Genomic DNA, 72,089 nt, shown 5'->3' on the forward strand with positions numbered 1-72,089 from the left:
TAAGTTGTTCTCTCTTTAAAATTTTGGGATACACTTTCTTCTAACAAAATATACCCTAAATCTCTAGTGTATGGCTTTGTTCTAGTCTCCTGCCTGATCACATTCTCTCCCATTTTTTTTTTTTAAGTTCTCTAATTTCTTTTTTCAACCAACTTCTTATCAATTCCTTTTATAAAATCTTTTTATAATTTTCATGTTTACAGTCATATCCATCCCTTCATCATATTTACCCTTATTTTTCTACATATATAAGTTTTTCTTCTTTAAAATTTTGGGAGGTAGTTTCTTTTAACAGACCAAAATATGCCCAAAATCTAGTGTGTGGCAGTGATCTATTCACCAGGCTGATCATATTTGATCATATTCTTTTTTTTCTTTTTCCTTTTTTTTCCTTTTTTCTTTCTTTCCCTGTCTTTTCTCATGGTTTCAGGTCTCTTCTGATTTGTTTAGTGTACATTTTTCTGGAGTCATTGTTACCCTGTTAGCATTTTGTTCTCTCATTCAACTATTCTCCTCTGGACAAAATGACAAGAAGGAAAAACTCACTTCAAAAAAAAGAACAAGAGGCAGCACCAACTGCCAGGGACCTAATTAATATGGACATTAGTAAGATGTCGGAACTAGAGTTCAGAATGACGATTATAAAGATACTAGCTGGACTTGAAAAAAGCATGGAAGATACTAGAGAAACCCTTTCTGGAGAAATAAAAGAACTAAAATCTAACCAAGTTGAAATCAAAAAGGCTGTTAATGAAAGACTCTAACTGCTAGGATAAATGAGGCAGAAGAAAGATTAGTGATATAGAAGACCAAATGATGGAGAATAAAGAAGCTGAGAAAAAGAGAGATAAACAACTATTGGATCAGGAAGGCAGAATTAGAGAGATAAGTGATGCCATAAGATGAAACAATATTAGAATAATCGGGATCCCAGAAGGAGAAGAAAGAGAGAGAAGGGCAGAAGGTATATTGGAGAAAATTATAGCAGAGAACTTCCCTAATTTAGGGAAGGAAACAGGCATCACAATCCAGGAGGCACAGAGAAACCCCGTCAAAATCAATAAATATAGGTCAAGACCCCGACATCTAATAGTAAAACTTACAAGTCTCAGAGACAAAGACAAAATCCTGAAAGCAGCTCGGGACAAGAGGTCTGTACACTACAATGGTAGAAACATTAGACTGGAAACAGACCTATCCACAGAAACTGGCAGGCCAGAAAGGACTAGCATGATATACTCAGAGCTCTAAATGAGAAACATATGCAGCCAAGAATACTATATCCAGCCAGGCTGTCATTGAAAATAGAAGGAGAGATAAAAAGCTTCCAGGACAAACAAAAACTAAAAGAATTTGCAAACACAAAATGAGCCTTACAAGAAATATTGAAAGGGGTCCTCTAAACAAAGAGAGAGCCTAAAAGTAACATAGACCAGAAAGGACAGAGACAATATACAGTAACAGTCACCTTACAGGCAATACAATGCCACCAAATTCATATCTTTCAATAGTTACCTTGAATATAAATGGGCTAAATGCCCCAATCAAAAGACACAGGGTATCAGATTGGATAAAAAAACAAGACCCATCAATATGCTGTCTGCAAGGGACCCAGTTTAGACCCAAAGAAACCTCCGGATTCAAAGTGAGGGGGTGGAAAACAATTTACCATGCTAATGGACACCAAAAGAAAGCTGGGGTGGCAATCCTTGTATCAGACAAATTAGATTTTAACCCAAAGACTATAATAAGAGATGAGAAAGGACACTATATCATAATTAAAGGGTCTATCCAACAAAAAGATCTAACAACTGGAAATATCTATGCCCCTAACATGGGAGCAGCCAATTATATAAGCCAATTAATAACAAAATCAAAGAAACACATCAACAACAATACAATAATACTGGGGGACTTTAACACCCCCCTTACTGAAAAGGACAGATCATCTAAGCAAAAGATCAACAAGGAAATAAAGACTTTAAGTGACACACCGGACCAAATGGACTTCACAGATCTATTCAGAACATTCCGTCCCAAAGCAACAGAATACACATTCTTCTCTAGTGCCCATGGAACACTCTCCAAAATAGATCACATCCTAGGTCACAAATCAGGTCTCAACCAGTACCAAAAGTTTGGGATCATTCCCTGCCTATTTTCAGACCACAATGCTTTGAAACTAAATCACAAGACGAAAGTTGGAAAGAACTAAAATACATGGAGGCTAAACAGCATCCTACTAAAGAATGAATGGGTCAACCAGGAAATTAAAGAATTTAAAAACTTCATGGAAACAAATGAAAATGAAAACACAACTGTTCAAAATCTTTGGGATGCAGCAAAGGCAGTCCTAAGAGGAAAGTATATAGCAATACAAGCCTTTCTCAAGAAACAAGAAAGGTCTCAAATACACAACCTAACCCTACACTTAAAGGAGCTGGAGAAAGAAGAGCAAATAATGCCTAAATCCAGCAGGAGAAGAGAAATAATAAAGATCAGAGCAGAAATCAATGAAATAGAAACCAAAAGAACAGTAGAACAGATCAACGAAACTAGGAGCTGGTTCTTCCAAAGAATTAGTAAGATTGATAAACCCCTAGCCAGACTTATCAAAAAGAAAAGAGAAATGACCCAAATGATTGAAACTGAACCATTTCCTTATACCACACACAAAAATAGACTCAAAATGGATGAAAGACCTAAATGTGAGACAGGAATCCATCAAAATCCTAGAGGAGAACACAGGCAGCAACCTCTTGGAACTCAGCCGCAGCAACTTCTTCCTAGAAACATTGCCAAAGGCAAGGGAAGCAAGGGCAAAAATGAACTATTGGGACTTTATCAAGATAAAAGACTTTTGCATAGCAAAGGAAAAAAAAAAACAAAAAAACAAAAAGACAACGGACAGAATGGGAGAAGATATTTGCAAATGACAAATCTGATAAAGGGCTAGTATCCAAAATCTATAAAGAACTTATCAAACTCAACACCCAAAGACAAATAATCCAATCAAGAAATGGGCAGAAGACATGAACAGACATTTTTCCAAAGAAGACACCCAAATGGCTAACAGACACATGAAAAAGTGCTCAACATCGCTTGGCATCAGGGAACTCCAAATAAAACCTCAATGAGATACCACCTCACACCAGTCAGAATGGCTAAAATTAACAAGTCAGGAAATGACAGATGTTGGCGAGGATGTGGAGAAAGGGGAACCCTCCTACACTGTTGGTGGGAATGCAAGCTGGTGCAGCCACTCTGGAAAACAGTATGCAGGTTCTTCAAAAAGTTGAAAATAGAGCTACCATATGATCCAGCAATTGCACTACTGGGTATTTACCCCAAAGATACAAATGTAGTGATCCGAAGGGGTACATGCACCCCAATGCTTATAGCAGCAATGTCCACAATAGCCAAACTATGGAAAGAGCCAAGATGTCCATCAACAGATGGATGGCTAAAGAAGATGTGGAATATACATATACAATGGAATATTATCCAGCCATCAAAAAAAAAAAAAAAAAAAAAAAAACAAACAAAAAACCTTGCCATTTGCAACGATGTGGATAGAACCAAAGGGTACTATGCTAATTGAAATAAGTCAATCAGAGAAAGACATGTATCATATGATCTCACTGATATGAGGAATTCTTAATCTGAGGAAGCAAACTGAGTGTTGCTGGAGTGGTGGGTGGCTGGGAGGGATGGGGTGGCTGTGTGATAGACATTGGGGAGGTTTGTGCTATGGTGAGCCCTGTGAATTGTGTAAGACTGATGAATCAGAGACCTGTACCTCTGAAACAAATAATACATTATATGTTTAAAAAAAAAAAAAAAAAGAAGATAATAGGAAGGGAAAAATGAAGGGGGGAATCGGAAGGAGAGACGAACCATGAGAGACTATGGACTCTGAGAAGCAATTTGAGGGTTCTAGAGGGGAGGGGGTGGGGGATGGGTTAGCCTGGTGTTGGGTATTAAAGAGGTATTAAAGAGGGCACAGGGTGTTATACACAAACAATGAATCATGGAACACTACATCAAAAACTAATGATGTAATCTATGGTGATTAACATAACATCATAAAATAAAATTTAAGAAAAAATGGATAAATCAAATTACATTTGATAACATACTTTGCAAAAATTGAAGCAAATATGTTCAGTGCATTTAACTAAAAACAATATTTTAATAGATTACTCCTGCAAAATCAATTAAAAACAAATAAAAATAATGGAATAACAGGTGTTTTGATGGAGAAAATCATAAAGACACAAAAAATTATGATCTACTTTGTAAATAATAAAAAAAATACATGTTTAAAATCACAATGAGATGCCATTTTAAGGCACCAATTATAGAATGAAATATCCATTAATTTGAGTTTGATATGTCCTAGTCATAAATTTCAAGCTACTCTTTTTGGAGAAAAAAAACAAAGTGAATCTTTATCCTTCTCTATGAATCCTAACAGATGGTACATGATTTTTATTTCTTCTTTTTTTGTAGGTATTTACTTTGATCACTTAATTAAGGTAGTGTCTGCTAGGTTTTACTCTACAAAGTAAATGTTTTCACTCATGTTATTAATAAGTAATTTGTGAGTAGATATTTTGAGACTATGTAAATATCCTATACCTCAACAAAATTTCATCTATTGGTTTTAACATCAATTAAAGATTTTTTCATGAAGTAACTATTACCAGGATGGCTTTCAAATAATGACTTCTCAACCCTAACATTTCAACCACTTGTTTTTCTTTTTTTTTTATTATACTGCATTGAAGAGCTTTTCCTTCTAAAGTATTCCATAAATATTTTATGTATTTATGAGTGTGAACTCATAGATTATTTTATTCTATAGATTATGAATCTTCAATTATATTTCTTTTAATTTAATGCCACTTCATTCTGTCTCCTAATTTATGGCTTGACAGTTCCCCATCTTTTTTTCAACATATGTTTAATTTCTGGTCAAAAAGATTTTCTAAGTTCATCTTGTATTCTCTTGTCCAAACCAGGGATCAACATTCGTTCTTCTTCTTTTTTCTTTTAAAGATTCATTTATATTTTATAGAGAGACAGAGAGCAGGGGGAGGGATAGTGGGAGAGGGAGAGAATTCCAAGCAGACTCCCCGCTGGGCACGAAGCCCCATGCAGGGCTCAATCTCAAGACCCCACGATAACGACCTGAGCTGAAATCAAGAGTTGAATGCCCAACTGACTGAGCCACCCAGGTGCCCCCTATTTCTTTATTATTAAAGCCAAATAGTTTTTTTTTTTTTTTTTTTTTTTTAAGATTCTCTTTATTTATTTGATGGAGAGAGACATAGCGAGAGAAGGAACACACGCAAGGGGAGTGAGAGAGGGAGAAACAGGCTTCCCGCTGTGCAGGGAGCCAGATGCGAGGCTCGACCCCAGGCCCGTAGGGTCATGACCTGAGCCGAGGGCAGATGTTTAACCGACTGAGCCACCCAGGCGCCCCAAAAGCCAAATAGCTTTAATAGCAATTGTCACGTGTTTTCTGTTACAGGTCAATTGTCCTATGTACCTCGTGGTCCCTATCAATTCTTCCTCTGTTTCGCAAAAATTTTCTTAGATTCTAGATATAAATATAACCTTTTTTCATTGTTTCACTTCTCCACTAAAATAATTTCAATTATAACTATTTGATTATCATTGCTTCTCTTCCATTTCAATTAATTTCTATTTGATATTTTTACTCCTCTCCTTATTTTATATTTGTTTTCTTATTCTTCAAACTTACTTTATTAAATTTTCATTAGAATTTATTCTTTACTGAGCACCTTGTAATTTAGTTTTAATTCCTGACACTATTTTGGTATTTTTTCCTCTTTTCCTCCCTGATTTCAACCTTTTATTTTCCTGCTTTTTGGACCATTTCTTTGTTTTTGGATTTAGGATTCATGGTGATTTTTGAATACTCATTCAAGAATATTTATTTCATTTTTTAAAAGATGTATTTATTATTTTAGAGAGAGAGAACGAGGACAGAGTGGGAGGGGCAGAGTGAGAAAGAGAACCTTTAAGCAGACTCCCTGCTAAGTGTGTAGCCTGATGTGGAGCTGGGTCTCACAACCCTAAGATCCTAACCTGAACCAAAACTAAGAATCCAACCCTTAACCAACTGTGTCACCCTAGCAAGAATATTTACTTCATTCTGGAGTGTTGTATTTATTTTCTTTCTCATTAGTTTCACTTTGGGAGGAGACTTTCATTGACTGAAATATTTTGATTATTTTCCATATTACAGTAGATAGGATCAGATTAGAGGTCAGTAAACTACAGTCAATGGACCAAATTAGTCCTCGAATTTGTTTCAGTTAACAAGTCATGTCTATTACTTATGTGTTATCCATGCCGACTGCATATTACAATAATAGAGTTGAGTAGCTGTGATATAAATTGCATGTCTCACACACCTGAAAATATGTATTATCTAGTCACATAGGGGAAAAGTTTGCCAACTTCTGGTATAGGTGTAAACCACTAGATGTTAGACTTGGCACTTCAGGGTAGTTTATAAGATTCTTAGTTCAAGAGTACCCTCTTCCATTAGTGTAAGTGCATGCAGCTTCTTTAATGGGTGGGGTGTCCAATTTAGGAAGTTGTTGTTATTTTGTTTTTAGTTTCTTCTTTTGCTCTTTTAATTATTTTTTTAAATTTTTAATTGAAGGATAGCTGACATATATTAGTTTCAGCTTTAAAACATAGTGATTCCACTATTATATACATTACTGTAAGCTAACCATGGTAAGTATAGTTACCGTCTGTCACCACACAATATTATTATAATATTATTGACTATATTCCCTATGCTGTACTTGTCATCCCCTGCTTTATTTTATAACTGAATGTGTGCATCTCTGAATCCCCTTCCCCTGTTTTACCTATTCCTCCACCCCCTTCCCTCTGGCAACCACTAGTTTGTTCTTTTATCTATGAGCCTGTTTCTCTTTTAGTTGCTGTTTGTTTGTTTGTTTATTTTGTTTTTGGTATTTGTCTTCCTTTGCCCGATGAATTTCACTTAGCATAATACCCTCAAATCCATCCATGTTGCCGTAAATGGCGGATTTCATTTTAGTTGTTATTTTTTAGTAGTCCTCTAAATAAATAAAATAAGCATACCTTTACTTTTGGTTTATCTTGTTTATTAACCCCACTCCAATTAAGAAAACTCATATATTTAGTTATTCTTACATCTCTCCATATCTAATAAGTAAAAGTATATTTTTTATTATTTCTAAAAGCTAATTAACATTACACTAAGACTTTTCTTATCTTTTCCTAAGTTTTAGTTTCAGATGAAATTATCCAATGCTTACTACTAGACATGTTGCTTATTATTTCTTCATTTATTGGTTGCTTTGATTTTGTCATTAAGTTGTATTTTTCCTCTCCAACATAAACTCATGGGTATTATATTCTACGAGTCCTTGTATAACTGAGATTTTCTCTGTTGCCTTTGTAGTGTTAAGACTATTGAGCTGAGAATAACCCTCTTAGGATACACTATTTTTCTCTCAATAAATTGCCCTATCTGACTTTGTAAAATGCTATACAGAATTTGGAATCTAGACTGAATTTCCCTATTTTAAGTGAACATTTTTTCTTTTTGTTTATCTCCTACTGACTCCGTTCTTTATTTTTGAAATCAAACAATGTAAAACAGGTTAGGTTATTTTTCTAAATCAATGTGTACTTTTATCTAAATGTATGAATTCATTTGTTAATTTATCTCAAGGAAACAATCCTTCAAATATTGAAATTTTTAATTTTCTATTAGGGAGTTCTCTGCTTTAGAAAACTCAAATACCCAAATGTTTTATATTCTTTGTTCTATGTATACCATATACATTAAACTATCTATTTAATAATTTTAATCTCTTTTCTCCTTATTTTTCTGGATACTCTATAATTTTCTTAGCTCCCCAACCCCCAATCCCAATGATTTAATTATCACTGTCTATTCTGTTTGTAATTTATATATCAAGTATTAGCTATTTAACCTTGTCTCCTTGAACTTTGGTTTATTTCTGTAAGTCTTCAAAGTTCATTTTACCCCAACAGACTTACTTTACATATTATCTCATCTCAGAATTTTATTTTATAATGTAAAGCACATAATGATTTTTAGTATATTTCCCCAGTTATTCTTTCTTCTAAAATTGATTATCACCAATCCCTTGTATGCTATATAACTCTACTTTTATATTTCTCCCTACGTTATGTTAGCATAGGTTACTTTAGGTTTAACTTCATTTTCCTCTATGGAGTTTTGTCATTCCATTTGACATGATATGGCAGAGATGAGATTTTCCTTGACTTCGTTATGTATGTGTTTTGTGTGTGTGTGTGTGTGTGTGTGTGTGTGTGTGTGTGTGTGTGTGTATTCAGAGAGTTCTACTGGGAAATCCATTAAGATTTTAAAGATTAATATTCAATTAATTAAAGTTACAAGTAAAGTTATTTATTCATTAAGGTTTTAAATTCAGGATACAATTTATACCATTCTATTTATATGTCAAGCAAGCTTTAAGAATTACATTTAAGAGTACTTTATATCTGAAGTAAAGTCCATTTACAAACTTAGTTAATTAAATTTCTTTGAATGTTTTAAGCTGCATTTACAGCTTCAATATGTTAAAATTCTTTTTTTCATTTCCTTAACATATTTTAATTAACACAGATATAAAACATTCCTGAGCAGTCAAATAACATTTATAAATCTAATAAATTAAATTTATATATTCTAAATTGTTAGTTGTTTTATATTTCCACATTTTATAGAAAGTAGATTTTATCTATTATCATAAAGTTACTTTAATTAATTGAGTGTATATTTAAAATTGAAATGGCTAGTCTTGCATACTTTCTTTTTTTTAAGATTTTATTTATTTATTTGACAGAGAGTGAGAGAGAAAGAGAGCACAAGTAGGGGGAGGGGCTGGGCTCCCCGCTGAGCCAGGAGCGTGATACGGGGTTTGATCCCAGGACCCTGAGATCATGACCTGAGCTGAAGGCAGATGCTTAACCGACTGAGCCAACCAAGCACCCCTTGCACACTTTCTAATAAGTAAAATGGTGTTAGTTGATTCTGAATTGCATGTAGAATATCTAGCTATTACACTGATAGATTCTTATTGATGATACCAATAAAACATACCAAATTATATTAATAGTCTTAAGGTGTTGATCTTTCAGCCCTTTATACCAGGTAGTTTATATTCCCTTTCAACTATTACACATGGAATGTATACTAGTCCTGATGACTTGATTGGATTCTCTCTTTTCTTCCTAATACGGTTGAATGCATTTCTTTCTAACACTAAAGTACTTTAAACTTGAAGGAAGTGTCACTTTTTTATATTCTTAGGAAATCACAACTTAAAAATATTTAAATGACAAATAAATCAATTTGGTATATCTCTCACGACTTTGACAATTATGCTTAAATATCTATGGCATAATTTTTTTTTTTACTTTAGCAATGATTCAGTGTTGGAGGTCTGGATATCTATATCTATATTTTTTCCTTTTTTAATTAAACTTTTTTATTTTGATAAAATCATAGATTCATATGCAGTCATAAGAAATGGCATAGAAAAATATAGAAAGAACATGTGTGTCCTTTTCCAAGTTTCCCTTAATGATAAAATCTTATAAAACTGTACAATACCACAACCAGAATATTGCCAGTGAGAATGTCAAGATACAAAATATTTCCATCAACACAAGATCCTCCAGGATTTCTCTTGTATAACTACATTCCCTTCCACACCTGCCTCTTTCTTAATTCCTGGCAACTGCTAATCTGTTACCTATTACTATAATTTAGTTATTTCAAAAATGTTATATAAATGGAATCATGCAGTCTGCAACTGTGTGATTTTGAGGAATGGCTTTTTGCACTCAGCATGATTTTCTGAAGATTCGTACATATTTATGGTATACCAACTGTTAATTCCTTTTTATTGCTCAGTAGTATTCCATGGCATTGATGTACTACTGTTTAACATCTGGGGTTTTTCCAATTTGTGCTATTGTGAATAAAGCTATTATAAACATTCAACTAAAGGTTTTGGGTCAACATAAGTTCTCATTTCTCTTTGATGAGTGTCCAAAAGTGTAGTTGCAGCATCACATAACAGTTACATGTTCAGTTTTTAAGAAAATGCCAAACAGTTTCTCAGAGCACTACTCTGACTCCGAACATTTTAGAATGTATAAGTGATCCATAAATGTGTAAGTGATCCAGTTTTCCTGAATCAACAGCATTTGCTGATGTCTTTATTTTTATTTTAACCATGCTGATTAATGCACACTGATATCTCCTTATGGTTTTAATTTACAATTTCCTAATAACTAATGTCATTTTAATATATTTTTATTGTGCTTGTCATTAGTACATCCTCCCTGGTAAAATGTTAAATAATGTCTTCTGCCAGTTTCTTTGGCCATTTCTAATATATATTTACATATTACTGTTTACAAAGTTCTTTCTGTATTCTAGAAATTAGTCTTTTACTGCATATGTAGTTTGCAAATTTTTCTTCCAGTTGGTAGTTGCTGAATCAGCTGACAGGGTCTTTTGTAGGGTTAAATATTTAAGTATTTATGAAGTTAAATTGATCATTTTTTCCTTTTATGGATCATACTTTTCATGTCAAGTCTAAGAACCTTCCCTATTCCTAGCCCTAGAACATAAAGATTTTTTCTTATATTTTATTTTGTATTTTATTTAGTTATACATTTTACAGATAAGTCTGTGATCCACTTTTAAGTTAATTTTATTTTGGAAGAAAAACAAGTCAAGAATACCATTGTTTTTTGTTTATTTGTTTGTTATTTGTTTTTGTTTTGTCCTATGGATATCCATCACTCCAGCACTATTTGTTAAAAAAGGTTCTCTTTTATCCATTAATTTCTTTTGCACACTTGTCAAAAATCATTTGCATATTTGCACGGGTTTATTTTTGAAGTATTGTATTCTATTTCATTTATCTTTGGTCTAACCATCCTCAAAACAACATAGACTTGGGCTTAAAAAACTGTCCCTCTATATTGAATTTTGAAATTGGGTAGATTGATTCCTCTCACCTTATGCTTCTTCAAAATTGTGTTAGGTATTCTAGTTCTTTTGTTTTTCCATATACACTTTAGAAAAACAATGTATCTAAAAAAAAATCTTGCTGTAATTTTGATATGATGTGTGTTATATGCATATATCTTTTTGGACATAAATGGTATCTCTTCTGTCTTGAGACTACCAACCCATAAACACAGTCTATTTCTTCATTTATTCATATCAACATTTTCTAGTTTTCACCATGTACGTCCTGAAAAAGTTTTTGTAGGGTTATAGCTAAGTATTTAATTTTTTTAAATCACTAGACTTGATTCTTTAATGTTTATTGAATCTTAGGCAGATGGTGCAGAGCTGTCATTTATTCCCTCTCTTATAGGCTCACAGTTTCCTCTATTATTAACATCTTCATTTAGTGTGGTACATTCATTACAACTGATGAACAAATATGGATATATTATTTTTAACTAGAATTTGTAGGGATTACTCTTTTGGCTGAATAGTCCTATGGATTTTGATAAATGCATATCACGTACCCTCCACTTTTGTATCAAAGAGGATAGTTTCATGACTCTAAATATCCCCTCTGCTCCACCTATTCTATTCATTGCTCCCAGTAATGAACCAGTTCCTGTTGCACGGCATCCTCATCAGCATTTGGTGTTGTAAATGTTTAGGATTTTGACCATGAAACTATATTGTTTAATTGTTCTGCCAAGATTATTTTATTGCTGCTGCATTTCTCAGAAAAATATTGGGCAAGACTCACATAGATGTGAAAATTAAATTTGTTACATGATGTTATTAATTTTACCTATCATAGACCTGTTCTGTTGGAGAGTTTAAAAATGCACTGTGGGATCTGAAAGTACAAGAATGAACTTAACCTTAAAATAACTGGGAAAGATGCTTTAACAAATAATTTTAATTTTCCTTCTATATCTATTGGTAGAATGTTTTTGGATATAATCATTGAGAAAAATCTCAAAGTGTTTCGATAGGTGCAAAAGAAAAAAGTATTTTAAATTTTTCATAGGGGCACATTTGTCCCCCAGAGAGTACATTTAATATTGAAGGAATTTCTGCCACAATCTGGATAATGTTATTCACCCATAAAAGACTGAGCAAGAAGTGTGCAGGAACAGTTGGGAACTGGAATATGAGGGAAAAGGAGGACTACAGTATGAGGATCCAAGCAGAAGAGATTCCAAATGGATAGGAAGCTCATTTTAGAAAACTATATCTGTGATCCATGTTTTTTTTAAATTGACTTTAATGCCTACTGTATTGTTTGACAGAGAGATAAGGCTGAATAAATCATGTAATAATCTTGTAAATTAACTGAGTTAGCAAGTGGGGCAAAAAAAAGCCATTTGAGAGAGGACCCAGTATCTAAATAATTTTAGAGTTTAACTGGTAGAAATAACAACTGGAATGACTATTTTTTTTTTTTTTAAGATTTTTATTTATTTATTTGAGAGAGAGAGAATGAGAGAGAGCACATGAGAGGGGGGAGGGTCAGAGGGAGAAGCAGACTCCCTGCCGAGCAGGGAGCCTGATGTGGGACTCGATCCAAGGACTCCAGGATCATGACCTGAGCCGAAGGCAGTTGCTTAACCAACTGAGCCACCCAGGCACCCTGGAATGACTATTTTAAGATCAGTTTTCCCGATAGCATTCTATTCTAAATTTCCAAATAAAGGCTTCTATTCCTGACATCATCAAATCCCAAAAGGTAAGCCATCAATGCCAACTTGTTTGAGAAACACAAAATTTGGGAATTTGGTACACCAAAAATAAGGGTGAAATGTATTAGTTTCATTAATTTTATGTCATAAGTATCCATTTTTTAATGAATGTGGTAACAAACACTGGCAGGTGGCAATCAACTGAAATGATCTTTTCATTGAATTAGGTTCAGAAGGACATGTTTTTGTCCTTGGACATTTCAAACTTGAAATTTTCTTTTAATTCTATATGGATTTCTAATCATTTGAGAAGTAGTAATCTGGAAATTACACAAGACCAGTACTAATCTGGCTAAGGATTTATTTTGTACTATTTGTAAAATGCAAGACATGGATTATTATCTTTTTTTCCTTTAGTTTACTTATCTAAATATGTAGAGGTTATACCAGATAGCTCTTTTCTAAATGATTTCTATGGAGTCTCATGTTCTTGCAAAAGTGCCTCAGGGGCCACTAAAAGGTACTGGTCATAGACATGAAGATTTCTGAGTCCAGATCCTTATCCAAACAGAGATACTAAGCTTTAGTTTGCTCTGCATATTAGCTTTACATGTAACAGTGCATCCAAAGAAAGGTTAAGCCATTAAAAATAGCTGTAAACCATTGAACCTCACTGGGTAAGGCAGGACTAGCATCTTATATGGATCAGCATGAGAGTCCACTGTTACCTCAGTACATATACATGAGAAGGTACAAGCCGGACTCCAAGTGGAACATATCTTCCATAGAATTGTAATATGACAGTGAAAAAACGTGTTTAGATATGAGTATATCATATTACAGTAAAGTTTCCTGGCAGACGTTTTTGTTATAAAGTTACCAATTTAAAGAGAGACAGCTTTAGGAAAAATGCCCTCATGGCCTTAATGAGGTAAGGCTATTTCCAAAGGGAAAAGGAAATGCATTAGGAAAATTTGACTCTACATCTGTAATATGAAAACCCTTTTTTATAAATGTGAACCATACAGTAGGAACTCATTAGTATAATGATTCAGCATAGATAATGTGCAATTTCAAAACACGAGGCCTTTGATCTCTAACCTTTCAAATCTCTTTTGGAACTTCTGCAGCTTTTTAGACTCTATTAATGTCTCATTTTTTCCCCTGGATTCTTTCTTAATTTAGCTTTAGATGGCATAAAAAATAGAAGATAGAAGGATGAAAATTTAGACAACAATGTTTTATATTAATAAAAAATTTCGGGTTAGGAAAAAATAATTTGCAGTTAATAGAAGTAAGTTTGAATCTTGGGTTTACCATAAATAGCCTTATGAATTTTGCCAGATCTCTTCAATCACTGAGATTCATCTAGGAATTGGAAAGAAAATAATGTCGCTCTCATAAGCTTGCTATGAACACTGGTACAGATGATGTATATTGACCGTAATGTTATTCTTGCCTTGACAGAGATTTAGACATGCTTCTTCCTGATTCTTGGTCCCTGACCTCCCTGTCACCTGGCTCTTACAGAATCCAAATGACCTAATGATAGAGGTTCCTCCATCCCCTTTCTTAATGTATTTACTCTAGAAAATCTGTAATTGCAAATTATTTCTCTGCCCCTTTGAGATGTAAATCTTTCTAAAAGCCTCTTGATAGTTTTATAACCTGTCTTTCTCAAGGACCTGAGAGTCATCCATTTAAAATATTATTAGCAATATTATTAGGGGTGCATATATACTTTTGAATCATTGTGTTTGTATTCTTTGGGTAAATCCCCAGTAGTATGACTAATGGATCATAGGGTAGTTCTGTTTTTAATTTTTTGGGGAAACTCCACACTGTTTTCCACAGGGGCTGCACCAGTTTGCATTCCCACCAACAGTACATGAGGGTTCTTTTTTCTCCACATCCTCACCAACATATGTTGCTCAAATTGTGTTTTTGACTATAGCCATTCTGACAGGTGTGAGGTGATATCTCATTGTGGTTTTCATTTGCATTTCCCTGATGATGTGACATATATACAATGGAATACTATTCAGCCATAGAAAAGAATGAAATCTTGCCACTTGCAACAACATGGTTGGGTTTAGACAGTATAATGCCAAGCAAACCAAGTCAGTCAGAGAAAGACCAATTCTATATGATTTCACTCATATGTGGAATTTAAGAAACAAAACAAATGGACAAAGGAAAAAAGAGACAAACCAAAAAACAGACTCTTAACTTACAGAGATCAAACTGATGATTACCAGAGGGGAGGTGCATGAAGTGGATGCGTAAAATAGGTGAAGGGAATTAAGAGTACACTTATGATGAGCTCTGAGTAATCTACAGAATTGTTGAATTGTTGAATACTGTACATCTGCAACAAATGTAACACTGTATTTTAACTATATTTGAATTAAAATTGAAAAAATATTATTAGCAAAAGAGACAGCACCTCTATCTCCTAGTCTATGTAAGAGGGCAGGAGCCTAAGTTCAACAGGCCCTTGTTCTGAGTTGTAAAACTAACTCATGTCACGAATATATAGCAAGTTTATTTTTTCTTTTGGTGAGGACAATTAGGAAACACAGAAAGCCTGTGATCCCCCATCCCTATCCCAGCTGTATAATCTCTCCAGCTTTTTTTTCAGCGGTGTTGAGTTCAGACTGAGTTTTAGTCTCTCTCCCTTATAGCAATAGCCTGGAATATAGTCTCCCTTACCTACTGACCTTTGTCCAGTGAAAGTTTTGTTTTGACAATACCTCCAAAATTCCCTGTCCTCTCTCTTATCCCTCCTAGAAAATTCAAGTTTCTGTGACTGTGCAAGGAAATATAAAGTTATAACATAAGTCCATAACATACATTGCTGTTATGAGATACAGTGAAATAATTTACAAAAGAGTGTCTTGTAGAAGTTTATTAGCATCTACTCTTGTTCCTTCAGAAGTAAGCCAATCAAAATTCAGAAATTAAAATCTATAATACCATTGTTTAAGGAGGACATAGTCTTTAGTCTTTCATAACTAATATGAACCTTAAACTTTCATCATAAGAATATAACCCAAAGGACAGAAATCTGAGATAATGGATTGCCAAGAGTTCCTATGCACTTGCTCTCTGTTTGGAAGATTTTGTTTTTATAAGTTTAGTACTTAGTGGAAATCAATTTCCAAAGCATCAATCATTCATATCATTATCATCCTCTTCCTCTTTCACATCATCATTATCTTCATAAAATAGAATATTCACTTGGTAGTATAACTCTCTTTTCAAAGTATATGCCTTATTCAGTCTGGCTTAGGAAATGAATAATAAACTGATATTTAGTCATGAGTACTAAAATGCCCAACTAACAATTTACCCACATATACCAGGATGAGTTGGTATATTTGTGTTGGGGATGAAGGTAGGTGGCCATCAGCAGGTCAGCGTCATGAAAGACCTTCACAGTGTATGGGAACAGATGAGGCTGTAATTGACCAGGATATTCACAGACAGAGTCTACAAAAATGAAGGTACTGACATTGGTTCCACTATAAGAAAAGACAGATACAATTGGGGCACCTGGGTGGCTCAGTCAGTTAAGCAGCTGCCTTTGGCTCAGGTCATGATCCCAGGTCCTGGGATCGAGCCCTGAGTTGGGCTCCCTGCTCCACCAGGAGCCTGCTTCTTCCTCTCCCTCTGCCTGCTGCTCCCCCTACTTGTGTGCTCTCTCTCTCTCTCTCTGTCAAATAAATAAATAAAATCTTTTTTAAAAAAAGAAAAGACAGCTATCACAGCAGAACTGAGGAACACATCAAGAATTTAATTGGAGGAGATAGAGAGAAACTGGCATCTGAGAATTTAGCAGAAGCAGGGAAAATTACATCTTGGGAAAATCTAGGATTTTGGTTTTCTTGAATGAACATGACACAACAAAAATCCCCTTTCATTCTGTATTCTATTACTGACTTGTAACCAAGCATATAAAGGCATAGTGTGTAAGTTGATAAAAACAATATACAGGTCTTTTTAGGGCCCTTTAAAAAAAATAACCTAACCAGTCACTCTTTAACAGAACAGAACAACAACAAACTCCAAAATATTTCTGGACAGTTAATGGCTAAAGAGAAGGGAACCATGATGAAGAAAGAGATTAGACTCTGAATAAACAGAGATAAAATAGGAAATTAAAAAAAAATATATTGAAATGACCATTAAGAGTTTCATAGAAATTTTAAAAATAACTAAAACCACTAACTAAGACCAGGTTGTGATGAAAAATAAGTAGCCCAAATAAGAAATATTGCTTAGAAGTCATAAATATTACTTCAATCAAAGATATATTCATTTGTGGACAATAAAACGGCTGATTCATAATTTAGAATAAGCCACAACTATTCAATAGTTTGAAGGTTATGTTTCAGAGAAAAAAAAGTAACAATAGATGACTTATACTTTTATACGTTTACTCGTGTTTGCCTTCTGCAACACTACTTGTTTTTTGATGGTCCCTCCTCTTCTTCCTGACTTCTTCATGATGAAGTGCCCTAGAATCAGTCTCTCATTCCATTCTTGTGTAACTACACATATTTTCTTGATGATCTCAGTTGACTTAATTACTGTAATTTACGTTATTCAAACTTTCAGGTTTTTTAGTCTCTAGCTGGCATTATTCTCTCATTTCCAAACTTATATATTCCAGAGGAAGGACACAGAGAGAAAGGAGTAGAAAGCTTATTTAAAGAGATAATGGCTGAAAACTTCCCAAATCTGGACAGAGAAATGGACATTCAGACACACAAAGCTCAAAGGATTCCAAATAAGAGGAACCCAAAGAAGTTTATATCAAGACACATTAGAGTCAAATTGTCAAAAATCAAAGACAAAGAGAATTTTGAAAGCAGCAAGAGAAAAGTGATCCATGATGTACAAGGGAGCCTCCGTTAGACCATAAATAGATTTCTCAGCAGAAAACTCACAGGCTACAGTGAGTGGGAAGATACATTAAGCGCTGAAAGAATAAAAAACAACCTGCCAACCCAGAATAATATACCCAGCAAAACTGTCTTTCAAAAATAAAGAAATACAGTTTCCCAGACAGTTCATCACCAGTAGACCTTCCTATAAAAAATGCTAGTGTTATTCAAGTTGAAATAAAAGGATATTAAACAAAAACACAAAAGCATATGAATGTATAAAACTCACTCTAAAGGTAAATACATAGACAAATATTGAATACTGTAGTACTGCGTAGGGGTATGCATATTAATTCCAATTATTTTCTTAATATCTCCATTAGGATATTTAACATACATCAAAACTAACATTTCCACATTTTCCTCTAAATCCTCTTAATAAATTCCTTGTCTTAGTTGGTGACAACTCAAAACCTTCAGTTGCTGAAGTAATGAAAAATGTGGAGTCAATTTTCCGTTTCTGTTTTACTCACATCTCATATCCAATCTACTAAGCAAATCCAGGACTCCTTATCTTCCCAATAGATCCAATTCAAGCACTTCAAATTCCTCCACCTCCATAATACCCTGATTATAGGCACCATCATCCTATAACTGAATTATTGAAAGAATCTTCTATGTGGTCTCCCTGATTATAATCTTGTCTTCTTATTTTCTATTCTGAACATTCAATCAGATTATCTAAATATATGCATGTGTACATATATATTTATGGGTATGTGTGCATGTATATGCAAATATACACTTATATGTATATATTATATATATGTAATATATATAATATTTTATATATATATATATATATATATATATATATATATATATATTATATACATAAGACCTTTATAATGACAAAGATTGTTACTCATTTCAAAATTCTACAATGGCTCTTTATTTCATCCAGAGAAAGGCGAATTACCTCTCTTATGCATCTTCTTCTCTTCCACCCTTTCCATCTCATTTGCTCCAAATGTTTTACTTTTCTTGAGCACAGCAATCACACTTTCACCACAGGGACTTTCTGCTGGCTATTTCTCCTTCAAATCTTTCTTTCACCAGTTGCCTATTTCCTCTACCACAGTCCCATTTTTTCTCTAAGAATTTTTTCATTGGAGAAAGCCCTATTTTATTTTATTTTATTTTATTTTTTATTTTTTTTAAAGATTTTATTTATTTATTTGACAGAGAGAGAGATAGCGAGAGCAGGAACACAAGCAGGGGGAGTGGGAGAGGGAGAAGCAGGCTTCCTGCCGAGCAGGGAGCCCGATGTGGGACTCGATCCCAGGACCCTGGGATCATGACCTGAGCCGAAGGCAGACGCTTAACGACTGAGCCACCCAGGCGCCCAGAAAGCCCTATTTTAAATGCAAGCCCACATTTTCTCATCTTAGCAGCATCTCAAGCCCCATTATTCTATAAGACATTTCATATCTTCTTTAATTTAGTTCAAATCATTTGTAATATATTATATTTATTTATCTTATTTATCTTGACTATTGTGTATTGCCTCTCTTCTCAGTAGAATGAAAATACCATGAGGCCAGGATTTTATTTTGTTTACTGGAGAACCCCAGCTACTCAACACAGTATCTGATATGTAGAATACATTCAATTAAAAAAATGTGTTAAGGGGCGCCTGGGTGGCTCAGTCGTTAAGCGTCTGCCTTTGGCTCAGGTCATGATCCCATATCGGGCTCCCTGCTCAACGAGAAGCCTGCTTCTCCCTCTCCCACCCACCCCCCCCGCTTGTGTTCCCTCTCTCGCTGTCTCTCTCTCTGTCAAATAAATAAAATCTTTAAAAAAAATAAAATAAATTAAAAAATGTGTTAAATGGGTACATGGGTTCCACTGGTTTATTTGTATATATGCAATGGTACTAAGTTCTGATTACTTTACCCGTTATTATTCTTCAGAAATTATGAAGAAAGTTTACCAAACACATTGAGACATTGGATGGTACAAAAAATGCATTGCTTTATATTTTACATATTTTATAATTAACACATGGAGAGAAGAAATATCAATGTCATCTCTCCAGAGTCTCAGGGCAAATTTAAACATACCAAAGATAAATCTCAGATTCAAAAGTAGTAGGAGAGGTATGTGATCATGGAATAATCATTATGGTAATTAGTCAAGAAACAAACTAAACAAAAATACAGTACACCAGAAAATCTGGTCCTCTTGCCACCTGTTATGAGGATGACAAATAAGGGAATTTTACATACTGTATATAGACTTAGGACTATTTTCAATACACTCATGATGGTCTTAGTCAACAAAGCAGAGCAGAATCCAAAATCAATCTGGAACTCCAACAAGATAGTAAAAAAAGTTAAAAAAAGAAGACACAAAATTACTCACAAAACTTCCTCTCTTTCCTTATTCATTTATTTAACAAATATTTATAGAATATCTACTATTTTCCTGGCAGTATTCTAGGTACTGGTGTTATAGCAATGAACACAGCACAGATTCCTCATCCCCGTGGAGCTTATACTCTCTTGGGGGTGACAAACAATAACTAAATAAACAAGAAAATATATGTGATGTAAGATAGTGATGTATGTGATGGATATTTTATGCAGGGCACCAAAAACAGATTATTGAAATAAAGAAGTGTGTTATTTTCTATAGAGTGTTCATGAAGCCTTACTGAGGCAATTAGACTTGCATATGTGTAGGAGGAAAAAAAAAATCCAAAGGAAAGAGAAAAAGCATGTGCCTGAAGCAGGAATGGGTTTAAAGTGTTAAAACTAAAAACAAAAAACAAAATACAAAACACAAACAAAAAACAAACAAAACAAGACCAAAAAAAAAGGAAAGTGTTAAAACCAGACAGAATGATGGGAGCAGTATGTAGGTAAGACAGAATGTTTTCTAGAACACAAGAAAGTATTTTAGACTCACTGTAAAGATTATAGCTTTGCACTAACTGAAATTAGAAGTTATTGGATGGTTTTCAGTAGAATAAAATGTCTCTAGTTAATTTTTAAAGTTCTGCTTTCTGGTTCTGGCTTAGAAGAACAGACAACAAGGAAGCAGTATTAACGGTAACGAGAAGAGTCAGGAGGCTATTTTAATCACTGAGGCAAGAAATAATGCTGGTGAATTAGTTTCTATTGCTATGTGACAAGTTACTACAAACTTAGCAGCTGAAAACAATGCAAATGTATTACATCACAGCTTCTCTAGGTCAGGAATCCAGGAATAGGTTAGCGGGACCCACAGCTCAGGGTCTCATCAAGCTGAAATCACAGTGTCGTCCAGGACTAGTAAGTCTCAAGGGCTTCTTCCAGCTCACTGGTTATTGACACACTTCATCTCCTTGCCACCTTGTGATGGAGGTCTCCTTATTCTCGCTAGCTGTCACCCAGGGTTCGCATACAACTCCTGTGGCCCACCCTCAGGCCCTTGCAATACGGCCAGCTCCCTTCTCCAACAACATAGATGATTCCTACATGGGAGATGTGGAAGCATATGAGGTAAAAATGAAAGAAGGCCAAACATGTTGGCTTTCTAGAATTTTATTCTAGAAAATGATGAAAAGTAATGGTTTCATATGTAGTTGAAAATCTAAGAGTAACTGTTAGAAAACTAAACTATAAAGTATAATTTTTAAACCATTAATGGAGAAAAAAATTAGATAAATAAAATTCTCAAAAGGTAGAGGAAATCAACAAGATGGTTCAGAAAACACACAATGTAAAAGATGAAACCCATAAAATTAGTAAAAATATGTAACAGAAAGTTTGCAAATTTGCAGGAAATACCAAGCCCAAAAAGTGAATACCCCCTTCTCTCTTACCAATATTGAGAGGTTTTTGGATTATATAAAAACTAATGAGAAATTGGTCCTGATTGAATGAGAATTAAAAAATAAAAATGAGACTTACTATATAATAGAAACCACAAAGGATACCTCAAAAGATGAAACATCCAAACACACATTTCTGGAAAGTCTATAATATTAAAAAAATAATGATAGTATCCCTGCATCAAAGAGGGAACTGCATTATGGGAGAGAGCCAGTCTTACTGGAGGGGCTCTGGAGCTTAAAAGGTCAAGTATGATGTACAAGTAAGAAGGTGGGGCTAAGACAGGTAATGGACATCTATTACAGCTGTGTGTGCCTTCATCCTTCCCCTACTCCCTCACAGGGGTAAGCCTCCATTGCTGCCTGGCTGATCTCCCGACTCCTCAGCCTCTCTCCCATTTACTCCTTCACAGGTGTTTCCCTTCAGGAAGGTCCTTGAATGTCTAATTGGGTCTTGGCCTCTGCTTCTCAGACAGCCTGAACTGATCCATGGGTTAATCTCTAAGGTGGTGACAATGAAAAAGAACTAGAGGCATGCCACATTCAAGAAAAGCGTAAGAGGTAAGGGTGTTTTGAGTAGAGGGAAGAGCATATGAAAATGCCATCCTGGCTCATCGCTGAAGAGAGTGGGGAAAAATATTAAAGACATAGGCAATAACAAGACAAAGCAAAATCTTGTGGTCAATAAGGGCAGTTTGGGTTTTTTTCTTCTCCTAAATGTAATGATAAATCCTTAAAAGCAAAATATTATTTGTGATTTATGTTTCAACAAGATCATCACACTGAAGGAAAGAATGAACTATTTTTAAAAGTTTAAACTATTTTAAACAGGGATGACACAGTTTTAACTAGTGGTACTATTTACATACAGAATGCACAATTTTTTTTTTTTTTACCTGCCAAGTGTGTATATTTCAGCAAACTTTTAAGTTCCTACAAACAGCTTTCAGTTAAATATCGCTGCCAGGATCCATAGCTACTTTAAAAGATGTTATGAAGAAAACGTCCTTATTATTTGAGTAGCATCATGATGATTTTGTTCTAATTTAATATTAACATTAAACTAATTTTATAAAGTCATATGTAATAAATAATTTAGAATTTATTGACTATACTTAATGGTGCAAAGGAGGACCCAAATCAATTTGTAGATATGCAATGTTCAATATAAAAATAGAAATATTGCAAACTCTATTCGATGTGTCTCGGGCACAAAGAGACAGAATAGATAGATATGAGATAGGGAAGCAAGACATGCTATGAAATAAATATTTATAAGCAGCATTGAAGAAAGAGATATAATGATTCAGGAAATTATATCTGCGATACTTTAGACTCTGGTTCTGGTTAAGATCCAGAAAACAAAACAGTATCATAAGTATTACTCTTCCACCTAACAATTCCTTCTTAGATGGAGGATATAAATAAAATATAATATAATAGCAAATATTTTCTGGAAACATTATTAGGTTTTATCTTTTGAGATATTTTTTTTCCTCATTCCACTTTCCTGAAGGCATGCCCACAAAGCGTGCAACCTGAAGTCTGTTACAATCATTTAGGTTCTGGCTTTATAGCTAGTTTCCCTACTTCTATTCTTGCTCCCATAAAATCCACTCATCATAGAAAAGCAGAGAAAACTTACGTTTTTAAACTTAACATAAACTCTGTGTAAAATGGTCCAAAAATGTCACATTACACTTCCAAGAAAATAGAAGCACTTTACCCCTGTTTGCAAAACTTCACATGATGTGGCTCCTGCCTAACCTTCCAATCTATTATCTACTGTTGTCTTTAATCACTCTTGGTTGTCTCCTGTATAGTCATTCTGGTCTCTGCTCAAAAATGTCATATCCTGACATAGGCCCTATAAATCAGTCTCTATTGCAAGATGCTGTAGAAGAAATCATCCAGTACTTAGCTGAAAAAGTATTTATTTAGCTCATGAGTCTATAGATTGCCGAATTATGCTGGACTCAGTTGAGTGGTTCTTTACTTCTTTTGGTTGGGCTCAGTCACATATTTGTTGATTAACTTTCAGCTAGCCTACAAGGATGACTGGGCCATGAGTCTTTCATCTTCCAAGCAGGCTCATCTAAGCATATTCTCATGGTAGAAGCTGAGGTTAATGGGGCGCCTGGGTGGCTCAGTCGTTAAGCGTCTGCCTTAGCTCAGGTCATGATCTCGGGGTCCTGTGACTGAGCCCCACATCGGGCTCCCTGCTCTGCAGGAAGCCTGCTTCTCCCTCTCCCACTCCCCCTGCTTGTGTTCCCTCTCTCGCTGTGTCTCTCTCTGTCAAATAAATAAATAAAATCTTAAAAAAAAAAAAAAAAAGAAGCTGAGGTTAAAAAATGAAAGTGAAAGCTTTTGCATATATCGCATGCAGTGATATCCCATTGGCCAAAGCAAGTCAAATGGCCAAACCCAGAATCAAATACTGGAAGAACCAGACTCCACCACTCTAGTTAGATGATCTGCAACACAACATATCAAAGGGCATGAACACAGGGAGAAATAAAGGATTTCAACCACCAATGAAATTAGTCTACTGTAGTTTGCCCTCTGGCCAAAATGAATTACAGCCCTTTTACCTGCAAATAACTCATTCCCTACCAAGCCCAACAAGGCTCCATTTAATCAGGTCAATCTCAAAGTATAGGACCTCATGACCAACTTCAAGTCCATACAAGTGTCATCTTAATCTGGAGGACCATGAGCTAAAGAAGATAGCCCCACAAACTCAAAAGATTCAATGACGAGAGACAGGCAGGATAACCACAATGAACGCTTTCACTCTAAGTAGAGATGAATAATGGAAGGTACAGAGCAGTAGCTTGTCCACATCGCCTTTCACATCCTGCTGGGATCCTGTTGTCTGAGATGCCTACTCTGGGAGTGGGAAGTATCCTTTCAACAGACACTGATTCTATTCCATAGGCATGGTTCCTTAATCCATTTTCCTTCATATCTCTTGACCTCCCTTCCTTGGACATCGTATGTTTTCCATTAGACTTCTCGGGCACCTCTATAAAAGGCACCAAAACATATTGCAGTATTTTCTCAGCCTGTTCCCTAGTAAAAATTTGGAGGTTCAGAGATTTGCTTTATAACAATAGAAACAGACTCAGTCCTTTTTAGCTCAAGCTGTAAAAAGCTTTTCATTATTATTGCCTGAAAAGCTATGTGAAATTTATTATCCACTAATTATAATCCAACCCATACAACAAAAGCCATACGCACAATTACTTTCTTGTTATGCCTTCCTTTCTGGATTTGCTTTCTACTATTTTGAGGCTAGGATTCTGTGTGCTATGAACTAAAGCTTCCTAGAAGTTCTTTTGGGAGAGCTGAATGTGTCTAGAAGGCACTGCCTTAATTTTTTAAAAGGTCATTACAGAGTTTCACACCTCTATGGTTGTGAGATCTGTACTCTGAGGCCATATCTTCTTCGAAAATATTATACTGGCCCAGGGTAAGAAACAATGTTATTTTTCTAACCTAGCAAGTTCTGGCAGTCACTTGCAAAGTGCATACCGCCTTTTTTTTTCTTTTGAGTACTTTTCTTTCTTGTAATATTCAGTTAAAAGGAATCAGCTGCCTCTTCCAGTAGTTAGCTTGGAGAGCTCTTTGTCCACACTCAAAAATTTATTATATAAAATTTTCATGTTAAGTTATAGAAGGATGTAATTTTATGAAATAGTCTACTGGAACAAGTAGGAAGTACAGGAACTGCTATTGTGTGTTTTTAATACCAAAATTCTGACACCAAATGTACGTTTTTTTTCTGTTTTATCCCCACACCAACCAATTATACAACTCTCCAGACACGACCTGAGCATCCTAGGAGTTAATTCAATTCTGGCGCTAACACTACTTGGAATGAGTGCAGACCCTTCAGGATAAGGGCTCAGTCTAACAAGACTGGCCCCTCTTCAGTCAACAATCCCAAGCCAGGGAGACCCACACTTCTGACCAATTGACTAAGTCAAGGGTTTCCCAAAACCCCCTCCTCAGGCTTGATAACTGCTCACAGAACTCAGGAAAGCATTTTATTTACATTTATTGGCTTCTTATAAAGGATACAACACAGAAACAGCCACGTAGAAGAGATGCCCAGGAAAAAGTATATGGGAAAGGGTGGGGTGCGGAGTTTCCTCACCCTCAGCTGGCTTGCCATATTCCTAGCACCTCCAAGAACTCACCAACCAGAAACTCTCCAAACCCCATCATTCAGGGTTTTGACAGAACTTCCATTACTTAGGGCATGAATGATTAAATCATTGACCTTTGGTGATTAACTCAATCTCTAGCCCCTCTCTCCTCTCCTTAGGTTGGGATGTGGGGCTGCAAGTTTTCTAATCATATGACTGGGTCCTCTGGCAACCAGCCCCCACCCTGAGTGTCACCTCATTAGCATAAATTCACATATGATTAAAAGAAGCTTGTTATGAATAACAAAAGATGTACCTCTCACACCTATCACTTAGGAAATTGCATGGGTTTTAGACATTCTTGTGCCAGGAACAAGGGATAAAGAACAAATACATATTTCTTATTATATTCCAATATCCCAACAGGTTGTTAGTTTTCCCAGATGCACAAGGTCTCATAGTCATCTTGTAAGTCTCTGCCAACCAACTTAATATATTTTATTACATTATATTTTTAATATGGCAGTAATGAGGGAACAGAAGGCAAGCTGAGGACAAAGCAGAAGCTGATACACCACAAACCCCCCATGGGATATATGTGATATTCTGCAGCCACTCCTGGCTGCCCTAAATCTAAGGAAAGGAAAAACAAATAGTTAAATTATGGAGATCACAATCCTGCAAGACATGAGTCTCCCTCAGTTTACAAATGTCTTCGTGATCTGCAAGAACAAAGCATTTCTATCAAAAACCTAGCTTCCAGAAGGAAATGTAGATACAATTAGATGTCTTTATAACCTGCAGCCTATTGACAGATACTTGAAGCGGGCAGAGTGTAATGTTCCTCCAGGAAGCTCCCAACTATCTTCATGTTAATTCCTTGCTAGAGGGAAAAACAACCTTGACAATGTGTCCCTGTGTTTCAGTAAACCACGTATTTGCGCCAAAGACGCTTCAAGAATTCTTTCTTGGTCATCGGCTCAGGACTCCACCCCACTGAACTTCACCTATATTCCAAAACCCCATCAGCAGCACTACACTTTGAAGTACTGATTTCTGTATCAGCTCTCTATCACCCTAAGTATACTGTATAACAAATCACCTTCAAATATCAGTGGCTTGAAACAATGAGCACTTATTTCGCCGCCCTCTGGTGTGCAAGTCAGGGATTTTGCCTGTGTTTGGGTGTGTGGCTCTCCTTATTCCGGGCTCGCTTGCTCGTATCTTTCAGGCAGTCACTTTGCTGTCCCATTGGGTGGCCGAATGATTTCTCCTTGTGTTTATCATCCTCTAGCAGCGGTCTGGCATGCTCTCTAGGCAGCAACATTGTTTCAAAAGTAGGAGCAAAAGACTCTACTTAGATGAAATTGACTTTTATAACGTTGGCCCAAACAAGTCAAATGCCTGAATTCAGAATCCTCAGATTCAAAACCTAGAAAAAGAGACTGTCTCTCTTTGGTGAGAAGGCCTGTGAAGTCACATGGGAAAGGATATGGTTAAAGGGAGAGAAGAACGGGACCATAAATGCAATCGATCAATGACACCGTTCTTGACTAAATAAATTTAAGAGCCACACACTCCTTCTAACAGCTTGTTAGCATTCTTCTACTTTATTTGCTCAGTGGGCACTGCAATTCTGAGCTTATCTGGTTTGGGACCTTAGAGTTTTCATAGACACTGAACCTTCAGATCCAGGTGTTTCATTATTTCTGGACTACCTTGGTAATTTAGTTCTCATAATCAGGCCTCGTGGAATTACTAAATTCTAGATGTGAGAGGGCAATGAGCAGGACCGCGAAGTGCCACCTGTCCCAAGCAGCTCACTCTCTCAAGTCAAATGCTATATAGAGACTAGGGACTGATGTATAACCATGATCAGAAAGAATCCCCTTCACAGTACAATTTTAGGAGGAGTGATAATAGTGAGGTAGGACATGAGAAAGAGGGGGGCACTTGTTTCAAGGATGTAGATAATTATAATTTAATTATAACAATTTATAATTTCATACAATTAGAATTTAAATCAGTGAGCAACTGATGCATCTAATGGTTGTTTAGGTACCTACTCAGTGGCGCAAGACCCTTTCATTTAATGCTGTCAAAAATTTACTATAGATATTCTAGAATAAATTGATATACCATGGAACCAAAATTATTCAACATTCACCTCAGAGATTGCCAAGTTAGCAACAAACTAACAAAAATAACTTTAAATTTAGAAGGGATTACATAGTAATTTAAAATTAGTAGCAAGCAGAATGGATAAATCATTTAGAATAACAAAATAATGAGGCAAGTTAAAGTCCTCTAAGGTAGTCAAGAGATATTTCGAGGTGAAATATTTGGAAGTAACATGAGGATATCATATTTTGGAAAAAGGAATCATGGTGATTGTTACTTTATGTAGTAGCAAATTATACATCATAGAAATAATGGATTGTCCTACCTAAAATATTTAAGGGAAAAATAAAGAAGAATAGATGGGATAAAATTAAAAATCAGATCTTTATTGAGTAAGTTGGTAAAAAGTTAAAAAGGAACATGTGAGAGTAAGGGATATATTGACTAGGCAGTATTAAGAATGTAACTTATTTTACATATGGAAATTTAAAAAACAAACAAGACAAAACACCAAGGCTGCCAAGAACCTCCAGAGAGAAAGAGAAAAATAAATGAGAAGAAAAAAAATCAGCTGTTAATTGATTTACATTCATCACAAGAATAATATTGAATGAAAGAAAGCAGACACAAAGGAATACAAAATATATCATTCTGTTTATATAAATTTAAAATATTCAAGCAGTATTATTCTATTGTGTTAAAAGTCATGAGAGATGTTACTCCTGGTTGATAAGTACTAAGGAAAAGCAGTTTTAAGAGAACTTTTCAAATTTTGTTATTGTTCTGTTTATTGACATTTTTGCTGGTTTCCTGGGTATGTTGACTTTGTTATATTAATTTTAGGTATACGCTTTTGACTTTTGTATTTTTCCATAAATATATAATACTTCTGAGAAATTGTCTATTACACAATCTCACAATGAGTTACCTTTCACACCTATGGTTTGGAAAAAAATTAAAAGTGAAATATAGAAGACATCACCATCATGGCAGAGTAAGAAACCCCACCTGCTGTCCTCACACAAAGTCAATAATTAGACAGGTATTCAGGAACAAAAATATCTCTGGGAAAGCTCAAAGTTCACGTAAAAAAATTCAGTAAGAGTGTGTAACAAAGATCCTGAAAATGCTCAAAGCTTCCCTTCCCTCAATATCCCATCCCCCAGGCTGACACTGCGCAGCACCAAGAGTAAATTCCTGGCTGGCAAGAGTTGCCTACAGTGGGAAAGAGCCAACAGGATGAGGCACCAGCTTGGGATATCAGGGTACCGCAGGAAGGACCTGCTTTGGTCTCACCCAACCCGGAGACAGACTAATCTAGGACATGGAGAGACAGCTAGGAACATGGAAGAAGGGCAAGGAACCACATGGTGGGTGCGGTGAGGATTCCCATTGTCCTGCTCTGTGGAGCACCCCAGCAGTTTTCACCACTGAAGAAACCAAAGGCCAGTGCAGCCGCTGTGAAACCCCTTCGGCTTCGACCACTGAGGTATTCCCCCCACGGGTTTTCCTATTCACAGACACCAGCCCCCTGACTCCTGCTCTATTTCCTCAATCCTCTACCCCCTACCCAGCCCCAGCCTCTGTAGCTGCATGAGTGGAAGATGCCAGCCAAGACCCCAAGGCTGACCCCAACCACTGTGTGCATCTTTGGGCTAGCCCCTCCAGCTGTAGAAAAGATGAACAACACTGGGAATTAGGTTTTTCAAAAGGTAAACAAATTTTACAAATCTTTACTAGGGAAAAAAGAGAGAGGTATGTAACCAAAGGCAATGAAATCAATATCTCAAAGCATTGTCTGCACTCCCATGTTCATTGTGGCATTATTCACAACAGACAAATATGGAAACCTAAATGTCCATCAGTAGATGAATGGATAAAGAAAATGTGACATATCTATTGATGGATCCATCAATTGATCAGTTAATCCATCTAATCTATAGATACATACATAATGGAATATTACTCAGCCATAATAAAGGAAGGATATCCTTCCTTTGCAACAACATGGATGAACCTTGAGGGTATTATGCTAAGTGAAACTGGTTAGACAGAGAAAGATCTCATGTATATGTAGAATCTAAAAAAGCTGAGCTCATAGAAGAATAGAATCATTATTGCCAAAAAAAAAGAATCATTATTGCCAAGGGCTGGAGTACTTGGGAAATGAGATGTTGGTCAAAGGGTATTGTATTACAACATGTAACTTTATAGTAGTCACTACTAAATTGGTCTTTCTCTCCTGAGCCTATCATTTTCAGTTTTCCTTTCTAAATTCCATATTAATATAGATCTTATGAATATAAATTAGAAATATGTCAATTTTATTATTTTTTTATTTAGTATTGGCATGCACAGAGCTAAGTGCTTAAGACTTATAATTGAATTGGTTATTGCTAAAAATCGTATGAAGAGAATACCTTTTTCTTATAATTTGACAAGTAAACAGAAGCTTTACTAATTTAGGCAAATTGCCTAGATTACATAGTTCATAATGCAAGTACAAAGACTTCACCTGTTTAGTCCGAGTCAAACATCAATGCATATTACAATTAAGTAGTCATTAAAACAAAGGATAGCTAATAACTTTAAAAATTTTTTTCTCCCTGGCCTCTAGAAATCACACTATTTTACTATTGAGATAGTGGAGATAGGGCAAAATTAACTAGCCTATTGCAATTCCTGCTTCTGTTTTTCATAGGAGTGAAACACTGCATAAGATAAAGAAACCAAAGAACTGAAAAAACATGATTTATTTGTAGTCCCATTTTCATCTGTGTGTTTTTTAGTTTAGTTTGACTAGCTACCATCATATAGTAAATACTGTGAAAAAAACAAGACTTATCAAGATTACTTTCTAAACCAAAATATCTTCTATAGAGCTTATCATTTATGTCTTTTTAAAAATACTTATATATTATTGATATTTTTAAATGAATGAAATAAATTACTCAAGGAATAAAATGTTGCATTGAAAATATGGGGATTTAGTAAAAATTTAATTAGCAAAAATGTTGATGTGCCTTCCATAACAAATTCTAGTGCCATTTAATCGAGTATCTTTCAGACTACCTTTACTCATGATGTGCAGCTCTTAAAGTTATATAAAATATATTGCTAAGGAATTCATTATGGCTAAGTTTGGCTATAATGTACGTTAAAGAGTTATCATAGATATGATTATTGCAGCCTGAAGGGATGTTTTGTATATCTACTAAAAGTTTATATAGAAAACCTTTTAGAGTTAAAAGGGATATTTGCTTTATCTTTAATTTGTGATTGAGAGCATGGTAGAATTATGCCTGTCTCTTTTCATAAATACTTCTTTGCTACTCTGGAGATGATGTTAGCAGTTACTGAATAAGGAATTTATAATTTTTCACATTTATATTCCTTTAATGTTCATGCAGGAAGCTTTATAAGCTCTTACTCTTGCCATTAGAGTTTCAGATTACATATGTATTTATATATATACATTCTTAGGTTCTGGTTATTTTTGATTATAATGTTTAAGGTTTTTTTATCAGAAATATTTATTCTGTGTACTGTTTTGTATGATGGCTTATAGAAAACCTGATTAACACAAAATACAAACCAATATTTTAAAAATACTGACATTTAAAAATAACAAACTGGGTATAAAAACTAGAACTATATAATATCTCAGCTCTTCTTTGAGTGTGAGTTGTAAAAATTCTTCTATCTCATATAGAATTGCTGAGAATTATGAAGGAAAGGTGGCGTAGACAGCTGAGCATAACAATTAGCTCTGAGAGTCCACCAGAAGAAGGAATGCAAATACACTAAATAGGGATGTCATTTTATCTTTTTTGGACATTAATTCACTTCCATCTTAAATGGGCCCAGACTAGGAAATCTGTGCAATGACATTCAACCTAAAATTTTATTACTTATCTTCCAAAATTCTATTTTCTCAGTCACCCAAAATTTGTGAGCACTTTTAGCAGTCCATCCCCCATGGACATAACATGGCATGTCACTATCTGGGGGAACTTGTTATAATCAAAATGCATCACAAATTCAATGTGCATTTCTTATTCAAGATTACTTATAAAAATGCTAAATAAGCTTGGCTTTATCTGTGTTAATAGAAAAGTGGCACAAATAATCACAAACAATAGGTAATCCATAAATCATTTATATTTGATTTTAGAATTTATTATGTAAATTGCATTCTACAGCAGAATTATCATTCTAATATAATTTGCTTAGGATGATATTTAAATTAGTTTGCATTCCCTTGTCATCCACACCTGAAGGTGAAATGAGTCAGCACACAAGTATATTTAGGTGGGAAAGAATCTGTTTGCAAATAAAACTGTGCTGTGAAAAATACAAAACAATAGATAATAGAGTAATATTCACTCAGAGAAAGGCCCCATATCAATGATTGGATTAGTCATACATAGAAAGTTTAGATAGAAGGATAACGTGGCATTTTTTTGGTAGAATTTCTTTTCACTTTCATATCATTCCACAAATATCTCTACTTCAACATTTCCTCAAATGAGACAGTTTTCCCATATCATTCTTAAAAATATATGTTCTGCCTTAAAGTCATTTTCTAACATTTTGAGGTTGTGTACACTCATAGGGCTATACTGGAATTCTGGGGCTTGCTGGATCTGAAGAAAATAAGAACATGCCTAATGAAAGTGATGATAGTGAAAATCAGAAGTTCAATCATACTTTAATCAGAAAATAATGAAAGCAGAAGATTATGAAAAAAGAACATATGACATCTTTTTTTTTTTTTTTTTAAACTCAGGGGAAAATTTTCATCTTTAACTCTTTGTTTTTGTTGTAACACACTAATACCTCTGTTAAAAAGACAGAAACATTAGCACTTCTTCTCCAAAAGCTTGTTCCATTCCTTCTCCTCACAATCTTTAAATTTCCTCACCAAATTGCTTGTAAATATGGTCTCATCTTATCTACCTTAAACATTAAACAAAATAATCAAATCAAGAAAAAGGCTTTCATGACTCCATGTCTTCTTCTAATTGTTTCTTTTCTCTCTTTTCCCCATTACTGTGATTTTTCTTTTAGGAATGGACTCTTTTAAAGATTTTTTTTTTTTTTTTTTTTTTTTTTTTGAGACAGAGAGATACAGAGAGAGAGCATGAGCCGGGGGAGAGGGAGAAACAGAGTCCCCGCTGAGCCGGGAGCCCAACACGGGGCTCGATCCCAGAACCTGGAGATCACGACCCGAACCAAAGGCAGATGCCCGACCATCTGAGCCACCCAGGCACCCCAGGAATGGACTCTTTTAATGCTTAATATAATAACTGTGATTGCATGAATTTTTTCCTCTAACTTCCATAGTGTCCTTTCAGAATCTTGAGGAAAAGGCCTGAGATTTATTCACACTATATCCAGGAAATAGCAGTTAATGAAATGTAACACATAATCAGTAAATATTTATGAAAGAATAAATAATTCCCTTTCTAAATAACCAATATTGCAAGTAAATATAAATTCTAAAATATTACAAATGTGTGAAATATTTGAAATAAGAATCCATAAATAGTAAATACAAATGATCACTGAAGGTATAACCCAAAGGTAAACAGCATGAAACATCAAAAAATACAAATTTTGAAGCTAAAATTCTAGTTTTCTTAGGCAATGATTAAAACCAAAACAACCCAAGCTTATATTTTTTATTATTTATCTCATCTCTATTTCTTCCATTTCTTTCATATTACCATATAGACTTGGAGTCATAATGAATGACAAAAGTTTTACAACTGATAATCACAGACATACTGAAAAGAAGAAAAGAAAGAATCCTGAAAGGCAAAAGAAAAAGTGGGTATAGATCACAGAAATTTAGAAACTGCAGAAACTTTAGACAATATGTAGTCCATCATTAGCATCACTTAAGCCTACACTATTGATAAAGCATTTTATAAATAATAAGTGATAAAAATAATAAGTAATCTCCTGTCTAAATGTTCTCGCCTTCCTTGAAAGTGGTATATTGATTGTCTCCAATTATTGTAAAACTGTCTATTTTTCCTTTTAATTCTGTCAATATTTGCTTCTTATATTTTGCGATGTTTACTTTATATGTTTTTGGACTGTATTGTTTAGTGCATATATGTTTATAATTGTTATGTCTTTCTGATGAGTTGATACATTTATCAATATCTAATATTTTTTTGGTCTCTTACAATAGTTTTTTACTTTAAGTCTATTTTGTCTGTTATTAGTACAACAACCCAGCTCTGTTTTGGTTAATATTTGCATGGAATATCTTTTTTAATATTTTCACTTTCACCTAGTTGTATCTTTGCATCAGAAGTGAATCTTTTATAGAAAATATATCTTTGGATCAGCGTTTTTTTAATGCATTTTGCAATATCTGACTTTTGATTGGAGAGTTGAATTCATTTACATAAAAATACTTATGAGGAAAAACTTACTTCTGTTATTTTGCTATTTGTGTTTGGTATGTTAGATCTTTGTTGTCCCTTGCATACTCCATTAGTGACTTAATTTGTGTTTAGTTTTTTTTTTTTTTTTTTTTTGTATTGAGCTATTTTGATTTCTTTCTCATTTCCTTTTGTGTATATTATTTAGATATTTTCTTTGTGTTTACCATATGGATTATATTTAATATCCTAAATTTAAAAGAATATAATTTAAACTGCTATGAACTTCACTTTAATAGCATATGAAAGTTCTAATCTTATATAAATCTGCCCTCCTTTATGTTACTGTTTTCACAAATGACATCTTCACGTATTTTGTCCCCTACAACATAGATTTATGATTATTTTCATACACCTGTCTAAATTAGGTAGAAAATAAGAGAGTTACAAAGCAAAAATACAGTAATACCAGCTTTTATATATATTTATATATGTTGTTACATTATAGGATATCGTCATTTCTATGTAGGACTTTGATTTACTGTTTAATGCCCTTTCATTTCAACTCAAAGAACCCCATCTTCCATTTCTTTGGGGCAAGGTTAATGATAACAAATTCCCTCAGCTTGTATTTATTTGTGAGTGTCTTAAATTTTCCCTCATTTTCAAAAGACAGTTTGCCAGACATAGAATTCTTGGTTGAAAAGTTCTGCTTTTTTTTCAGCCTTTTTTTATATGTTTTCCCACTGTTTTCTGGGTTCCATAGTTTCAGATGAGGAACCTTCTCATTCTTATCATATACCCCTTGTAAGTGATGAGTCTCTTTCCTAGTGCAGATTTCAAAATTATCTATTTTGACTTCCAATACTTTCATTACAATGTGCCTTGGTGTGGGTCTCTTTAAATTTATCCTATATACACATTTTAAGCTTCTTGGATTTGTAGATTCATGACATTTATCAAATTTGAAAAGCTTTTGGCCATTATTTAATCAAATTTTCTCTCTGTTCCTGTTTCTGTATTTCTCTCTGTAATCTATTTCTGGGACTTCCCCAATGTGTACATTGGACCACTTGATGGTGTTTCACAGGTCTCTTCATCCTTTATTTCACTTTCATTCTTTTTTACTTTCTGCTCTTCAGACATGATAATTTCAATAATTCTATCATCAAGATTGCTGATACTTTTTTCTGCCTGTTCAAATCTTATGTTGTACTCCTCTAGTGAAATTTTCAATTCAAATATTGTACTTTACAGGTTCAAAATTTCTTTTTGGTTCCTTTTTATAATTCCTATCTCTTTATCGATATATTCATTTTGTTCCTCTATCATTTGGTCATTTTTCAATATTTTTTCTTTAGTTCTTTGAGGATATTTAAGGTAGTTGTTTTAAAGTCTTTATCTAGCAAGTTGGATGTCTAGGCTTCTTCCTTAGGGATGGTTTCTATCAATCTGTTTTTTTTCCACTGAATGAGTGGTGTTTCTGTTTCTTGTTATGGCTATGATATTTTTTGTTGGAAAATGCACATTTTAATATTCTAGTCTGGTAACTCTGAAAATAAGATTTTTCCTTCCCCCATGTTTGCTGTGTTTTGAGTACTAAAGATTTATTAACTTTTTCAAACTATTTTTGCAAAGAGTGGGTTCTTTCTTTTCTGTGGTCACTGAAGTCTCTGTTCCCTTAGCTCATGTTTTAACAGAGACTTCCTTGGATGCAAGGAATTAAAACACACACACACACACACACACACACACACACACACACAGAATGAAAACAACAACAGAAAAAACCCAAACTAATACCTCTCCTCTGTTTTTCCAGATTGGTTCAGTGCGGGAGTACTCAAACACTTATTTAGGCTTCCAGAGAACAGAGGAGGGGTGCCTGGGTGGCTCAGTTGGTGAAGCATCTGTCTTCAGCTCAGGTCATGGTTCCAAGGTCCTGGGATTGAGTCCTGCATCGGGCTCCCTGCTCAGTGGGGAGCCTGCTTCTCCCTCTGCCTCTGCCCCTCCCCCTGCTTGTGCTCAATCTCTGCTCTTTCTGGCAGATAAATAAATAAAATCTTTTAAAAACAACAAAACAAAGAACAGAGGAATCAACCTAATATGTCAGTTAAGGGTCTTGCAAGGTCTTTTCTGAGCATGTGTGTTGCCTGGGGCATGCACATGTCTTTCTAAATTTCTCCATAGACACTTTCTAAATTCCTCAGTAGGCACTTTTGAATGCCTTAAATTCCCCCCCACCAAAAAAAAAAAAAAAAATCCCCACAGCTTTTCTTTCTTGGCTCTTGGCTATTTATGCCTTGACCATAATCTTACCTTTCAGGTATATTTTGGTTGTGTGTTCACTTGTGGCATTTCTGAGCAGTGTCTACTACTTTTCCAGCCTAAATTCTGAGTTAAGCATACAAAGATGAGCACCTTGTGTCAGTTCATCAGGAAGCTCCCAGAGCAGTTGAACAGATTATATATATAAATTTGCAAATAAGTGTGCTCCGGCCTCTCCAAAACCAGAAACCATAGTCCCACACTGAGAACACAGGCTGCTGCTGTTTGAAGACTGCCACTGAAACAGGTAGGGAGTAAGTCAAGGTCAATTAAAAATGGCAAAAATCTTTCCGAGCATTTCCAAGTTGCCTTGTTCATGATTCGGCATGTTCTTAGTTGCTGTAAATCTTTTACTGTTTTCCAAAGCTCTAACAATGTTGGTTTGATAGTTTCTGCATTTTTTCTTCCATTTTGTCTGTGGGAGAATAAGTTTGGAGCTGCCTACTCTACCATTTTGCTAATGTCAGTCCATTATTTCTTCATTTTATCTTCAAGCATAGCTTTTGACCTTGGAAGAAGAGGCCATACACATAAATACAAAATATTAGGATACTTTTAAAAGTAGGTATTTAAGGGACACTTGGGTAGCTCAGTCGGTTAAGCGTCTGCCTTCAGCTTGGGTCATGGTCCCAGGGTCCTGGGAATGAGTCCCACATCAGGCTCCTTGCTCGGCAAGGAACCTCCTCTCCCTCTGCTTGCCGCTCCCCCTGCTTGTGCTCTCTCACTCTCTCTCTCTCTCATTCTGGCAAATAAATAAATAAAACCTTAAAAAAAAAGTAGATATTTAACATGAAATAGTGATTACAAGAAGGAAGTTGTGGTGGGGCTCTACAAAGAGCAATTGAGCAGATACCATGTAGCAGAGACCATAAGTCTTCTAAATAATAAAAATCAAAGTCTTAATTTCTCTTGGGAATGTTGTCAGAGTCATACATATGTATATATATTTAACTTTCAAAATTATTACTTTCAATCCAAGTAAAGTATTACACTTACTAGGCAAATCAGGCATGAGATGGTCTTGCTATGAAACTTAGCACAAATCTATGGACATTTTCTAAAATGCTTACAATGTGAAATCTTTAGATTTGATAAAGAAATCATCATATACTTTGAATAACTGGGTTATTTAACTGAACTTTTTAAATTTTAAAATAAATATTATTTATTTATAAATTTAGATAGGTAGATATGAATGGGCTTAAGTATTATTCTTTTATTATAATTTATACCTGCACTGGTCAGGCAAAAGAGAAAAGATACTACTATTAATTAGTTGCATCTACATGGATTCCAACTAAAAATCAGATATATTTGCATTTTTGTATTACATTTACGCATTATTTGTTGTATTTATGTCAGTTGAAACTTTTCCACTGAATACTCTATACTGAATAAGTGAACATTAATCATTCTTTAAAGAGAGCATAAGAAAAAATGGAAAAAAATCAAACATATTCATAAAATATATGACTAAACTCCAAATTAATCCTAAAAGAGCAAATGGAACATTAATGTGAGTATGTTTCAGTGAATAAATTATTTCTCAGTAAAGGCATTTAAAAATAGACACAAACTCTAGTTCAAACAAATGCAGTATCAATATATTTATGATTTATTTTGTCAGAAGAAAATTTCCTATTTAATTCAATATTTTTTCTTTACTAAGTAAATATGAAGCTTACTTAACTTCTACACTTAATCTGTTCTGATTCAGTTTTAATATATATTTACAAGTATAATTGTTTTTAATGTTTTTCCCCTAAGGGTAAATAAAAAATAATGTAATTCCAAAGAGAGGAAATTTGTTCTCTAAGCAAATTAATCTACTTATGTAATAAAATTAATAATACATTTTGCTTTGAAATACACAAATGGACTTATTTCCCAATTTCCCTTTTCTTAAATTATAAATGCTGCCTTCCACAAATATGAATACTGCAGCTAAGTAGAGAATTTTACTGCAAGTCTGTAAAGCTTTTTATGGTTTGTCATTCTACGTTGTTACTGGATGCAAGTTGACTAGTATACTATAGATGTTCCTATCTAACATATATTTCACTGGATTAACACTACTATCGTGTACCAACTTTTCATTACTTGAATTCTAGGTAAGATATATTAAGATTAATAGACTGCAAATTGATATAACTATTTTTTACATTATTTTAATTTTTTATGATGATTTTGAGGTCATTGCAAATTGCAATTTATTCATATAGCAATTAGCTGTCAAATATTTAAGCACACTATTATTCTTCTTAAGCATAATATTATTGATCAATATTGGAAATCACTAATAATAGACCAACAGAATTAAAACCCTGTGCTTTTTGTCTTCTGTATTTGCTTTCTGTGGTAGGCAGAATTCTAGAGTGGCTCCCATCTTTCCCCCAATGAGATGTTACTCGCATGCTTATGCCATCTCATGTGGCAACAGAAATTTTGTAGATACAACTCCAGTTACTACTTAGTTGACTTTAAGATTGAGAGATGGTCTGGGTAGGCCTAACTTAATCATATGTGCCTTTCCAAAGCAAGTCTTCTTTATCTGGAGGCAGCAGAGACTGAGAGATTCAAGCAATGAGAGGGATTTAACGTTATGAAACTCCCCTCTTGCTGAAATGGAGGAAGACGCAGGACAAGGGCCTAAGAGTGGCTTCTAGATGCTGAAAGTAGTCTTCAGCTGACAGCCTGGAAGCAAACAGAAATTCAGTTCTCAAATCTGAGGAAATAAATCCTGCCAATGACAGATATGAGCTTGGAAGAGGATCTTGAACTGCAGATGAGCATGCAACTAGCTCCCACTTGGATTTAGCCTGAGCAGAGAACCCAAACACACCCTCCCCGACTTCTGATCTATAGACTGTGAACTAATAAACGAATGCTGTTTTAAGCCACTAATATTATTGTACTTTGTTATTCAAAATAAAAAATCAATAAACCTTCAAAATATCCTTAATTTTATCAAACTGATTGATAGAGCATTTAATATCCTACCACATTGCCTTCAAATATATTTTTCTATTATGTTTATGATTTAGTCTTTCAAAATTTTCCAGTAACTAAATGTCTCCTGCTATTATCAGTGGGAAGTCAAGTATTTCTTCCTGCAATCCCCAAGTTTCTAAGAAACACTGAAGATACCTTTAAAGAGCCAGTTCCTCTAAAAGAGTCAGTTTTTCTTTTTGTACAATAGACAAAACAGTCTAAGAAATCAGACTGTTAGCTCTATCAATAACTTTGCTGTCACAGTGGGTCACAGTTGAAGGTTGTCTGTGTCTAATGTCATGCTCTGGCCAAAGCCACAATAGTTTTTCAAGCTGATCCTCAATATTATGCTTTTGTTTTTATTTTTGGCAATTTATATTCATTTGCTTATTCATTATTACAGACACACACACACACACACCATGGTATGCCAGCCATCTGAGTGCAGATAGGCTTACCAATTTTGGCCACACATTTTGCAGGAATAAGGTATTTCCCATGAACACAAAAGGTATTTTGCTAATCACATATTAAAACGCCAGCTATCCCTGATTGTGAGATCTCATTTGGAGCACTGACATCTTTTATTGCCATGAGACTAAAGTCAGAGCCTCCTGGACCAGATTTCCTTAATTTCAAACAACATTATGAAAAGTGGGACTGATAGTCCAACCCCTTTGCCATATTCTATTGCCATATTCTACCTGGAAGGAAATTACAGGTGTCACTCACAATCCAGGGGAGGGTATTAAACACTAGCATGGCCACTGAGGATCATCATTGCCTAAAAAAATAAAATGACAATGAACTTGACAGGGGGCACTTTTATTTTCAGTAGTTTTTAATTCATTCATCCATATACTCACAAAATATTACAAAGCAATTAACAGAGCAGTTATGTTTCTATTTGTGGTGGATACTGCAGTGAACAAGGTGGATAAAATATTTGCACTCACCGGGTTTCTATTCTACTTGACAAGGTATAAGATAAATGCATAGATGCTTGACATGAAATCAGATAATAAGGAGAGCTGTGAAGAAAACTGAAACAGTCTAAGTGATTAGAGAGTAACATGGGGTGATGTTATTTTAGACAAGAAGGACCGGAAATACCTCTCTGGAGAGTAGTACTTCAGCACTGACTTGAAAGAAATGAGTGCATGGGCATGTACCCAAAGGCATTCCTGGTAGTGGCGAGCGCAATGTCAGAGGCCACAGAGCAGAAGTGTGGTTTAGAATAGTAGGAAGGCCAGAGAGGCTGAGCCAAAATGAGCAAGGGGAAGAATTTAAGAGATGATGCCAGAGATTCATTCAGGTATATGATAATTAAACCCATAGGGGGCTCTCCTTTATTTTACCTGGGATACAAATGTCCTTGTGTGTCGGGTTGGGGGAAGCAGGAGTATTGTTGAACAAAAGAGTACAAGGCAATGGCGTGAGTTTTTGGTTTTAAATGGACTCTGGCTGCTATATAAAAATAAATAAATAAATAAATAAATAAAATGTGAGGAACAAGAAAATAACTATAAAAGGCATTTTGGTATCAACTGTAATAGTTCAAGCAAGGCATTATACTATTCATTATCACAAAGACAAAAAGGAGAAATAGATATAACTTTTTGAAAATCATTCCCAAATTAGTAGCCTTAAAATTCTGAAGTTTCTAAGACAAGCAAACTGTCTTCTGGGCCTGCTATGTTCCTCTTCCTTTCCACATCTCTGTTTGCATTTTAGAATGCCACAAATTTTGTATTGTGGTTAATCTGCATAAAGACAGTTTGTTTTCCTTCTTCTGTCATGGGTCAACCTGTAATCCTTTGCTGGATGGCTGGCTGGTAACACAATCATAGCTAGTATAAATTTAGAAAATGGAGAATATACGCAATATGGAGAATATATCCATCAAGACTCAATAAAATAAAAAATTTTTTTAAAAGATTTTATTTATTTATTTATTTGACAGAGAGAGAGAATGAGAGAGAGAGAGTGCACACATGAGAGGGGGGAGGGTCAGAGGGAGAAGCAGACTCCCCGCTGAGCAGGGAGCCTGATGCGGGACTCGATCCTGGGACTCCAGGATCATGACCTGAGCCGAAGGCAGTCGCTTAACCAACTGAGCCACCCAGGCATCCCTAAAATAAAATTTTTTAACATCATATCCTTTATGAAAGGAAGATAAGAATGGAGAGAAAAGCTTTGACACTTATAAAACCATAATGTATAATATACACTAATAGAAAATGTCCTATTTTTATTGTGTACTTTGCTTCAATTATTTTTTCTGTTAGATAGGGTTTTAAGTACTTTTCTTCTTTAGAGAATTTATAAATATTTGATGAGTTTTCATCAGAGAACTATTTTTAGTTTTAATACTGTTTTTATTTGATGGCCAACTAGTAAATCCAACTTTTCTCCTACAGTGAAACAATATAAATGACAGGAACCAGCCAGTGGGATTTTGGCATAGGGACAACTTCTCTAGTTTCCAATAGACTTTCCCACAAATATTGTTGAAGTACTAACTTTAGAAAACAGTCAGCATTTTTGTGTGAAAATAGTTCTTATATAATTTTAGGATTTAATGGACTACTAAACAGTACGGGTTGGTTCTAAGGAAGCTCCCATACAGTGCTCTGTCAATGAACTCGTAAAGCCCATTAATGTGAGGGAACACTTCTGAACAGGATATTTCTGAAGGGAGTGACAGGGTTGCAATTTAGAGAGTATAATAATTTGAACTCACAATGAATGAAACGCTCAAGTGTACACATATGTTTATATTGAGCCCTGGGCATTTTGAGGAGAGGCTACAGGGGCCTTTATTTGAGAATATAAAACCAGCAACCCCTACGTGCTCCAGGCTCTGTATTAGAGCAATGCCCCTACTTTTTACATATTTTTACTTCTATAGAATTAAGCACTTTCCCCCTATACATTTAAGTTTTGTCCATATATACCATTGTTCTTTGTTGTTGTTGTTGCTGTTGTTAGAGAATGGTTTGAATTCTGTAAAATACAAAGTTATATAAAAAATGCATAAATTACATTTAAGCCACAAATTCCTTTATTGAATTCACCTGGCTTTTCCCAGATAGCACATTTAGTTATCTGCTTATTTTTCTAGATTGTCTGTGTTTAGCTGAATACCTTATATTTCCTGTGTGAATACAGACATGCTAATAGACAGATATAGATAGATGATAGATAGATAGATAGACAGAGAAAAAGAATTTGTCCTAACACATATATATGTATATATAGCTTATCTATTTATGTATAATTATTATTTGAAGTTTTAAAGTTTTAAAACATAGAAAGGGTTAAGTATCTTGTTAAAGAATATATTTTATTTTGCATGTTAATTTTTTCCAACACAGGAAAAGTAATATTAAGTGAAAACATATGTCAATACCAAAACAATTCAATTTTCTATAATCTAAATTGAAGCTTGCAAAAAATTACATTTAAATATATATATTACTTTGTTTTATTTGAATAATCATATGCATTGAGACTGCATATATTTTTATTTTATAATTCAGAAGCTAAATTCTAACTTAACCTATGATTATCTCCTTTCACCAAGTATGACAATATCTATCCTGTAACAGGTACCTTTAGACCATTCACATTCAATATGACTTTTGGTATGATTTAATTAAAATCTATTATCTTTCCATCTCTTTTCTATGTGTTCATTTTCTCTTTTTTCCCCTCTTTTCTGCCTTCTCTTGCATTAACTGACCATTTTCTTGGGATTCCACCTTGTTTCCTTTATTAACTTACTATATATACATCTTGTTTTTGTTGTTGCTAATTCTTTTAATGGTGCCTTAGGGTTTAAAATAAACATTTTAATTTATCAATCTACCTTCACCTAATACTATACTACTTCACATGTAGTGTAAGGATATTGCAACTTTATATTCCCAATTCTTTCTTCCTATCCTTTGTGCTATTATTGTAATACTCTTTTAAATATGACATAAACATAATACAGTGTTGCATTTTGTCTAGTATTTTTGTTACAAGCGACAAAAGATATTTTATTGTACTGTCATCTTTTCATTTCCAGTGCTATTCATGTCATTTTATATGTTCAAACTGTGATAGGGCCTTTCCCCCAGAAGGAATTTCTTTTATTTTTTTACAGAGTAGATATGTTGGCAATTATTCTTGTAGTTTTGGTTATGTCTAAGAAAGTTGTTATTTCTCAAATATTCAGGCCATAGCAGATTCTATTACAAATGATGCTACAGTGAACATTCTTGAACATGCCTCTATAGCATGTGTGGGATAACTTTCTCTAGTTTATGTCCTAAGTGGGATTTTGGTGTCACAAGATATATACAACTTCAATTTTACTGATTACTTCTGAATTGCTAGGAGTTACATCCATTTACAAAGGCACTAATTGTATTTCATGGCCCTGTTGTCCATTTTCAACGCTTGGAAGTTTCAGAATTTAATTTGTATATGATATTTCTATCCATAAAGCATATAATATAAATGTATTTTGCCTTATTATATCCATCTTTATTCAGTAATATTTAAGGCTATGAGTAAAATGACTTAATTACTTTTCAACTTTTTTGGAATCCTCTTAATATATATCTTTGAAAGAAAAACGCATCTAGTTTTGGAGATTATGAAAAAAGATGATATATTGAAGTATGAGTTCCATTATTGTGCATGAAATCCTACTATCCATTGCATAAATCAAAATAACTTAATAGAAGTTGCATAGTTTTCAAGAAAGCAATTTCAATTTTGTACTTTATTAGTATGTCTACTTTTTGGCAATTTATACTTTTCAGGTTCAAAGTTAAGTTTCCAGGGGAAAAAAAGTATTGGACTGACAATGCATATGTAGTGAATTACAGCTGAAATTATGCTACTATTAAATGTAATAAAAGTATATGGTAGAAGATAAATGATTTTTCTAAACAGTGATAAAAGACTTACTTTAGATGAATATATTATTAGAGGGTAGAAATGGTAAAAAAAAAAAAAAAGACATTGTTTGCCTTTCTGGTTTTTGGTTCTTTTCAAAATATAGAATTTAATATAAAAATTTACCATTTATCAGGAGGTTATGACTTCATAATCTCAACTCTTGAACGAACTGAAAAGCCAATATAGAAAAATATTCTTCATGTTATCAGAACAAATGTGGGCTAGTTTTTATTAAATTGACTTGTGCTCATGTATATAAATTAGGTATTATTAAGCATGAATAAAATGCCCATTTTCATGTCCTTTTTCATCCTTTGAACATTGTTTAGGATAACCATATTTGCAATAAGTACTAAAAATAATTGGATGCTGTCATAAAATACTCAGATGATGTATAGTATATAGTATTAAAACAACAAAGGGTATTTGAACTTTTTAAACCAACCAATAGTTAATTTAGGTGTACTCAAGTCGACACTAACATTCTGACATACTTGGTATATATTCTTTTAAAGTAAAACTTTGCATAATGTTAAAATAAACTATAATAAAATAGTAATTCCTAGTTTCAGTCATGTTTCTTCTAATCTGACCTTCACTGTACTTCAACTTCCATAGACCAAGATTCATATACAGAAAAATGAGTATAGAGTCAGTTTCTCTTCTTTTTAAATTCTCACGGGTCCTAATTCCTTTTGAATAATGGGGCAAAAAACTTTCTTTAAATCTCTGTAGAGCAATGTTCATCCATCATACATCCCTTGCCTCTATTTCCTTCTTCCTAGGGAGAAGAGCAAAATTTCAAGGTAGACAAAAATATGGGAGACAATTATAAACTCTGGCAAAACATGAATTAACACTTGTATGGCCCAAGCACAATTTTTATTGAGTACCTAAAAGTGAAGAGAAAGTAACTGGGAATATTTGAAACAAATCTGAAAAAATGAAGAAAATCAAACTTTGAACTATTATCAAATTATATTTTGATTAAAAAATAAAATGTGTTTTTGTTAATATTGACTTAGCTTTGAACAGGGAAGTAGGTCCCCTATAAATTGCTACTGATGAGTCTATGTGTATTCCGCAGAGATGTGCTAGAACATGTAGGTAACTTGGGAATAGAAAGACTTCAAATTTTACTTTAATTATTCAGACTAGACATTCTTTCAGACTTCAAATATGAAGTAAAGTCTATCTTGAGGTTTGGTATGTTTGTTTTTTGTTTTTTTTAACAACTCTCTGGTGCAATTTCTCCGTGACTGGAGAGATGTTCTTAATACTGTGGAGGTGCGAATACAAAAGTAAACAAAAATAGTTCCTGAATTTCCAGAAGAATGGTTCCTGAATTCCCAGAAACAAATAGCAGCAACAGAAACAGATAAAATAATCTGTGTCAAAAGGGCTAAAAAGACATTTCAAGTTATGAGTGCAGTGTGTAGATACTGCATGTGTGTGGGTGTGTGTATAAGTCATGCATTTTTATAACATGAAATTTGAAAAAGTGTATACGAGGTAACATAGAAAGATATGCTAAAAAAGAAAGAAAAAATACAGGAAACAAGGAAAATCCTAAAGGTTAATACAAGCATTCTATAAAGTAATACATCTCTTTTCTCATTTTCACTCTAAAAAAATTCCTTCCCAAGGAAAGTAAAGTGATTGGTACCATAATTAGAAGAATAAATCTTTGGTTATCCCTTCTTTCCCTAAAGACCTGGTTCATAAATCAAGGAAAACCTGCACATACTGAGTTTTTCACCTATGAAAGTAAATATAAACTATATTATTATTTGATAAAGACCGAGGAGAGAAAATTTGAAAAAAAAAAAAAAAAAAAAAGGTTGGCTTCTTTCTAGCTATTAAAACTCTGAGGGAATTCTGTAAATGAAACATGGGTTTGGAAATGTTTGTGTACTACATCAAAGCCTGCAATATTGGAAGAGCTCAAAGACTCACCATAAATTAGTTGACTAAGAGCTTAAAAGGAATACAACATTTAAACTCATTTAAGCTTTCAGGGAAGAATGAAGGGGGGGAATCGGAGGGGTAGACGAACCATGAGAGATGATGGACTCTGAAAAACAAACTGAGGGTTCTAGAGGGGAGGGGTGTGGGAGGATGGGTTAGCTAGTGATGGTTATTGAGGAGGGCATGTTCTGCATGGGGCACTGGGTGTTATGCACAAACAATGAATCATGGAACACTACATCTAAAACTAATGATGTAATGTATGGGGATTAACATAACAATAAAAAATAAAAGTAAAAAAATAAAATGAGAAAAACAAAACAAAACAACATCCTTTTATCATCATATATTATATCTAGCAAGGAACATTTACAGTTAGTTCTTATTTAAGTAGTGTAATCTAAGGCTTGGTATTTACTTATTTTTAAAATTTTATTTGATTTTAGGTAAGGACACTTCACATGAGATCTTAACAATTTCTTGAGTCTGAATACATTATTGCTGACAATGGGTACAATGTTGTATAGCAGATCTCTAGAGCTTATTCATCTTGCTTAACTGAAGCTGTATGTCCATTGATTAGTAACTCCCCATTTCCCCCACTTCTCCTGGCCCCTGGCAACCACCATTTCACTCTTCTGTTCAATAATTTTGATTATTTAGATTCCTCATACAAGGGGAATTATAAAATTATAAAATACTGTCATATTTTACTTAGTATAACATCCTCAAGATTGATCCCTGTTGTTGCATATTGGAGAATTTCCTCTTTTTCTTTTTGAGTCTGAATTGTATTACTTTGTATGTGTATACTATATTTTCTTTATGCACTCATCTGTCAATGACCATTTAAGTAAGTTCTACAACTTAGCTATTAAAAATAGTACTGCAATGAACACTGGGAGTGCTAATATCTCTTTAAGGTCCTGATTTCAATTTTTTTGGATAAATACCCTGGAGTGGGATTTCTGGATCATGTGGTAGTTATACTTTTAATTTTTTGAAGGACCTCCATATTATTTTTCATAGCAGCAGCACTGTTTGACATTCCCACTAACAGTGTGCAAGAGTTCCAAGAGTTCCAATTTCTCCACACCTTCACCAACATTTGTCTTTTTTTTTAATAATAGCAACCTGACAGGTGGGAGGGGATATCTCATTGTGGTTTTGATTTGCATTTCCCTGATGATGAGTGACATTGGGCCTTTTTTTCATATACTTGTTGGTCATTTGTACATCTTCTTTAGAAGAATGTCCAAAGACATGTTTTGAAGAAATGTCTATACAAGTCCTTAGCCCATCTTTTAATCAGGATATTTAGTTTTTTTACTATTTAGTTTTAACAATTTGATATTGATTCTAACATGTCCTTTTGTCTCCAAAGGGCTCCCAGTAATAGGATGCCAATCTTAAACAATTCTTGAATTAGTCTATTTTAAAACATGGAAATAAATATATAAAATAAAAACCTTTTCTCTTAAAAGATCAACATTTTACATTATGCTAAAGCATGGGAAATTAAAAATAAATTGCCACTGAAGTAAATTTTAATTATTATTAATATATTCACTTCACTGTATATGAAAACATATTTAGTATGTCTAAATAAGTCACATAGTTGGGTACTATGAACATGTATATAGTTTATTACCAACATGAAACAAAAGAACTGAAACAGAGAACTACTTTCATCTTGATTTCCTCTCTTCAGTAATCTGTGCCTCATTCTTAAAATTTTTGCTCTTACTGCAACTACCATATTATACCCCAAATTACACTGTAACACTTAAAGCAATAAGTTGATTATATTTTTCTCCATTATAAGCAATATTATGACATCTTCAAAGTAATAATACTTCAACTCCTTTGATACAGTTCCTCATAATGGCAAAAATAATTAATGGATTTAAAAATCTGGGTATAAAGTTCTTGATATGAATTTCCATATTCTCTCTGAAATGATTCCACTCTGTTTAATAGTCAGCATGAGTTGTGTCCACCAACAATTAGTTTAGATACATATATTTTATTTTATTTTATTTTTTAAAATTTTTATTTATTGAGAGAGAGAGAGAGAGAGAATTATAGAGAGTGAGCACATGAGAGGGGGAGGATCAGAGGGAGAAGCAGACTCCCCGCTGAGCAGGGAGCCCGATGCGGGACTCGATCCTGGGACTCCAGGATCATGACCTGAGCTGAAGGCAGCCGCTCAACCAACTGAGCCACCCAGGCGCCCCTAGATACATATATTTTAAATTAATTAATATTTTAAATTGAAATTCTGCAGGTGGTTGGTGATGAGAATATGTCTCTATTATCATTTAAGATTAAAAATGCAATACTTACATATTTTCCTGTGTGTCTAATTCCAGTTTTTAACTATGGAGGAGTGATTTCTTTAAATAAGTCAATTTGTGTAGATAAATGCATTGCAGGGTACACTTAGATTTTTTAAGGAGGCAAATTAAATGGTAAGAGTTGAAGCTATAATTTAGACAAATGAACAGAAAAGGGAACACACCCATCATTTGGGACATGTTAGATGCTGTGCTGTAATTACTTGGATTTATTATCTTTATTGATCACATTTAGCTTATGATTCTTTTGCTTTCTACTCCAATTTGCCTGTGTGAAATATCTTTACTGAAGAGAGAGTAATCACATCCTCTTCCTTCATTTACCAAAAATCTGTTACCTGTTATTTGTTGTTTAATATCTAGAAAGTCAGCTAAGACATAATTTCATGTTTTAACTCTGCTGCAGTTCCATATAAAATAGAAAACCTTAGAGTGTACTTGTATGCCTGATGTTATTTTTTTAGAATATTTAACTAACTTAATATAGATTTGACTCAAAATATGTATTTATCAATTCAAATTATCACTTCTAAGGTGAGGCATAGAGGTTTTGCAGAACAGATTTGTGTGTAATAGGCAAAATGAGCAAAATGATGTGCACCCCCTTATTTTCTTTTTGATAGAAAAGATTTAGAAATCACCAGTTGATTATAGAAAGAAATCCATATGTAATCATTAGCTTATACATTCAACTAATACCTGAAATCAATTTGAAATTTAAAAAAATGTGAATCCAGGCAAAATTTGTGCTTGTGTATTTAAACTCACTAGAAAAATGAATAGAAGCTTCATTTTCATAACAAATTTATTTAAAAAAATGTTTTTAAAGGAAAATGTATTTAAAAGGAAAAAATTGGCTTTAGGGCTACAGCACAACAGAAAGAAATTCCTCTAAAATTCAGAAAAATGTAAAAGTCTTCATTCTCATAAAACTGTTATTTCTAAACTACAAAAATTATAAAAATAAAAGGTATATACACAACTCATAGAAATATATTCCTCCAAGCCAGTGCGTAATTGCATAAATAGGCTGAGAACTTGCAGTCACAGTCAGAGAACATTTATCATAAGTGAAATTTAGTTACAACCAGAGACATATCCCCAAATTTAAAGTATAACAAATAGTAATTAATTCATTAGATTTCCTGGATTACTCTTACTATTCACTACATTTATGTAAATGCCTTTGTGCAGTTTTATCATTTAATATTTATCTTTTATTTTCTTTGAATGATGTAATATTTATATTTTATTATTGAAAACTCTAAAAAACATTCCAAAAATAGCTTACAGGAACTATGATTGCAGCATGATAATTAAAAAACATATATTATTTGCACTTTAAAGTACCATAGATTAGTTAATTCATATTTTATTTGTGGATAAGATATATAAATAACACAGATAATGCTTTTCTAATTTGTAAATTTTGGTTATTTTTTCACTGATTATTGCTAAGTTTAAGCACTTATAAGTTTAAGTTTTTTGGCCATTTTTACAACTTCCTCTCTGAACCAACTTGTTAATTTATCAACTAGCTTACTTGTCTATTGTTTTTAATATCTAGAATTTTTGAAACGTCTTATTAGAAAATGGAAGGCATATTGTTTTGCCAGTTGCTCTGCTCTTACCTTCATTTATGATCCTCTAATTTAATGTGTGATATACCCATTGCAAATAAATCAAGTGGAATTAAACAGCATATAACTAGCTGTATACATTCAACAGACTATCCTAATTTTTTTTATAAAAGGCTAGTATTGGTGTATACAATTATTGCTTTAGGAATTTCATTTCATATTTATTTCCCTGTTATTACAATTATGTTTCATATTATGTTATATTTGACAATAACATTCAAGTCATAAAAACTTACTGACATTTTATAGAGTCAAACTGAATTTGATATATTTATCTTAGAAATCTGTCCATAATATGTATTTCTGATAACACTATTATCATACATAACTTAATATTTAAAGACTCCTTCACATTCATGATTTATTTACAAGATCCGAAAGATTCTGATGACTTTGGATAATATGTTGAATTAATTTGAATTTCCGCTAAGTAAATCAAAGCCTAGTAAATATTTACATATGTAAATTGACAATAAAAGCTCTAAAATTCAAAATAATAATCATGCTCTAAGAAAGTAGATGGTACAAAGTAATTAGATTTTCATATAAAATTCTACAACTTTATTATTCAGTGATTTTGCAGTGTTTGGCTTACTTATCTCAAAAACGGTATTGACATGTATTCTACCCTTTCCATCCAGTTTATGTAAGTATAAATTATAGTACCTTTTTTTTTTTTTTTTTTGATAGAATGAGTGACACACAGAAGAATGTAGCAGCATACAGAACATCTAGTGTTTCTTTGCTTCATGATAGTTGCTTCATGGATATCCACATTCTATAAAGTTGTCAGCCAGTCAATACCTGAAAACTTCCAGCGATGAAGTGTGATATACTCTACTGAGTTTGCCCTCTTCAATATTGGCTTCTTATGAGTTATAAAATTTTGGTTGCCAAAGATTTACTGTAGTTATTTTATCGCCCACATTTTTAGGTAGAAATCTACCTAGTATGAAGTAGTCCATATTAAAAACGTACTAAGTTAGAGCTTAAATGCTGTTTCTCTTCTTCTCTACTACCACCACTACCACTCATTACTACTACTGGTATGGCTACCAAACTCTCTTCATATCTGTCCCTACTCAAAGTAGAAAAGTATGCAGAAAATTTTCAGATAGTTCAAAAAAGTAAAAGTAGGAAAACAACGTTAGCCAGGCCTGTGAGGAATCCATCCCAATTTGGGCATTCAGAACAATTATTCCAGGTCACTGAAGTGCTGTTTGACACATTACTCAACTAGTGTGGGACCTGTATATCCTAAAACACAGAATGCAGCTTTCCAAATTGTCTTTCATCCAACTCAAGCACTGGATGGAAAAATACCAGCTGCATTTCTGTTTACGATTTTCTCCCCCAAAGTATTTTTGATATGATATCTCAATGTACATTTTCAGCTGATACCAACTTTTTTTTATAAAAGGAAGAAAAGAAGGGCATATGTAGAACTTATTATTGGAAGAAGTGGGATAATACTTCACATTTGATTCAAGTCCAATGACATGACAATTACTGCCTACCCTAACAAGCATTGCTCATGCAGTGGTTTGGCCCGATAATTTCAAAAAATCATTAATTGAATGAAACAAATGTGACCGAGCTCTACAGTTGAAATAACGTGACTAAGATGACCACTATACCCAAGCAATATAGTCTCTGTCCAAATTATGTTTGATAAATAATTCAGTATTTAATTAGCTCTGTTATTTGTATCAGTGTATATTTAAAATTGACTTTAACTTGGACCATACAGCAGAATGCAACTCATCTTAAATGTCCAGGTGTATTTTACATAAAGATTTGTATTCTATAAATATTGCTTTAATTTTCTCATTAACACTTCTCATGACCATGTTTTTTTGTGTTTATTTTATTTTATTTTTTAAAATATTTTATTTATTTATTTCACAGAGAGACAGCGAGAGAGGGAACACAAGCAGGGGGAGTGGGAGGGAGAAGCAGGCTTCCCGCCGAGCAGGGAGCCCAATGCGGGGCTTGATCCTAGGACCCTGGAATCATGACCTGAGCCGAAGGCAGATGCTTAATGACTGAGTCATCTAGGCGCCCCATTTTTTTGTGTTTATTATGATGGATTCAGGGCTGTTGGTAAATCTCAGAACCATCCTGCCTTGGCTTCCATGGTTTTAGTACTTAATTCCTCAATAAGGCTATGTGGCTTTGTAGCATAATGACTTTTGGGGAAAAACTGCTGCCCAGGATTCAATGCAACAGCAAACAGTACTTGTAGCCCTGCATTATGTACTGGAGAGGAATTTTTGATAAACCAGGGCATCTATCTCTTACCTTGGGACCTGTGAAGAAAGCACATAGCCTTAGTATATAAAATTGTTATCTTCCTTATAATTGCCCACGTAAAATTGTTATTTTTAGAAAATTTTCTTAAATTCTCCTTTAAAGGAGCCTGTGTGACTCAGTCGGTTGAGCATCCAACTCTTAGTTTCAGCTCAGGTCATGATCTCTTGGGTCATGAGATTCAGCCCCATGTTGGGCTCTGTGCTCAGTGGGGAGCCTGCTTGAAGATTCTCTCCCTCTGCCCCCTTTCCCACACTTGTATGCTCTCTGTCTTTCTCTCAAATAAATAATCTTTAAAAAAATAAATTCTCCTTTTAAGTATTTTTTTTTTTTTTTTTTTTTTTTTTTTAGGGAGGAAGGAACTGACACATAGGATACATTCACACATATGTGAAAGTGCCAGGCTTAGGCACACAGCACAACCCACTTCAGGGCCTGAGGCGTTGCACAAAGTATGTACTGAGTAATGCTCTCTGGTGTCCCGATCTGCTTTAGCAGTGGAAGAAGAACTTGTGAGAGGCAATACGGAGGGTGTCTCTCACATTCATTTTTTGGGATCGAATCCAGAATATGGGGTGGGGAATCAGAATTCTGCTGACTTGTTTGGTTGCCAAATCAGTAGGAGATCTAAGGTTGGCTTTCAGCATTTGCTCTGTACAAACACAGGGAGTGGTCAGACACATTTTTTCCAAGCCCTATACAAGAGAAAGGGCAGAGAGATGTCCAAACAGCTGTTGGTCTGTAAACAGCCCTCCCTTCTGCCTGGTGTTTTCCATCTCATTATGAATGATCTTACATGCAGTTCTTGCTCTCCCTGTCCCAAATCCCCATCTCTTACTCTTGTGCTGCTTTCTAGAACCAAAGAATACCGGTACTCCCCCTTAAAAACATGTATACATGTAATATGAACATATTTGATACTATATTTAAATATATATAAATGCATACATACTGCATATACACATATATATTTCTATATAATAATCAAGCTGGAGGTTTCAAGTTTGACGATCAAATATATATATGTATATGTATATATATATATACATATGCCCATGTGTAAACATATATGTGCACCATACATATATACACATATACAACACACACATATATCATACATAATTGATTTTCACTAAGTATTGGTACATATACCACAATGTCCTTACTAAGGTTTATCTTTCACAGATCTATCTGCCTTTTGTCCCAAACCAAAATGCTTTAAATACTGAAATTTCATAGAAGTTTTCAATTATGTGCCATGACAAGTCCCCCATGGCGAGTCCCCCCTCCTATAAGATATTTAATAGCTTCCTTTGGTTTTATGAATAATTTGGAGAAAATAAGCCTAAAACTAATGAATTTTCATATGCAAAGTCACCCACCCAAAATATGTTTTTTAATCTATTTATTCTCTTCGATGATCTCATGGAAAAGTTTCCTTCTCTGCTTTCTCTCTTATTTATTTATTTAGTAAATAGTATTTATTTATTTTAACTTATTTATTTATTATTATTATTATTATTTTAGAGACAGAGAAAACATGAGGAGGGGAGGGGCTGCAGGAGAGGGAGAGAGAGAATCTCAAGCAGACTCCCCACTGAATGCAGAGCTCTACTTAAGATTTGATCTTAGGACCCTGAGATCATGACCTGAGCAGGAAACCAAGAGTCTGGCGCTCAACCAACCAAGCCAGCCAGGTGCCCCATGCTTGTTTCTATCAGTTATCCCAGGCACAGGATTTGTCCATATGGCCTTTGCATTTTTAGTTTATCTAATATTCTTCCTTAGTACTCTTGATCAAATGTCTCAACTCTTTCAATTTTTGCTTCTGAATTATGCTTTTTACAAATTTATATATTTACATTGTAGTATAAAAGCTTTTAGAATTAATTATAAGTTCTATATTTCCTTTTTTCTTCATTGTTATTTATACTTTTAGCTCTTTACTTTCCTTTATTTTTTATTAGTGTACATTATTTTCTTTCTTTTTTCTAAATTACAAATCTTATGTTCAATAATTTTAGTTGAAGGTTTTTTCTCATCTATTTTATTTTCTCTCATTTAATATAAAGGTAAATGTTTGAGCTTGTTTTTTTTTTTTTTTCTATTTAGTATGAATTAAGCATGCCTGATAGGTATAAAACCTTCTTAATAAGATATACATTTATAACTTCAGTTTGTTCAAGATTTGCATAACTTTAATCAGGAAAATAACATAAAAATCTGATGTACATTTTTTAAAAAATTAGTATTTATAGTTGGGAGGATGGCTTACAGAAATGTCGCAATTATATGTGGAAGGCTATTGAGAAAGTTTTACCCATGTCTCATTGCGGAGATTTCAGAAATTCTGTGTCTTAAAAAGCCTGTCCTACCAGGGGCTGCAACAGAAAGGATAGGTTCAAAAGAGAGCCAGATTTCACTAGCAGATAGATGTCCTAAGAAATGTTCATGAATCACTTGAAAACATAATAGAGGTTTTTGTAAGATAGGTCTGTCTTACAGATGGACTGGTCCAGAGCTACGCTAATCTCTGGGGACACCTAGAAGTCTGAAAATGATACTTGACTAAGATAAAGGCAAGATAGACTATCCAGTAATTGAGAATATTGTGTTTAAAGTTTGAAATTCCCCTAGACATAAATAATATAGCACAGACCTCAATATTCTTATTTGAAAAGGGAAAATAATAACCAAAACCCAAAACCTACATCAAAGAATTTTTATGAGTATTATATGAGTTAATTATGTGTAAAGCACTTAGTGTCTGGCACAGTAATAGCTGTGTAATATTAACATTAACTGTTTCAGATACTGAAATGTGCTTTTAACACAATAATGAAAGGAAAGTGCTTTCTCTGGTATATGAGTAAGTTAATGAGCACCACTACTCCAAGCCTTAAAAGTAAAAAAAGTAAGATCACCATCTGAGAGTTAAACTATATACTTCTAATTCATCAAAACTGTGCTCTGTTAAGTCATATAAAAAAGGGAAGACCTTGGGCTTACTTGGTGTATGATTGGCCCTATAATAGTATGGGAAAAAAAAAAAAAAAAAAAGAAGTCAAATCAAGATGTGAGTCCTCAGCAAAGGAAGCATGGAATAGGAAGATGAGAGAAGAATTGCAGAATTCTTTAAAAACTGTCAAAAAGAAAGGTGCTCCTTCTACGAAAACCAGTATCTGGTCTGGTGGGCTATTATTTTAAAATATATTAAATTATCTATTAGATCAAACCAGGTGGCCCCGCTTACTCTGCTATTGTGTCTATCAGGCAGGTATTAGGTTTCAATTGACTTTACATATATCCAACTAGCTTAATGAGTAATAGTATGTCAATCATACCATCATTATATCACTTACTGTAAAATAATTACATAGGTATTTTTAGTTTATATATATATATATATAAATATGGATTCATGGAGAGGATATCATGAGCAATAACACCCATCTTCCACTTATTTACTTGAATATTTTTTATTGTAAATAACTATTATAGTTCTTTTATTTATATCTTATTTTTCTGAATGGATTTATTAAAAATCTCTAAGGAGAAACAGCTCTGTAAGCAGACTTTGTGGTTGGCATGACTGAGAGCTGAGGGCCACAGTCTATAGCTAAGGTAATTTAATGTATTGCTGTATTAGCCACTTGGATTTTCCTAAGCAACAGTCGATGTCATGGTGTTTTCTCTATTTTCAAACTGCTACAGACTGAAATGCAAAATTATGGTAGTGGATTGGGGACAGAGAACTCTGAGACAGTTTAGTTTATAATCAACAAAAGACCTTAGGAATATATTGGAGAAATATTATTTGAATTGAGGAACAAGGAACACCCCGATAACACTCCAAGTGGCAAATGACTATTATATAGAAGGACAGATTAATTGGGTAGCACAGAGAGAAAAGCAGAAAAGAGAAATTAGGAGGCAATGGGTAAAGTATATATAATAAAATTTGATGAATTCTTTGGATTCAGCTAGAAATAATGCATACAAAACTGGATGAATATTCTATCATTGCATTCCATAACCCCTCCTCCCTCCAAAAATACCTAAGGAATACTGCATCTGAAAAAAACCCTCAAACCCATACAACTTTACTAAAAGAAAGAAGCAATTATTAATAAGCTCTCAATAAGAGAGTGGAGAAAGTTACTTCACAGTAGCACTGTAATTCAGTATATATGTTTTAAAGGTAGATAATGTCTCTTAATTACAAAATGATGGTTGGGAAGTTAAAATACCTCCTTGCCTTTTTTTATTTTAATCTCTCTCAGACAGATTATTCTATTCTGTATGAATGCATTTATTGCTACATCAGCAATAATAATACAATTTATTTGATAATTATAATTCTTATTTTTTTAAATTTGAATAGAATCAAAATTTGCTAGACTTCTTAATTCAGCCAACTAGGACAGATTCAAAACATGGTAACTTTTATGCCTATTATTTAAGAGTTTTAAAAAATAGTATTTTGATTTTTTAAAGATTTTTTTATCTATTTGAGAGAGAGACAACAGAGAGAGAGAGAGAGCACGAGTTGGAGGAGGGGCAGGGGGGAGGGAGAAGCAGACCCCCTCTGAGCAAAGACCCTGATGTGGGTCTAGATACCAGGACTCTGGGACCATGACCTGAGCCAAAGGCAGAGGCTTAACCAACTAAGCCACCCAGGCATCCCTATTTTGACTTTTCAAATAGCTTTTACTGGGCAAAATATAACTTCAAAAATGTGTCTATGTTACTGGTATCCACTTTAAATAGTAGTAATGTATAATGAAATGTGTTATAAAAAGCTCTTAGAAATGTTTACATTTATTTATTTATTTATTTATTTATTTATTTATTTATTTATTTTTAGTGAACTTTGTTAAACTTTTGTTGTTGTTGTTGTTGTTGTTGAACTGGTAGGTTTAATTGGGTCACCAGAGATGTTTACATTTAAATGTTTGGTTGTATTTTAAAAAGATGCAGAAATCTAAGAAAAAAATTGCTCTCAAAGCATACAACTACTCTCCCAAAAACAACTGTGAAGTACCTCAGAAAGTATTTATATTTTATCATATGGAACGGGCCACTCTGAAGCCCTCCTCAACAGTCTATCATTTGCTTGGCCTTTTCTGAGGAGATTGAATCCAGGCAGGAAAACCCATATTTGATATCTACAGAGATAAATATGAGATGTTTTATTCTTTTGCCACGACTAAGCAAAGTATTAAACATGTTCACTCTTATTGCCACAATTGCTCTAATTACTGGACATGTTCCAAAATTGATACTATAATGTTAAATGAAATTTATAAATTAAAAAAAGACTCACTGAAAAATGTGAATATTGCCTGCCAAAAAGCCTCTCTTGCATTATGATAGATGACCATTGTTGTATTTACACTATGAAATTTTAATTATAGCTAAAAATAAATAAGGAGCAAAAGTTACATTGTCAGATTTTTTCTTCTTAGTGGAAAAAAAAAAAACAAAAACCCAAAGATATCAAATGACTGAATGCTTATAGTTGAAACATTACATGGCAATTGGCCTCTAAAAATACATCCATCATTAAAATTCTAAAAGAAATTTTATCTTTGGTGCCTGCTACAAGCTATGATGGAATAACAAGGGAAAATAAAACTGTCTTTATTCACAGACAACATGATTTGTTATGGGAGAAAACTTCAAAGCATCTTCAAAAAGCTATTAGACCAATACATGGCTTTTTTTCAACTTCACACTATGCAAGGTCAATATACAAAAGTCAATTGCATTTCTACACATCAGCAATTAGAATTTGCATTAAATAAAGTACACTTAGAATAGCCCCCCAAATATTAAATGATTCACTATAAAACTGACACAATATAATAAACACTTACATGATGAAAACAACAAAATGTCTCTAAAGAGATCTAAATAAATGTAGTGATAATACTGTGCTATTTAAAAAAGAAACTAAATATAGTTATTAGCTCTTATGACGTAGACCTGTAGATTTAATGTGATTCCAAGCAAAATTCCAACAGGATTTTTTTTTTTTTTTTTTTGCAGAAATTGACAAGCTTGTGCTAAATTTGTGCTATTGAGTATGTGGGGTTTTATGTTTTGTGTCTTTTTTTTTCATTTTCAAAAAATTCCATACCATGTGTTTTATATATATATAAAGACATATATGATATTTATGATGCATTCCGACATTTCTAGTTATTTTTAGAAGGAGCTAACAACCATCATAAATAGTAGGAGAAGGAAAAAGCATACTTCTAAAAATTGTAATAGTCCTCATTGCTTAGGTCATGATCTCCAGGTCCTGGGATCGAGTCCTGCTTCGGGCTCTCTGCTCAACAGGGAGTCTGCTTCTCCCTCTGCCCCTCCTCCTCCCCCTGCTTGTGCTCTCTTTCTCTCTCTCTCTGACAAATAAATAAATACAATTTAAAAATATATATATAGCCTCAAGTTTAAATAAATAAATAAATAAATTTGTTTCACAATAAAATACAGAAATATAAATGCAAATTATATTGTTAAAATTATGTGCTGCTTAAATTTTAGATTTTTTACAGAAGTTTTATACAAAGTTTTATACAAAGGGATACTCATCTTACACTTATATTATGTCATCATGATTTGGTCATCCCCAGAAGGATCGTCTTTCAAATATTTTATTTACTACTTTGAGTATTTACTACCATCTTTCTGAGTAACAGTATTATACAGCTACTTATTATTTTTTTCAGTTTTAGAAATTATTTTTTGATTTTTCATTATTGACTATAAGGAGATTGTAAAAATTCCTCCAATTCATGCTACCAATACATTTATAGCATATTTTTTAGTGAAATTAAAATTCTGACTATATTTATGTAATATGTACATAATATGTACATTTTACTGACAGCAGAGCCATGTAGTGTATTTTATAGGATTTCTTTTTTTTAAAGATTTTTTAAAAAAGATTTTATTTATTTATTTGACAGAGAGAGAGACAGTGAGAGAGGGAACACAAGCGGGGGGAGTGGGAGAGGGAGAAGCAGGCTTCCTGCTGAGCAGGGTGCCCGATGCAGGGCTAGATCCCAGGACCCTGGGATCATGACCTGAGCTGAAGGCAGACGCTTAACCATTGAGCCACCCAGGCACCCCTTTAAAGGTTTTATTTATTTATTTGAGGGAGAGCATGATCGGGGTAGGGGGAGGGGCAGAGGGAGAAGGAGAATCAGACTCCATGATGAGCAGGGAGCCTGATGCTGGGCTCAATCCCCGGACCTGGAGATCATGACCTGAGCTGAAGGTAGATATTCAACCGACTGAGGCACCCAGGTACCCCAACATTTCAGTTCTTATACATCTTTTTTATTTTCCCTGATAGTAGTAACTCTTCTTGATTAGTTTATAGCATTTCTCTATTATTTATCTTTTGGAATTTTTGTTCTAATTAGTGGAAATTTCTCTCAGGCTTTTCTCCCTAATTTCTCCTAAGCCTTGTGTGATTCTGTCACATGCAGTAAATTGCACAACATCCAGCAACCTTGGCAGCTGAAATGCTTCCCAAATCACCCTGTAGTGTGTTCTGTTTCCCACAACAAAACATTGTTCTACACTATGATACCTCCATTCAGAAAGAAGTATGATGAAAAATGGAAAGTTAAATATATCATCGGAGGCATGGATGGAAATAAATGGTATGAAATAGAAATTGTTATATGTGTTTAACATGCAAGTGACAATCATTTTTCAAAGTAGATTATTTGGACATAAATGATCTATGACTAAATTGAAAGGACCTGTAGGACAAAAGAATGGGTTCATACAAGAGGAAGTGAGTTCATTGAAGACATATTGAAAATGATATTTTTCAAACCATTGCTGAGATATAGTTTAAAATATTTTCTGGTTATAAGTGTGAGAGTATTAAAAATAACTTTAAAATTTCCATAAAGAATAGTTGAGTGTTGCAGAGTTTATATAACACAAATACACACATACACACAGGTAAGTATACATCTACTTAACACTGAAATGGGAAGTACCCAAGGTCCTATTAAGGAGCACAGATAGGGGCATTTTTAATATGTGCCTACTTTACATAATGGTGATAATTGAAGCGGTGTTACTGACAGATCACATATGAATGATCTAAGAGCAAAAAATAGCTGAGTAGATAAGTTTTGAATACTTATATTTAGCATGCTACATAATAAATTAGAGACTAAAGCTATTTAAAAAGTACTATTACACACAGAAACAAGATAGGCGAATTCATGAATCAAAGGAAATAGAATCTATAAATAATGGATTTAATCATTATGTTGAATCAATGCCCTCTCATGATACAAAAATATTACTTTATTTTTATTTCTTGCTCTTCATTTTAATATTGATTCTTTTCTTATTAAAAAAAAAAAAAAGGAGGCAAGTCAATGACTTTTCTGTTCATCCATCCCAAGTGCTCCTTGCTCCTGCCATTTCAGGTCTCAAAAAGAATCTCTATTTAAATGTCCAGTTTCTTAACAATAAGGAAAACTCTAGATTTGATAGATAGCTTTTTTTTTTCCCCTAACCTTAGTATCTATACCAAAAGAATTGTCATGTTCCTTATTGTCTCATTTTTCCTCAAACCTTCCTCATTTGCTAGTTACTGTTGCTGGCCCCTTCAGCATGGGGCCCAACAGGAGAACTGATTAAGCAGGAAGAGCTGACTCTTACAAATATACAATGCTGTGTGCTCTGGCTGACTCCATCTCTGACATTCGCGTGGGGACGTCACTGTTCACCGCGCTGAGCACTTGTGGCTAGCAAATGATGTCAGTGAATGAACCACTTAGCCTGCCACCCTTCCCTACTCCCGGCTCTCTTGCAGATCACTCTGAACACTAGTAAATATTTGATTTCTTTTGCTTTCCAGGTGGTCTTCTTGAACAGAACTAAACATGACTTCCACCAGCTCTGTCCTGTTATGATTCACTCCTGTTCAAAGGAAATACTCATCGCATCCTTGACTGACCGGCAAACACAGTAGCATCTCCCCTCGACTCTACCTTCCAAGGATTTCACAGGCCATTGAATGCTGTTTTACAGATTTCCTGGGGTTAGGTGTCACAACCCAAACTCCAAAAGACAAACATATTTTCTATAACTGACCCCACCGCCCCCCGAACTTAGGCTTGAGAAATAGGTGCAGCAAGTTCCCAGCTCTCCCATGGTGTATGTAGATTTAATGCACAGCTTGCTCTGAAGAAATCCTCCTCAAGAGCTTCTCTCTTTCTCTACAGCAGGTCAACCCCTTTTATTCACATGTCACAGGTAAAGTCACAAAAGCCCTAAAACCCATGATTTCATGTGGATTTGAACATCTGCATTTCTGTCTGGCAACACACATTTGCATCAATCATCTTGTTATCAACCAGAACTTCAAATTTAATATTCTCATAACTGTCAACATGGTCCAATTCCAAAAACAGGTTGTGAAATATAAGGATAAAGGAAAGGTCACTGAATGTAAAAAAAAAAAAAAAAAATCATAAACTCATTGCTGACTTTCATGAAAGTGGTAGAGGCAGAAGCATGGGTGTAAGGGACTTAGACACTAGTTATGTATTAGCTTACTAACTTTTTTTTACTCTATTCCTTAAAAAATAGTATTACAGAAATCAGTTATGAGGAATCTAATAACTACTTGCTATGTCAGAAAGTTATCTTTCTGAATTGATATAAAGTTAAAATTATATTTTAAGTCTATAGCCTACTTTAGTCGTGTAAATTAAAGACACCTTGGCTCCGAAAATAATACTCCTTAATTTATAAGGATATATGCATTTTAATTCTACATACTAAACACACTGTATGATTCCTGTGATGCTGGAGAGTCAAAGTTGATGTGAGGGATGAAGGAGAAAGAGAAACAAGGAAGAATGGAGCACTGTAAAGACAGAAGCTGGTAATGTGTGCCGTGTTTACCCGAGGTGTTGAACCTGAGGTTTAATACACTATACTACACACACACACACACACACACACACACACACACACACACAGAGGCACTTGACTTCTACTTGACTGGATTCAGTGATAGTTCCTGGCAAAACAAAGAGAGGCTACGGGCTAGAGATGACCTTGCTCAAAAACTTGCTGTCCAACAGCATCTTTCAGGCCAGAACACGGATGATTCATCCCTTATTTCAACTCCTTATCCCCTCTGCCCAAACACCGCATCGCACCCCAGACACACAGGAAATAGAGATGTTGCTGGAAGTACAGTGGCTAGATGTGTTGAGTCAGCTTGCATCTTATCTCTCCAGCGTGTGTAAGTCCTCTGATTTTTAGTCAAAGGTGCCCAGTGCAGCCACACCCAGACTGTTTACATATTAGAAGGGGGGAAGTAACCTCTGGATTCTCTGATTCCACTTGCTGTTCTGAGCCTGTCCATCACAGAGAGGTTTAGTCAGGCAGATTTCTCATACCATGGCCCAGAGTGGAACATCAAGAAGATGTATGGGGTGAGGCGGGGGAAGGCTGGATCCTAATGAGGGCAAATTCTTCCAAGGGAGGCCTATGTCCTCTTTGGAATTACAGGAGGCTCATGTTCTTCTGCACATCAGAACTCTTCCAATAGTTTATAGTTAAGATGTGACAGGATGGTAGACTTGCCCTCATATTCTAGGAGCATTATGGGAAATACAAATAAATATAAGGCTTAGGGTTGGTAATTCAAAGGGATCTGGGAACAGTGAAATTGCAGTACATAAGAAAGGGAAAGAAATATTAAGGGGATCTTTGCAGATTACCTTGTAGGAAGACAGATTTTAAAATTTTGACTTAATAGAATATGTCGTGAGAGAGAAGGTTTCCATGCTGACCTCATGTAGAGTTTGATCCTGCTCTCCGACATAATAAGGGACTTTAGAAGATTTGAATTCTATTATCTCCCTCCTCACTTATACATTATTGTCACATCTAGAAATTTAAAATATTAATTATATATACAATATTTTACATTTTTCTAGGTATTATTTTTATTGTTTTTAAACTTTTTAATATATCTTAAAATCACTATCTACTTTTTTTTTGCTTTTCAAGCAAGTAGCTCAAATATTATCTAAAACATAATTATTTCTTTTTTTGAAAAAAATTATTTATTTGAGAGAGAGAGAGCACAAGCAGGGGGAGAGGCGGAGGGAGAGGGAGAAGCAAGCTGCCTCCTGAACAGGGAGCCCAATGTGGGACTCCATCCCAGGACCTGGGATCATGAACAGAGCCAAAGGCAGACGCTTAACCCACTGAGGCATCCAGGTGCCCCTAAAACATATTATTTCTTAGAGTATATTAAGGTCAACAGAACTTTCAACACAGAGACCATGTTAAAAATAGTGTTTTTTGTTCTGGTTTGGTTTGGTTGGAAATGTAACTTTTTAAATTTATTTTTAAGTTGTGAGAATATTTTGAGAAACTCTTCTACTGTTAATCAAGACTAAATGATTATTTACCTTTGCCCAATTTACTTTATCGTTGTTTCTCTCCCACATGTGTGCGGGCTTATATGTATTTCTGTATGTAGCCTCTGGGACTCTATTTATCTGGAATTTTGCCTTCTCAGATTCTATATTGATAATTTCTTATTATTCTCTCAGTTCTTCAGTTTTTTAATCCAGTGTATTTAATTATTTTCAGTTGGAGTGTTTGTTCAAATCATTTTGATTACATTACTAGAAATATAATTTTATAATAGTATTCTTTATTTTCTTTGGCATCAAAAATAAAACCATTTACAAACAGCTATGTAATTAAGTAAATATAAATAATACTACCATCCAAATGACATTTAAGAGGACAGTAGTACTGTTATTTTTGGTTGATAAGAGTAATTATGTTAGGTCCATAACACAGGGACAAATAATATTTGAAATAGAAAAAAGCAAAATATATAAAAGTATAAAATGTTAAGACAACAAATTAACAATCTGAATTATTTGAAAAACAAGTTTATATTTATCCTCTTCTAATGCATTTTACAGCAAATTTAATTACGGTGAATTTGTTTTCTTCATCTTTTTCACAACTAAAACTCTCGTCTAAAAAACTATTATAGAATTAGTCATAAAATTTGACTTTCTTTAAAAATTTAAGTTTATTTGTAATAAACTGGTTGGTTATATAATTGATTATTAGTAGCTAATGCAGTATTAAGTTAATTTCACTTGAGATCAAAGTAAGAAAGAAGAAAACACTTTCTGGTTTAAGAAGCATTTTCTAAGAAGCACACAGGCCCCTAGATTACATGGAAATTGTAGACTGACTCAGTTCTCATTTCCTGTTTTAAAAATGTTTTTAAGGGGCGCCTGGGTCTCTCAGTCAGTTAGGCATCTCTCTTCGGCTCAGGTCATGATCTCAGGGTCCTGGGATAGAGCCCTGCTGTCCAGCTTCCTGCTCAGTGGGGAATCTGCTTCTCCTTCTGCCCCTCACCGTGCTCGTGCTGTCCCTCACTCTCTCTCTCAAATGAATAAATAAAATCTTTAAGAAATGTTTTTAAATATCACAAATATACTTATATATGCATTACTTACATTTTCTCAAAAGCCCTTTTGATATTATGTGTGATAATTTTTTCATAGGGTAGAAACCAATGATAATGATTTAATATGGCCAGATTTTGTAATCTTTTTAAATTTTTTTAAATTTTAATTAATTAATTTATTTTTTTTCGGATTCTGTAATCTAATGGCACTGCTAGTTTGTTCTTGCAGCTGACTCAAGATGTGACTCCTGGTTAATTCCTGCAGCCTTCAAAAAATTAGAGGCACTTTCTAGTGTGAAAGGACAGCTTAGTTACCCACGGTTCATTAATGACACTAATGTGGTTGCTCTTTTCCCCAAATCTTGAATCTTACATTAATTTGGTATAGTTTAAATGCTCCCTATGTGAAATAACTTTGTTAACTTCATGTTTGATTTTCCCATAGCAATAGTTTCCATTGAATGGCATTGTGAATGGATAAACACTGTGATAGATTTTCTAAGAGTCGTTGTACCAGCGTAATAGAGCGAGCGAGTTTCAGTGTACTCCATTTTCCATTTTGTACTTACTTAGAACTTCATTTTTTAATGTGGTGAGATCATAACATTCAATATATTCAAACAATCATTATTTGGTTCACTCTGGATCTGAGAATGTAATTGGTGTAATATAGAGTCAATTTGTTTTCTTATCATTTCTAAATATTTAAATCCTAGTAACTTTCCTATCCAGAAGCCCTCTAGTCCTATCAAGGTATCAAGTGATTGTACTAAAGCTGATTACACACTCAGATCTAGAGCTCGGTGAAGCCAATCACTTCATCTTCCCCCTTTGCCACATTTGTTGGTTCAGTGGTGGGCATGTGATATGAATCAAACAATTACTCTGAATCTCAGGATTTGTTCTGTGTATGCTAGGAGCAAGATTCTCTCATTCTGTCAAGCATGAAGGATGAAGTGTGTAATTCTGTGAGCTGTTAACAGAAATACTGTGATCATGAATTCTTACCTATAGCAGTAATTAATATGTGGAGATTAGAAAAGGAAAAAAAAAATGTTCCTTAACAACATTGATTTAATAATCAAAAGTACCCTGCAGTCAGACTTAAACCTCTCTAATTCTCAACTGCAAAAAACAAATCAACCACATTTTTAAGATACACCTAAAAATTAATACACGGCACAATAAATTATCAACTACAGAAACACTACCGAGGTCAAGAAACAGAATGTCGCCAGCACCTCCAAAGCTCATTGCTACCCTCTGTCAATCTCTATCCTTTACTTTTTGCACAGAAGCGAACAATATATTGGATTTTCACAAGGAACTGTTTCTGCCTGTTTCTAAATTGTAAAAGCTTGAATTCATATACTCTGCATTCATTTGTAATTAGCTTCTTTCTCTTAAAATTATGCTTATAAGAGTTATCCATATAGCACAAATTCATTTATTTTCACTGTCATAGGGTAGTCCATTTCTGGCTGTGACAGACTGATGTATTCATTCTTCTGTCCATCTGTTGATAACATTTATTACTAAATACATCACATATATATTACCTCCTTGTGGTTTTGTGTGTCTATTTTTTCATTCTCTTAAGTTTTCTCATGAAGAGCAGATTTCATACTTTTTAGGAGTCTAATTTATTTTATTTTTTTAGTGGTTAGTCTTTCTGTTTAAGTAACCTTTTTCTATTCTGAGGTCATGAAGATAATATCCAAAAATCAGCTCCAAGAAGGTTTATTTTTTTATTTTTCTTATTTGGTTCTCAGTCTCGCTAAAATATTTTTTTCATACAGTGTGATTTAGGAGTCATTGTTGTTTGTTTTTACCCATATGGATATCCCATTGATTTAGCAACATTCACTGAAAAGTTTCCTTTTCTTTTGTTTCATTTCCTTTCCTTACCTTTCCTTTTTCTTTTCCTCTTTTTCTTTCTTTTTTCTTTCTTTTTTCTTTCTTTTTTCTTTCTTCTTTCTTTCTTTCTTTCTTTCTTTCTTTCTTTCTTTCTTTCTTTCTTTCTTTCTTTCTTTCTTTCTTTCTTTCTTTTCCTTCCTTCACTTTGCTGTCCACCTTTGTTATACATCGGATGTCTTCATATGCATAGGTCTGTTTGGATTCTATTTTATTTCATCACTTCCTAGTCTCTTTTGGAGTGTGACACTAAATTAAATTGAACAACCATAACTTTTACAATAAATCCCCATATCTAGTAGTGTAAACTTCCCAATTTTTCTTCTTCTTCTCTGAGTACCTTAAATATTAATAAACTTGTAAATTCAACAAAATATTGCTGGAGTTCTTCCTATTCTGGTACTTTATTAATCAAGTACCAGAATCACCTGCAATTTACTGTCTAGGTAAAGCAGACAATCCTGCTCAATCTCAGCACAGTGGCATCTCTGGGTAGGAACCTGATGTCACGAGTCTTGGGCAGTCACCTCTTCTCTCTAAGCTCCCAAATTATTGCTCTAGTACCCAGAGTTTGTAATAAAAAATCTGTAATGCATTAACATTTGGTTTCTCTTAACTGATTTTGTATTGAGAAACAAACCTTGCATTCTTATTTTTTTTTTGTTTCAAGTTTTAATTTAAATTCTAGTCAGTTAACATATAGTATTATAGTTGTTTCAGAAGTTGAGTTTAGTGATTCATCACTTACATAGAACACCCAATGCTGATCACAAGTGCCCTCCTTAATACCCATCACCCATTTAGCCCATCCTCTCACCCACCTCCCCTCCAGCAACCCTCAGTTTGCTCTCTAGAGTTAAGAGTCTCTATGGTTTGCCTTCCTCTCTTTTTTCCCCTTCCCCTATGTTCATCTGTTTTATTTCTTAAATTCCACATATGAGTGAAATCATATGACATTTGTCTTTCTCTGACTGACTTGTTTCATTTAGTGTAATATACTCTAGATCCATCCACATTGTTGCAAATGGCACGAATTCAGTCTTTTTAATGGCTGACTAATATTCCAATGTATATGTATACCACTTGTTTATCCATTCATCAGTCGATGGACATCTGGGCTCCTTCCATAATTTGGCTGTTGTAGATAATGTGGCTATAAATAACAAGGTGCATGTGTCCCTTTGAATCAGTATTTTTGTATCCTTTGGGTAAATACCTAGTAGTACAATTGTTAGGTCGTACGGTAGTTCTATTTTTAACTTTTTAAAAAGATTTTATTTATTTATTTGAGAGAGAGTGAGAGAGAAAGAGAGAGACCATGAGGGGAGGGGAGGGTCAGAGGGAGAAGCAGACTCCCTGCTGAGCAGGGAGCTTGATGTGGGACTCGATCCTGGGGCTCTGGGATCATGACCTGAGCCAAAGGCAGTTGCTTAACCAACTGAGCCACCCAGGTGCCCTATTTTTAATCTTTTGAGAACCCTCCATACTGTTTTCCAGAGTGGCTGCACCAGTTTGCATTCCCACCAACAGTGTAGGAGGGTTCCCCTCTCTCTGCATCCTTGCCAACACCTGTTTTTTCCTGTGCTGTTAATTTTAGCCATTCTGACAGGTGTGAGGTGGTATCTCTTTGTGGTTTTGATTTGTAGTTCTCTGATGATGAGTGATGTTGAGCATCTTTTCATACTTCTGTTGGCCATCTAGATGTCTTCTTTGGAAAAATGTCTATTCATGTCTTCTGCCCATTTCTTAACTGGATTATTTGTTTTCTGGGTGTTGAGCTTGGGAAGTTCTTTATAGATTTTGGTTTCCCAGCTCTGCCACATGCAAGGTAACCTTGCATTCTGATATAGTGGCAGAGCTGGCAAACATACCAGAGTACAGAGTTAACACTTTTAAGTAGCTGGCCCGGCAGGAACATGACTTTTTTGTTGGAAACATGTGAACAAATGTTTCTGTGTCCTCTTCAGGCCAAGGCACTTAAGAAGGAGGTCTTTTTTCCCTGTGCTTTCTTTTCCTTTCCACTGGCTGGATACAGGTGACAACTGATCCAAGGGAATTCTGGAGGCACTCTCTGGCGGGAGACCTCCACATCTCACTTCTGACTCCCCCAAAATTTAACGACTATGTTCTATATGGATGTGTTTGAGATTTGTCCCTCATAACCGACCACCTGGACCTGCAGGTACACAGGCAGGCTAAGGAACGTTGTTTGTGAGACTCATGCTGTGTGAGTAACCTTGGGAGCCTGGTTGTTTGAAGTATATCATCTGGCCTCCAAGTCAGAACTGGCCCTTCTGGTCTGAACATCAAGAGTGACAAATCTTGTCTCATGCCCCCTCTGGCTCCAGGCTGTGCTGGCCTCCCCTAAATGGAATCCTGGAGGGGAGGCAGACACACATAGCCCGGGCTCCTTGAAACTATAGAAGCATGATAACATGGAAATGCAGCTCACTCCAAACTGCACGTAGGCAAACAAATGTTTAATTTCAAACCCTGTTATTTGCCCTTTAAATATGGTTATGGAGTGGTTAGTTGGAAGTCTCACCTGAGGGGAAGACACTCTGCCCAGGCTTCTCAATCAGGACTCTAGCCTGGCTGTTCCCACAGGGCTGCCCCAGCTGCTGAGGTTGGATGTTGTTGATGTAACTTTGCCTTATTCTCATTTATTGCCTACTATTACCCTCATCTATGTGCAGATGCCTTTCTTTTTCTGTTTCTGTTAGGTTTCTATAGTAATAATAAAGTTTTCTTTCCTTTTCAAAAATGAAACACGGCTGTTGTGAATCTTTTGTGCACAACATAGTGATAGCCTTCTGATGACTGGCAGCGTTACTGTTACTGATAATGTAAACAGTCAATTAATACATATTTTGGTATGCTTTATGTATTATATCCTGTGTTCTTACAATAAAATAAGCTAGAAAAAATAAACTATTAAGAAAATCATAAGGAAGATAAAATAGGTATACAAGTATTCTACTATAAAAAAAACTACATGATGGGGCGCCTGGGTGGCTCAGTTGGTTAAGCGACTGCCTTCGGCTCAGGTCATGATCCTGGAGTCCCAGGATCGAGTCCCGCATCGGGCTCCCTGCTCGGCAGGGAGTCTGCTTCTCCCTCTGACCCTCCTCTCTCTCATGCTCTCTGTCTCTCATTCTCTCTCAAATAAATAAATAAATAATCTTAAAAAAAAAAAAAAAAACCTACATGTAAGTCAACCTTCACAGTTCAAACCCATGCTGTGTAAGGATCAACTGTATATTGATCTTCACACTTGTCTCTTCACCAAAGTGACTATCCTAGCCCCCAAATTTGGAGTCCCTTATCTCAGCACAGGATATATCTCCAAGGGAGCTGGCCTCAAGTACAGTTTCAAACAGTTACAAAAATAGGCAAAAAGAAACAGCAAAGCAAGATAAAGGACTAACCTTTATCATCTGGATCAATCAGCTTCAAATACTAAGGGTTAAAATCTATGTGAAACAAAGAAAGGAAAAAAAAATCAATAAGATATGCCTACCTTATTTGGGAGGTAAATAGCAAGCCTGGAAGAAATTAGTACTATCATAAAGTCAAAGCAAACATTTTATAAGAGTGAAAGTCATATCGCCCACAAAGATATTTTGAAATATGATTTGATACACTTATAGGTGCTGAACATGATAGTATAGTTTTATTTTTCCTTGTTCTTCCCCTTCTTAATACAACTAAATATTTTGGAATTATTACACTAAAAATGATGGATTCTGAAAGACCTCAGACTACCTTGGAACTCAGGACATGAGAAACTACAATGAAGTAAGCCCTCTGGGTTTTTTTGTTTTTGTTTTTTTTTTTATCTCTGGTATACATTTGAACCAGGCAGTGGAGGAGACCATGAACACCAAACCACCACAAGGCATAGTGAAAAACCTATAAAACAGGCAACACACAAGAATAACTCGCCCTTCCTGGTTAAAGGGCCTGATAAGCGGAAGTCCAGCAGAGACCTAGTAGAGAGCCCTAACTCTGACTCATCAGCAGGCTGGTGCTGGCCATCTGATCCACTGGTAGCAGTAATAGCAAAGGCTGAATCCTTTCTAGCCCTGCTCGAAATTCGGGCACCCCTGGGCATGTCACCTGCCCGTAGCAGAGGTCGCAGTGAAGTCTGGCCATCCTAGGCCAAGCTTTATAACCTAAACCCAGTGAGTGGACCTAAAGGGATTTATTAGCAGCTGTGGCAACAAAGTTCTCCCGGGTCACCCAAGACCCGGCTCATCAACTGGGGGTAGCAGCAGGCAGCCCGATCCTCTGACAGTGGCAACAGCAGCTAGACTCTGCATCTCCTTGCCCTCTGCACAATAGCATAGACATATCAGCCCAGAAGCTTTGCCCACATCTCTCAAATGTTGCCCAATGACGGAAGCTCAGCAAAGTTCCTTCTGTGTCTACAGATGGCAGCAGCAGGGATGGAGCAGGAATCTCAGAAGCACCAGACAAATGAAGCAGAGCAGAAGGGCACTGCCATAGGAGGAACCTAAGCAGTCATTGGAACTACAGCCCATAAAACTGGACAGACCTACATGCTGAGCCTAAACAGGGCAAACGGATGATTTGGATAGGATCGAGATTCTCTTAATACAAGAACTCAGATGTCCAAGGTAAGCTGAAAATCACTTCTCCTATGAAGAGCAAAGAAAACCTCAATTTGATTGAGAAAGACCATAAACTGACAGGAATACTAAGAATAATATGAGCATTATTCAATAAGGATTTGATAAGGCTTAAAAATCAGCCCCCATAAAAATGCGTCAGCAATTAAGTGCACATTTTCTTTAATCTAATGAAAAAGGAGAAAATTGCACCAAACAAAATAAGTTAGAAAACAGAAACAGAGGAGTTTC

Source organism: Phoca vitulina, unplaced genomic scaffold (genome assembly GCF_004348235.1).
Source record: "Phoca vitulina isolate PV1807 unplaced genomic scaffold, GSC_HSeal_1.0 scaffold5, whole genome shotgun sequence".
NCBI lineage: Eukaryota > Metazoa > Chordata > Mammalia > Carnivora > Phocidae > Phoca > Phoca vitulina.